Source organism: Chelonoidis abingdonii, chromosome 13 (assembly GCF_003597395.2).
Source record: "Chelonoidis abingdonii isolate Lonesome George chromosome 13, CheloAbing_2.0, whole genome shotgun sequence".
NCBI classification, from domain to species: domain Eukaryota; kingdom Metazoa; phylum Chordata; order Testudines; family Testudinidae; genus Chelonoidis; species Chelonoidis abingdonii.
The window spans coordinates 32,381,567-32,451,094 of record NC_133781.1 but is presented as its reverse complement, the minus strand read 5'-3'; the positions used below and the strand labels follow the sequence as shown (position 1 = coordinate 32,451,094).

At 49.9% G+C, this 69,528-nt stretch overlaps 3 protein-coding genes across 4 annotated transcripts; all 3 read left to right on the top strand.

Annotated features, from left to right (window-relative positions):
- The first annotated feature begins 11 nt into the window (after positions 1-11).
- On the top strand, positions 12-15,988 carry ARHGDIA (Rho GDP dissociation inhibitor alpha). 2 transcript variants are annotated; one of them, XM_032764507.2, is made up of 6 exons: positions 12-107; positions 10,254-10,464; positions 10,993-11,076; positions 12,755-12,831; positions 12,983-13,046; positions 14,165-15,988. In XM_032764507.2, the coding sequence occupies exons 2-6, from the start codon at positions 10,275-10,277 to the stop codon at positions 14,362-14,364; spliced, it is 615 nt and encodes a 204-aa protein (XP_032620398.1). In that variant the 5' UTR covers positions 12-107; positions 10,254-10,274; the 3' UTR covers positions 14,365-15,988. The 2 variants fall into 2 exon arrangements, with proteins under 2 accessions (XP_032620398.1, XP_032620399.1); XM_032764508.2 differs by lacking the exon at positions 12-107 and adding an exon at positions 226-358.
- Positions 15,989-39,579: 23,591 nt separating this feature from the next.
- P4HB (prolyl 4-hydroxylase subunit beta) lies at positions 39,580-52,093 on the top strand. The gene is made up of 11 exons (XM_032764505.2): positions 39,580-39,928; positions 40,022-40,228; positions 41,693-41,826; positions 42,707-42,844; positions 46,353-46,457; positions 46,733-46,858; positions 47,292-47,492; positions 48,237-48,357; positions 49,302-49,483; positions 49,955-50,041; positions 51,017-52,093. Exons 1-11 carry the CDS (start codon positions 39,745-39,747, stop codon positions 51,095-51,097), a joined length of 1,566 nt encoding a protein of 521 aa, XP_032620396.1. The 5' UTR covers positions 39,580-39,744; the 3' UTR covers positions 51,098-52,093.
- Positions 52,094-55,914: 3,821 nt separating this feature from the next.
- Positions 55,915-59,382, top strand: PPP1R27 (protein phosphatase 1 regulatory subunit 27). Its single transcript, XM_032764501.2, has 3 exons — positions 55,915-56,193; positions 57,717-57,867; positions 58,563-59,382. Exons 1-3 carry the CDS (start codon positions 56,007-56,009, stop codon positions 58,684-58,686), a joined length of 462 nt encoding a protein of 153 aa, XP_032620392.1. The 5' UTR covers positions 55,915-56,006; the 3' UTR covers positions 58,687-59,382.
- The last annotated feature ends 10,146 nt before the right edge of the window (positions 59,383-69,528 follow it).

Below are 69,528 nucleotides of genomic sequence, written 5' to 3'. Positions count from 1 at the left end.
TGTGTCCTCTTATAACGGGAAGTGACGGCAGTGTCCCGGAAGTGCGGAGGTGGCTGGGCGGATTCGGGGGGCGTTGTCACAGCAGCGCGAGAAGGCGAACGGGCCAGGTAGGGTGGAGCTGGGATGCGCGGGCGGGGCGGCCCCGAGTTGCGGTGCTGCTCGGCCCCCGGGTCGGAGGGGGCGCGGCGGCGGGCCCCCTTGTCGGTCACGGGCCGGGCGTCCCCTGGGGTGGCACGTGCTCGGCCTGCTGCCCGCGCGCCCCTGTCAGGCCCGCAGGGAGCAGCCGGAAGGAGGCCCTAGAGCGGCTCATTCGGGATCCCGGTGACGCTAGGAGCGCGCGGGGCGGTGAGCAGCCCCGGTAATGGTCTTTGTGGGCTGGTGCTTGGGAACAGCGGGTGCTTCCTTGTTTCTGGTAGCCGCCCTTGTTGGCGTCATAGCTAGAGTTCAAAGGAGGGCGAGGGAGGGGCGCCTGGACTTTGACTGTCTCAAAAAAGTCCTTTTTGGCTGCCTTGAAACATCAGGAATATAAAGTCATCTTGGCTGTTTTGCTGGAAATGTCTTTTGACAGCCCCGATACATGAAGGGAGTGTATCCAAAAGCCTTGCTTGAAGGAATTGAGTTGCTCATTAATCTCATCTTCCAGCTATTTCTTGGCTGTGGATTAAATACCCTTTAACCATTCCCCTTCTCAGTTAATCAGGTTTGTTTTTAGGGCATGTGTAGTTCTGCAGTCATCCAGAGTGTTCAGAGACAGAATATCAAACAAAATTCTTAATATAAGATCTGCAGAACCTTTTTACACGATTTTTATGTACCATAAAGGACACTAACTTAGTGCGTCTAACAAAGTGGGTATTCACCCACAAAAGCTCATGCTCCAATACGTCTGTTAGTCTATAAGGTGCCACAGGACTCTCTGCTGCTTTTACAGATCCAGACTAACACGGCTACCCCTCTGGTACTAATTTGGTGTTTTCCCTTTGTAGCTTATCTTTAGTACCTAGAGCGGAGAGAGGCCATATACATGAGTATGAATTCCCCCCACTTTACAGCACAGTCTTTAGAGTACTGATGGTGGAGTCTTTTAAAAACTGGTGCAATGGTGTGGGAGGAGGAAATTAAAACTTGTTACTAGACTTCAATGGGAGGAGGTCTCTGGACTGCTAGGGTGTTAGACTCAGAGCTTTTGCGTATGGGAAACTGCTTTATGATGGCTCATTACTGCTGTGTGCTGCTGTTCTTAGATTCAGAATTGATTTTAGTGGCAACCTGCTTTTCTGAGCATCATTCAATAAGTCCAGTACAGCCCATGACAGAGCAAGGTGGTAGCAGAGTTGTCATGATGATGTTAACCATTTTGACACAAGGTGTGTTAACACTTTGTGAAAAATTTGAACAGTGCACAGCAAAGATACAAGAGTCTGCAATGGTCATGGACAATCTTGTCTGTTCCACATGTAACCAGGTTTCTGATTTTTGCATTGGTCTGACCTTGCGTATATCATTCACCTATAGGGTTTGTGTAATCCCCTTATGTCGACATGAGACTCCATCATCAGTTGTACCACACTGTGGGGTGGCATTGTAATGTTTCCTATAGGAAAATAAGCAAAGACCCTCCACACTTTTTTTTCTTTTATTCTTGTCAATATGTGCAGCTGGGTCTCATGATGAAAAGTCTGTGCATTAACTGGTGTCACTAACCAGACTGCAGCATGCACAGAATTCAGACAGTTACCACTACTCAGTACAGGACTACAAGAACTCTTGATGGGGAGCACAGCTAATAATCATCTTCCATTGAGTGCTAAGGGTCTTGACATGACTGTCTGACTGCTCTCCACTTGCTGAGTGTTATCGAGTGTACTTACTCCAGCCCCAAGCTGGGTCATCTGCAAAGAGATCATAAGAATGGCCATATTGGGTTAGACCAATGGTCCATTTACCTTAATATCCTGTCTTCCAACAGTGACTAGTCTCAGATGCTTCAGAGGGAGTAAAGCTTCAGAGGGAGCAATCTAGTGAGTGATCCAAACCCTGTAGTTCAGTCCAACTTCTGGTGGTCAGAAGCTTCTTTGACTCTTGGATCCGAACTGCAGCATGCCTGAGGGATGCAGGACCTTTGTGGATTCCTTTCATTATTACTGATGACTGGCCAGTGGGTGGACCTAAAGCCTCCAGATAAGCTGGGAATCCTGACAGTTGGAATTCTGCAGTAACTTTGTGCCAGGGCATCAGAGGGGCTTTCCCTGTGGGATGATCAGCCTCTAACTTTCCCTTTCTTCTGAATTCTTGTGGGTATGGGCTTGGGAGCAATTTATGTGAAATGTCCTGTCAACCTGCTTGCTGGTGTGATTAGTCAGTCCTCATCTGCTCTCTTTGCCAGGTGACACACCCATCCATGCTGCTGCCACCATGGGATAGCATGGTGATGAGCCTAAACTCACCTTTGACCCCCAGTCTCCCTCACTGAGCATAACACATTTACCCCCCAGGCCAACCAGAATTGTAGCTTGCTTGAAGGGACCTTCTGTCAAACTCAGTTATTACTTATTTGTATTCTAGCAGTGTCTAAGGGCTTTGACTGGGGATGCGGCCACACTACATGCTTCTAATGTAGAGCATGTAGTGTTAGTTGCTCTGTAGAGGTCTCTGTTCTGGGGATTGTTCGTGTAAAAGGCAGAAACTGGGGCATGTCTTCTTACCAGCAAATTTCTTGGGTAGCAGAGGCTGATGTCCTTCCTTGCAATACTGCTAGCTTCTCTGTTGCTACATCATTAATCAGGCTGTAACTAGCCAGGTTGCAGTTTCTTAGGAGCCTGGGTCTCTTTCTAGTGCTCATGTCCTGCCTGCTTAACCTTGGAGGAACTAACAGTTTGTAAGTTTTGAAACAGCAGGGCTCTTGGATAGACAGACAAAGACCGTAAGAGTTCCCTCTGCTGGGAAGTGATTCAGCCTGTTCCAATTTCTCACAAGCATTAGTTCCTCTTTTGCGATCTCCAAGGTTCTGGATAGCATGAGGTGCATCTGGAGCCTTATGCAGCTGCATCATTGCTTGGAGCAAGACAGGCTAGAACCTGACTGTTCCAGAAGCAGTAGAGTCTGGGAGTTCTCTTCCCACTCAGAAGTGGCTTTAGCCAGCAACAGGCACGTATTATCCTGTTCTAGATAGTCGGACTCTCTCAGGAGCCTGGAGGCTCTTTAGCTGTGTTACAGATCAAGTTTGGTGACAATACTCTGGAAGATCCTGCCAAAAGTGGCTTGAGGTTCTTCCTTACTGCAGATCTTGGGTATCATAAGGTGCCACAAGTACTCCTCGTTCTTTTTGCTGATACAGACTAACAGGCTACCACTCAGAAACCTATTGTCATGGTAAATGGTGGTCTATCTGTAGTTAAATATCTTTCTGGTTTAAACTTGCAGTTGAAAACTGCAATTTGGGGAAGTCCAAAGGAAGGTGATCAGAGATGAGATGCTAGGCTAGTGGGAGGGAATCCAGTGTTCAGGACAATGACAACGATCAGAAGGATTCTAAGACCAGGAAGAAAATGACAGTCCATGTTAGGCAGTGGTTATGTTTTAGGTCCATTACAGCATCTGTAGGACAGAACCTTCTAACAGTGAGCATTTCTTAGGCAGCTAGGATCTGGAGGTGCCTGAGAAGGGAGTTTCCCTGCAATGCCTGTGGTTTGACCTGTGATCTGTCACACACTATCAATTATCACATCAGGACATTAGCGCCACTTAGCCAGTAAAATGACTAATGTCCTTAGAAGAAGGAATTAAGATGTGGCGGGGGGGCTGCCTCTTCTGCAGGCGGTCTTGTGCCTGCTAAACATTTTAGGCCTGTGCTCCTGATGGTATGGGACTCGTGAGCACAAGCCATAGGGTGGCTCTGGGAAGTTCAGTTGCAACTGATTCCTTGATTTTGGTTTGTCTAGCAATGTCACCCAGCAGGGGGCACCTGGAAATGAACAGCAAAGTGCCTGTTACCCTAAGGCCCCCACTATCCTCCTAACCCTGAACTGTGGTAAATGGCTTCTCTCTGAAGCCCAAAGGAAGAGGTCAGGGGCCTTGGGAAAAGCTTTGTGTGCCTGGAAGCCTCCTTCTTTCTGGCTTGGTGCCTTTCCTGAAGAAACAGAGGAGGGACTGTGACCTCAGGCATGTGCTTTTCAGTGTACTTCTGCGTCCCTCTATCCACACACAGGTCTCACAGGCCTCCCCTCCCAAGAGCTCTGATGCATTGTGTGGCTTCTGATTTATGATGTTACTGTTCTTAGCTCTGCCTGGGGGCCTTGCTGAAGAAACTGCAACAGCATTACTCTTGTCCATTTCTTCTGAGGAGAGATGAGCCCTGTCCTGAGCTGCTGGGTGTAACAGCCCTGACCTCCCAGGTGACTGGCGGGCTGGGATTAGCTTTTCCCAGCTATTATGTGCAGCAGCTTTTCCTGGCCTTAGAAATTCTCTAGTTTGTCAGTGTGAGAGGCAGGGAAAGGGCTGGTTCCTGTGTGGCTAATGGGGGACTTCAATGGTCCTTAAAGTATTCATCCAGGCTCTCTGCGTCCATCCATGCCAATGGGTCTAATTCTGTAATGAGTTCAGTTACAGGTGATGATTAGCAGAGCATCACCTCTGTCCCCCTTAAGGCAGGATGCTTATTCAAAATGTCTGTTTTGGGGGCTGGATGCTTGGGAAGATGAGACTGATGGATAGGGCCAGCTCCAGGCACCAGCAAAGGAAGCAGGTGCCTGGGGCAGCCATTAGAAAGGGGCAGCATGTCCGGGTCTTCGGTGGCAGCTCAAGCGCTCCGCTTTAGTCTTCGGCGGTGAGTCCTTCACTCTCTCTTCCTTTTTGGCAGCTCTTCAGGGGCTGTTAAATCAGGGTGGGGGTTTTTTTCGGCTGCTTGGGGAGGCAAAAAAGCTGGAGCTGGCCCTGCTGATGGAGATTAGGTGCTGCTAGGGGAGGGGAAAACACAGATACCCCAGCTGCTTTGTTGAGGGGTGAGCAAATGGGACACAGCGCCATGCTTGGGGTGCAGACAGAGGCCTGTCAAACTGGTTTCCTGCTCTGACCAATGCAAGACTGCTGCTGCTGGTGGCGGCAGCAGCTCTTCGGTAATGTCCAAAGCATGCAGACACACCCATGCAGAGCCAAGCCAGCTTCCGGAGCAGAGTGCAGGACTGGGAGGAGCTGCATTAGCACTGTGCTGGTCTGCTGTGTTTTGCATTGAAATTCTGACAACTTTCCAGTGTCCAGCACTGGCCAGAGTGCAGGTAGTGGCCTTAGAGAGGCACTCTAACTGGGCCTCTTTAACAAGTGTCTGCAGGGGAGGTCACTTGTGGATTCGAGTTCTGCCTTTGGATAGCTTGGCCTCCTCCAGGGTCCCTTTGCTCTGACTTGAGGTTTAATTAGTGATTAATTATGACAACTCAAAGTGGAGGCTTCCCTTCCTCTGGCGTGAGGGGAATAGTTGGAGTTTGGGAGCAAATGACTGCATCATCCACCCAGGAGAAACAGGAGACTCTCCCCCTGCAGTTCCGCAGTGCGTCTCAATGGCAGGTATTGGCAGACTTTGCCTCTCCCTAGTCTCTTGTTAATAGCTCTTGTCAAACCTGATTTAGTTGTTGATGAAACTAAGTTAGTTGATAAAGGTAACTTTGTAGGTGTAATAGACTTTTGTAAAGTGTGAGAACTAGACAGCATGAGTGAAGCACATGTTAAATGGCTAACAGAGATCATGAGAAGTAGCTGTCAGTGGGGCATCATTAAGTGAGAGTATTTCTAGTGTTCAGCGGGGATCAGTTCTAGGTGTGATGCTCTTCAATATTTTTATAAAGGATCCCGAAGTAAGTATAAAATCATTGTTGATAAAAACTTGTGGTGGAATGGTAATTGGGGAAAGGGCAGTCCTATGGCTTGATCTAGATCAGTGGTTCTCAACCGGGGGGTACGCACAGGTCTTCCAGGGGGTACTAAACTCATCTAGATAGTTGCCTAGTTTTACAGCAGGCTACATAAAAAGCTCTAGCGAAGTCAGCACAAACCAGAATTTCATACAATGACTAGTTTATGGTGTTCTATATACTACACACTGAAGTGCAGGTACAATATTTATGTTCCAATTAATTTATAATTCTATGGTAAACATCAAAAAGAAAGCAATTTTTCAGTAGTAGTGGGCTATGACACTTCTGTATTTTTGACTGATTTTGTAAGCAAGTAGTTTTTAAGTGGTGTGAAACTTGGGGGTTATGTAAGACAAATCAGACTCCTGAAAGGGGTATAGTAGTCTGAAAGGTTGAGAGCCACTGATGTGGATCAGTTGATAAGCTGGGCCCATTCAAAGAAAATTCATCAATACACCAAATAAAAGGTCAGACATCTAGAAATAAAAAATGTAGGTCATACTTATAAAATTGGTTACTATATCTTGGAAAGCACTGACTCTGAAAAGGATTTAGGGGTCAGAGCGGACAAGCTCTCAGTGTGATGCTGCAGCAAAGAGCTAATGTAACCCTTGTTTGTCTAAACCAAGAGTAGTGAGTCGGAATGAGGAGGTGGTTTTTACCTCTGAGACTGATTCTAGTGTGTGTGGTTCTGGGGTCAATATTTTTTAAAAGGATTTTGAAAAACTGCGGAGGGTGCAGAAAGGAGCCACAAACAATGTGAGGGGTGGAGAAAATGCCTTAGAGTGAGACCAATCTTCTTAACTAATCCAGAAAAATGTGGTGTGTAAATATCTCGATGGAGAGAAAATACCCGCTACTAAAGGTCTCTTTAATCTAGCAGAGAAAGGCAGAACAAGAACCAATTGCTGGAAACTGAAGCCAGACAAACTTAGAATTAGAAATAAGGCAGCTTCTTAAGAATGAGGTTGATTAACTATTGGAAGGTTAACCAATGGAAGTGGTGGATTTCATCTCTGGTCTTCAGATGAAGACTTGGATGGATGCCTTTTTAAAAGATGCATTAGCCAAACATATTATTGGGCTCAGTACAGGGGAACAGGTGAAAGGTGATATTCCAGAGATCAGACATCTTCCCACCGAATTTGTAGATTAAGGCCAGAAGGGACCAGTAGATCATCTAGCCTGAAGAGGCTCTCTACAATGGTGCTGTGGCAGCAGAAACATCTGCTCAGAGGCTGGGTCAATGCTGCCGATTGTGGAATATTAAGTGCAGACTGGCTATGGAAAGTTTCCTTGTTCATGCCCAAGAGCCACCCGCTTTCCATCCATCTCTGAGTTAGAAAATCTGTAAGAATAATCCTGAATGCTTTGGGTGTTCTCTCCTTGCCTTGTGATGTGATCCTGAGGCTTTTTTGTTGGGCTTTCTCAATACCAAAGGCATCACGGACACCCTGTCAAGATGCTAGCTAAGCAACTCCATCCTCACTAGAGGAAGCTGCTCCATTCTTGATTGTTTGCTTTCCTGTGGCTAGCTGGAGCAGGCAGAAAATCTCCACCTCAAGTCTGGAAGTGTTGAGTGAGCACCCTAGTGTGCTATCTGAGAGCACACTGAAACTGCCACCCCAAAAAGCTAGTTCCTGGGAGCTTTGGCCAGCTCTTCAGAAATGCACAGCTCTGTTCCCAGGTGGAGATTCTGTGTTTGTGCCATGCTTGGGTTTCTAGGCTCTTCGGTTAATTTTCAGGCCATGTAAGCAGCTATACTTGGACCTGAGAGCCCTGGCAGCTGGAACTTTCTCTTGTTTATTTTGATGGTCCTGCTGGGGCTGCTTCTCATGTAGCAGAGAGATTCAGGAGGTGGCTGAGAACATCACAAATGGAGCCGAACTGGTTCCTCGGTCTTATTCCCAAACAAGACTTAAATAAAATAAGTGCAGTTAACATTCTGGTTGAATGTTTCACTGGAGTCCATCTAGCACCCCCACACGCTTCCCTTACCAAAACTTCCTCCCAAAGGAGTCTGGAAATGAATGGGTCTAGCTGAGCCCCTACTCTCCACCTGACTCTCACCTGACATTGACATGTCTTTCTAGAATGCAATATATGCTTTTGTCACTCTCGTGTATCAGATGTGTAGTAGAAGAAACTAACTGATGTATAATCGCAGTTCTGGGAGCTTTTTCCTTGAGGTGATCTATTGGGGGAGTAGAAATGGAATAATTGATCTTCGGTTATGAAATATGTTGATTAGAAGGTTCATAAATTTTTAAGATCTGAAGGGACCATTATGATGATCGTGCCTGACACAGACCAGAGAATCTCACGCAGTAATTTCTGTATCAAACTCAGAACTTGTTTGAACTATAGCATATCTCTTTCAAAAAATTAAAATCAAATATTGATTTTAAGACTTTGAATGAGTAAGAATCTTCATCTCTAGCTGAGTTTTCCCAGTGGCTAATTCCTTCAGTGTTACATTGTGTTCTGTGTCTCACCTGCATTTGTCTAGCTTCAACCTCCAGCCACTGGGTATCTTTGTCGAGGTGTTGTAGGTTTATGTAAGTCTATGTAGTCCTTACAAGGTTGTATATAACTTGATTGATCCTGGAGTATTTGATGCAATATATTGGAAATGGCTCCCTTGAATCGTGAACAGGATTTTATAATTCTTACCCATTTTGACATCTGCATCTATATATGCAAAATTTTAGGAGGCAAAATGAAGAATGATGGCAAGTCATGTAGGATGATAGGGAGTAATGAAGAATTTAGGGCAGGGGTTCTCAAACTGGGGGTCGGGACCCCTCAGGGGGTCACAAGGTGTCAGCTTCTGCCCCAAGCCCCGCTTTGCATCCAACGTTTATAATGGTGTGAAATATATTAAGTGTTTAATTTATAAGGGGGGGGTGGGATCTCACTTAGAAGTTTGCTGTGTGAAAGGGGTCATCAGTACAAAAGTTTGAGAACCACTGATTTAGGGTATGTCTGCACCACAGCAGTACAGCTATGGTGGTGCAGTAGTCCTGTAATATAAATGCTTCCTACGTTGACAGAAGGGGTTTTTCCATTGATGTATTTAACCAACCTCGTCAAGAGGTGGTGGCTAGGTTGACCTAGCTGAGTCTACACTGAGGGTTAGGTTGATCTTAACCACATTGCACAGGGAACAGCATTTTTTGCGGCCTGAATAATGTAGCTAGGCTGATCTAATTTTTAAGTGTAGACTAGGCTAAAAGGTGGGGAAATGTCTGGATCCTTTCACTGCTTGTTTGTAAAGTGTGATACTTCTGGAGTGTTTGCAGTTGGGGTGCCCACTACAAGGAAGCTTCAAACAGTCATGGGTTTTCAAAGTCTTCACCATTAACTTTAAACTCTTCTGATATTTTTGAGGAAAACTCGCCTTGGATTATGTGGCCCGTGAAGCTTGAGTGGGGGATTGTGGGGTGGGAGTTGTGAATGGTTTTTATAATGGGAATGGTGCTTCACCCTTAACGATGGCTACTCCACACACTGCTTCTTACTGCCTGTTCAGAAAGTGGCTGGAGACTTGCACCATTGAGCCAAGTTAGTACAAATGCTGTTAATCCGATAGCTGCTGCTTTTCACTGGCCTTGCCTTGGCTCAGGCCTTTGGAAAGGACTGAGTGTGAGACTGGCCAAGGCAGGTGCCTTTCCTCGCAATTTGGGGGCAGCCAGTGCCCCTTTTTAGAACAGACTGATCCAGTTGCATTTTGAGCTACAGGCCTGTTGATCATCGCTGAGGCCTCTGGGACTTGGGCCAACAACGGAGCAGACATCTCTTCTTAGATAGACTTGAGTGCTGTAGGGAAGCAGAATGTAACAAAGGCCTAGATCTACGCTTTGGGTTTCTCCACTCAGCTGTTCCTGTGGGTAGAAGGTTTATCTAATCACACTTCTTGAAAGGCTATCTGTTGTGCTAGCAATTTAACAAACAATATGCAGAGATTGAAGTCTCCCCACCCCCTGGTGCAGTTGGGACTCCATGGGTTAACCAAAGATTCTGCACTTGCTTGCCAAACTCTAACTCAGGCCCTCGTAAGAGGGCACATGCTGCAGGGAGCTAGGTGTTCTGGGAATGTCCTGCCCAATTCATTCCCCTGAGACAGCTAGCAAAACCTCCCACAGGCATTTGGGAACAAGAGTGCATTGAACTGAGCCCTCCGAAAGCTGGAGTTACTGGCCAGCTATCTGTGGGGAGCCCTGCTTTGGCTGAGGAAGGAATGAGGTGTCTATTGAAGAACCCTGAGGACTTCTCAGCAGAATGGCCTCTTGTGCAGGAAGCAGCTGCATCAGGCCACTGATCCCATTTCCCACTCTCCCCTCCTAGGTGTAACTCACGTGTGTAAAGATGGCAGAGCAGGAGCCGACCGCAGAGCAGCTAGCCCAGATTGCAGCAGAGAATGAGGAAGATGAACACTCAGTCAACTATAAACCACCTGCCCAGAAAAGCATCCAAGAGATCCAGGAGCTGGACAAAGATGATGAGAGTCTACGGAAATACAAGGAGGCTCTGCTGGGATCTGTCAGCGTAGCTACTGGTGAGTTCTGGTGTTATCTCAGAGCATGTGGTTCTATCTGTGCAGACATTAAAGTTGTAGCAAACAGCTATAACAGCCAAGACCACTTTACCTCTAACTGCTTCAGGCAGATACTAAGAACCTCCCACCCTCCTCCTAGATCTCTTCATACATGCTGCAGAAAGCCCAGCTTTAACTCGAGGTTGTGAGTAACCCTCCAACGAGGGCACTGTGAGCTGTCTGGTCTGCCAGTCTTTACCTGGCTAGCTTAAGTCAGTCATTGGTTCTTTGACTAAAGCTTGTGAGTTAATATCTTCTGGGATGTCTCAGAACCTTTCATTCAGAAGTAACATCTTTCCTCCCTGGGTATAAAACAAGGGGAACCCTGGATCTCTGCTCCAGGCAGGCCCATTCTTTCTAGTTCTTATCTGCTCCTTTGTGTTTCCAGGAACTGAGTGAAAGGAAAGAGGATGTATATGGGTTGGGACCTGGGGCGGGGATGTCATTAGCACTTTTAAGACTTGTCTAACAGCCTCTTCTTTGTCTTAGATCCCAGTACTCCTAATGTGGTGGTGACCAAACTGACACTGGTCTGTGCCACTGCCCCTGGGCCTCTGGAGCTGGACCTGACAGGTAAGCAGGAGATGGGCACTGCGGTGTATCTTCCACGGGAGACAGACCTAGGCTAGTTCAGTGCAGACAATCAGGAGCTCTGGTGGGGGGCCAGGCCAGGTCCACTGTCCATTCTGACCTGGAGCCCAGAGGTAGAAGTGACCTGATGAAATGTTTATTTCCAAATATAACTTGCAGGGGGCCAGGCTCCTCCTGTGAGTTTGGGGCTTCCAGCCTGATGGACAGTACTGCAGCCTCTCTGCTTCCTGTACCTGAACTGCAGTGTGAAGGGCCCCTAGCACAGTACCTTTAGGACTCCTGTTGGTTGTGCACATTAGATGTTACCAGCTGAAGGAGCCCAGGAGCCACTTGGCAAGCACGGGCTAAAAGTGGCAATTCTTCAACAAAAAAACTTCATAAACAGACTCCAATGTCAAGCTGCAGAACTGGAATTAATTTGCAAACTGGACACCATCAGATTAGGCCTGAATAAAGACTGGGAGTGGCTGGGTCATTACAAAATTTAAACCTAATTTTCCCAATACTAATTTCTCCCTACAGTTACTCACACCTTCTTGTCAACTTTCTGTAATGGGCCACTCTCACCACTTCAAAAGTTATTTTTCCTCCCTTGGTATCCTGCTGTAAATTGATTTATCTCATTAGACTGACCTCATACTTGGTAAAGCAACTCCTGTGCTTTCATGTATTTATACCTGCTCCTGTATTTTTCATTTCATGCATCTGATGAAGTGGGTTCTAGCTCACGAAAGCTTATGCCCAAATAAATGTTAGTCTCTAAGTTGCCACAAGGACTCCTTGTTTTTGCTGATGCAGACTAACACAGCTACCCCTCTGAAACCTGCTTTCCTGAAGTTAGGAAACCCATGGCCCTAATCCTGCCATAACGCCTCACTCCTCCTACCAAACTCTGCTCCAGGCCAGGGGGGTGCAGGACTGAGCCCTAGGCTAAATGAAGTATTCCAAATTGCTCCACAAACAAGTTACTGTTGCCAGAACTCTTAAAAATACTGCCCCAAAATAAGCTGTTGAATGAAATGCTTCCCTGGATTCTAATCCATGGGGAATGTTGCACCAGCCTCCTCTAGTGGCGTGAGGCTGGAATTACAGCATAACCAGTAGCTTTCTGATAATGGGACTGGCGGTCCCACTGGTATACCAGTTTTTTAATGTCAGAGCCAGGTCTCCAGGTTCTCTGTTTGAGGATCACATTTCTTCCTGCTGATTCTGGGAAGAGGAGCTTGGTGTTGAGTCTCATTAAAAGAACAAGTCATTCTGAAACTGAGCCATATCCTCTGGTGTGGATAGGTGGATTCCTTAGGGCTTGCATGGCCTAACTTAGAAATGGTGGTAGCTTCCAGTGTGGGTGGGTGCGAGGTGGTGAGATCTCTAAACGGGGACACCCATGAGTAAATCACATTCTCGTCCTTCCTGGGAGAAGAGCGCCTGGGATGCTCTCCCCTGTTGGGCTTTGCAGTCTTCTGTGGAAACCAAAGGCTTTAATGCAGAGGCTGGGGCAAAGGAGGACCCTGACATGAAGGAAGGGATGCGTCCTCTGCCTGTAACGTCACCCTCATTTATATTCCAATAGCTACAGTTTCCGGTACAAGGCCCACCCCAAATGCATCCCACAGCACAGTCCCTAGGGAGTCTGAGCAAACTTCTCCCTTCTCTGTAGGTAACCTGGAAAGCTACAAGAAGCAGTCATTTGTGCTGAAGGAGGGTGTGGAGTATCGGATAAAAATCTCCTTCCAGGTAAGAACTTTTGAGCGTCACTGACCCAAGCCTGTCTGAAAGAGGGAGGTCACCAATCCCAAGGGATGTATTGAGAGACAAGCCCCTGCTCTTCCCCAGATATGGGGAGGGCGATGGCCGCTCTGCTGTGAAGTCTTGTTTATCTCTACAGGTGAACAAGGAGATCGTGTCGGGGCTGAAGTACATTCAGCACACGTTCAGGAAAGGAGTGAAAAGTAAGTGCTCCCATTGTCCCAGACATTGCTTTGCAAGGGTGGGGTCTCCCAGCCAGGCCCAGTGCAGTGAGATGTATGTGCCACCCCCACTCTCCAGCTGGCTCTGGCATGGTGGGAGGAGACTCTTTACTTTTAGAACAGAGGAGTTGCAACCTTTTTCTTGCTGAGGCCCCCCTCAACATGCTATAAAAACGCCAGGGCCTTGAGGGCGAGTGTGGGGGTCTGGGCCAGTGGTGGACCCTTGGGCATAGGCATAGTTTTACTTCTATTTGGGGGGGTAGGGGGCAAGGGCTGGCGGGGTTCAAGCCAGCTCTGCACAGCAGGGTCCAGGGAGGCAGCACCACCTCCACCCCTTGACTCACTCAGGAGGCCACCCAGCCTGTCTGGGCTGTGGGGAGATGCAATCAAAAATATAACTCAGAGGGGGTACTCAGTTCAAAAAGTTTGAAAACTGCCCAGGGTGCAGGTAGGGGGTAGCTAGGGGCTGTGCAAAGTGAGAGGAGTAGCTCAGGGTGCCAGGATGGGGCAGCTAGGGACTGTGTGCAGACAGGGTAGTTAGGGGTTGTGCGAAGTGAGGGAAGTAGCTTGGTGCGAGTTGGGAGGGTCCCAGTGTGGCTCCCAGCTTCAGCCCCATGCCACTCCTGGCTTCAGTGCTGGGGATCAGGGCACTGGGTTTCACCGGAGGGCTCCGCACCCCCCTGAAAGGGTTTGGGGACGCCCAGTTGAGAACCGCTGCTCATGTGCGCCTTTGGCTCAGCACTGGCTGTGGGAAACCTCTTTCAGGCTCTGCTGCAGTGCAAGGGCCTGGATGATGTCAATGGCTCTGGCTGCATTTGAGCCGATCGGCCTCAAATGAAGCAAAACTTAGCACTGAACAAATAGCGGGTTCTTCTCTTCCTGTTGCTTGGCCTGCCGCACTGGGTGGGCAGGTGTCCATCCCCATGTGGAAGGAGCTCAGCTAGCATGGAGTGTCTGAATTCTCTAGCTCTGAGCCCAACTGTGTGCCTTCTGTGGGGAGATGGCACGGTAGTCAGGAGGGGCTAGAATCTGTTCATGCAGTTCAGCATCAGCTCTGGGGAGGCTCATTCTTTTCCACTCCCACTCCTGTCTCTTTTCAGTTGACAAGACTGACTACATGGTTGGGAGCTATGGGCCTCGAGCAGAGGAATACGAGTTCCTGACCCCTATGGAGGAAGCCCCCAAGGGTATGCTGGCCCGGGGCAGCTACAACATCAAATCCAAATTCACAGATGATGATAAGACTGACCATCTGTCCTGGGAGTGGAACCTGACCATCAAGAAGGAGTGGAAGGAGTAGCCCCTCCACAGGCCAGTCCCCAGAGAGAGAGTTAGCCAGGCAATGGCTACAGTAGAAATCCCACCCTGTATCAAAGTGCTGACATTGGAACCTCACCTTCTCCTCCCATTTCTTAAGAAGAGCTCTCAGCTCAGTAACCCTCCCCCTCTCTCCCCCCAGAGAATCACTGAACGGAGCTGACCAAACCATGCTGTCTGCATCTGACCTCCAGCCGCCTGCCTCAGGGGCATCTGTCCCCTAGGCCTCTCCACCACACACAGAAGTGGGAGTGCTTCTTGCCCTCCCAGGGCCCTGGTCAGGGTCTTCTCCCGTTGCTGCATCTGACGTTTCTTCATTGGAATAAACCACAGGCAGGTGCTGAAGAAGAGGGACTCTCCAAGCTGCTCCCCACACAGGGGGCTTTTCCTAGTGCTTCTGCTCATAGGGTGGTGCCTCATTTTGGGTGGCTAAGGAATTGTGATGCCAGGCAGTCGCTGAACCTTTCTGTAGGCTAAAATCATGTCTGTGGCCTGCCCCGCCCCGCCCCTCCAGCCAGTGTCTTGAACGCTGGCTGGCAGCTTCATTTGTGGCTGTTTCCTGTAACCATGATGCCTTAATGTGTGTAACATGCATCCTCTAGGAAGGGGCCCTGACCTTGTTAGCTCCCACCCCATAGGTTTGTTAGCATGCTGCTCTCTCATCTCAGTCACTCTCATTGAATTGGTTTATTAGAAGTGAGTCACAACTAACTTTGCTGCTGGCCCATTCTCCTGAGCCTGCTGCCCTGAGAGGAGGAGGCTTGTGGCATCCTGTGCTGCTCCCAGCCCACACAGAGCCATCCTTGGGGATGTCCAGAGAAAGCCGTACTGGCAGAACTCTCCCACTTTCTGCTACGGAGGTGTTGGCCCTGTTAGTGTAGATCTCTCAACAGCCCAGTGCCTTCCTGTGTCTGCCCCAGCATCTTTCCTGCGGTGGGTACAGGAGTCATGAGTGCTGCTGTCACCTCCGAATTATTTCATTTATTACAGCCATTTTTTGGCTGTAAAGCACTGAAATGCCAGGGCAGCTCCTGCCCCATCTCTTGGTTTGGTTTTCGGCTGGGGGATAATCAGTCCAGTTCTGCAGCTGCTTTCACAACCTGGTCAGAACAAAGAGCTTGCAATGGACAAATATTCAAGAGCAGTTAATGCCTTATGTATCAATTCTGCCTTTGAAATCTTGTGCCTGGCCTGTCAGTATTTATTGCCTTGACAAGTAGACTCCATGTCTCCAGAGCAGTTCCTCTTCCCCTTGCATCCTCACAGCACTGCAGCCTGGCATCCCTGACACCCACACTGGCATGGTAGGCGGAGGGCAGGAACTCTCCAGGACCCTCTGGCTACTGGACAAGCATGTTCCAGCTCTGCAGCCATCTTCTCTGGTTGCTTTGATAACACTGATGTTGTACCAAACTGGGACCAAGTGTGTGTGGTTTTCCTGTAGCTACATCTTCTGCCCCAACTCTTCCTCTCCCCCTGCCCTTTAGAGAGAGATTTTTGTTAATTTGATTTGGTGCATTTTGTCTGTAAATCTTAGACCCAGATTAACAGATTTGGAATCATCTGCTTTCCCCTTTTATGAAAGTTAAATAAAATCTTCAAACTGACCCTGCGCTGTCCCTTTGAATCCTCTTACTCTTCTTCCAGGTCTCCAGAAGGTAAGTGGCCTGTGAGAGGGACAGCCTAGGGTCCCAAGTTCACTAATTCCTTGTACACCAGCAAGTGCTGGGAAGGGCTTTCCCTGCAATGATCTTTGGAGGTGGTGGGAACAAAGATGGGGAAGTTGCTTCCCTAGGACTGTGCAGTTTCTCCCTTAATAACACTGTCCCCTTCACTGCTATTGCAAAGGTTTGTATGTAAAGAAAACCTGTCCCTTGCAATCAGCTCCTGCCTTTCCTGTGGCCTCCACTAAGGCAGCAGTGTTGGGGAGCAATGGTGTGTTTATATGGGACTATGCTCATACACGGTGCTTTCCAGGCAACCAAGAGGAGGAAGCCTGTGCATCAAGGAATTAGATAGCTAAGAACTGGATGCAAGTGTCATAGCAAAGTGCATTGGGGCAAGGAACAGTGAAGAAGCGAGCTCGTGGGAGGTGTGAAGAAATCTGGTGGGACTCGAGTGCCTGGGATGCAGGAGGACACATACTGACTAGCCAGAGCTAAGTGCACAGCACCTTGAAGGTGAGGGCCAGGAGCTTGGAGCAATGCAATGGGAGTTTGTTGAGATTTGTGGAGCAGCATAGCTACCTTAATCAAAGATTGTGATGGGGAGAAGATGCAGGGGGAATTAACTTACCTGTGACAGAGCCACCCCCTTTTCTACCCTTCATCTTCTCAAGTGCTCTGTGGTGTTCATGTGGCAACCTTGAGCACCAAGGACGTGTCTCCATGAGCTTTTACTGTGTGGCAAGCTGGGGTGCAGGTCCAGCTCTATTGCTCTGGCTGTCTTAGTTTCCCCTGCTCACTCAGGCTGCTTCCTGGTCCTGCTGGATGAGGTGCCATCCCTGCTGGGTGGTGAGCCCTGACTAATTTGCCAGTAGTGCAGAGGGTTACTGCAGTACTGAAATCGGCCTGATGTCAGTTATGGTAGCCAGCACCAGTGCAATAAACCCACCCATAGCTGGTTCTTACAGAACAAACTGTCTGTAGGCAGTTGGTGCAGGGTGAAATCCTGTCTGATGCAATTTTAGTGTCTCCTGTGACAGTCTGTCCAAACTCTGGGCACAGAGTTCTGCTAGATTTTTTTTTGAGGGGAGGGCATGTTGGCTGTGACACTAAGGTGAAGGTACCCATCAGTTTAGACATGAGAATTCTATTTCTATTCCATGTAAGTCCTTGTATCACCACCCCTGCGATAGCTGAGTGCCTGCGAGTTGTGCATTTTTATGTGACGTGTCTGTATGTGCACACCATGGAGAGGTTTGGTGAGGTTCTGTTTTTGTGAGTATTGCACCCTGCAGTCCTCTTCCTGTGATCACTCTGGGGCATTGTGCAAATGGTTCTGCTGAACTTTCCACAGTGATGCCCAAATGCTCTTCCTGAGAGCACAGAGCAGGTGAGGTCCCTAGTCAGAATCGAGATGCTGTTACCCCCCCAGAGGCATCAGCTATTGAGCGGGGACCAACCAACTTCCCTTCCTCACCCAGGAAGCCTCCATCTTGGCAAGTAGAGACTATTCATGGTTGGTTAATGCATCTGCTTAACTATTCCCTGTCCCTTTCCTGAGGCAGAACTGGCCTGCTGCTCACTAGAGAGCCACCAGGGGGTGCTATTCCCATGCCTGGCTCAGGACTGCTGCTGGCCCAAGGAGCGAGTGGCTGAGTCTTCCCTGACCATTTTGAACCTGAGTAAATGGGTCCCTTGGTCAGATGCTGGGTGCTAGTCTGAACTCAGTCCCCTGGGCATGTGATTTCTATGCAGCGGAGATTCCAGTCTCCCAGGAGCCTGGCTTTTCAAACTCTGCTGCTGCTGAGTGTGCAAACCAGTGTAATATGGATGTCTGCTGGCTTGGCTGTTTGCATCACAATGAGCCATGATGCAGCTGAATGACTGCTCGGTCTCTCAGAAGGAACAGTTGCAGGCCTAAAGTTGTTTAAGCTCAAATGATTGTCTCTGTCCAACAGAAGTTGGTCCACTAAAAGATACAACCTCACACCCCATCTGCTCAGCCTCAGGAAAGCAAAACTGCACCCCCTGCCACAAGCTAGGGGTGAGTGTGTATCTGCTGGAGTGGCAGCCTCAGAGGGTCAGTAGGCTGCAGGTGGGGGATGGGGGGTTAAAACACTCAAGGGGGAGAGAACCAACTTCTGGGAGCAGGGTGGGTCTCTTGAGGTGCTGGGTTGTAGAAACCAGTTGGCATAGTGCAGTGCCTATGACACTGAGCTGGCAGTCAGAGTCCCTGCATTCTCATCCTAGCTGTGCCACTGACTTCCTCCATTGATGGAAGTGAGCTGGTAGGTGCCCTTTTCTCTGAACCTTCTCTGAATGGCCATACTGGGTCAGACCAAAGGTCCATCTAGCCCAGTATCCTGTCTTCCAACAGTGGCCAATGCTAGGTGCCCCAGAGGGAATGAACAGAACAGAGAATCATCAAGTGATCCATTCCCTGTCACCCATTCCCAGCTTCTGGCAAACCAAGGCTAGACACTATCCCTGCCCATTGTAGCCAATAGCCATTGATGGACCTTCCCTCATGAATTTATCTAGTTCTTTTTTTGAACCCTGTTATAGTCTTGGCCTTCACAACATCCTCTGGCAAAGTTTTCCACAGGTTGACTATATGTCATGTGAAGAAGTACTTCTGTTTGTTTTCAGTTTGCTGCCTATTTCATTCGGTGACCACTAGTTCTTGTGTTATGAGAAGGAGTAAATAATGCTTCCTTATTTACTTTCTCCACACCAGTCATGATTGTATAGATCAAGGATAGGCAAGCTGTGGCACGTGTGCTGAAGGCGGCATGTGAGCTGATTTTCAGTGGCACTCACACTGCCTAGGTCCTGGCCACCGGTCCAGGGTGCTCTGTATTTTTATTTAATTTTAAAGGAAGTTTCTTAAATGCTTTTTAAAACCTTGTTTACTTTAAATAGTTTAGTTATATATTATAGACTTATGGAAAGATCGTCTAAAAATGTTAATGTATTACTGGCTGTGAAACCTTAAATTAGAGTGAATAAAGAGAGACTCTGCACAGCACTTGTGAAAGGTTGCTGACCCCTGGTATAGACCACTTTCATATCCCCCTTAGTCATCTGTTTTCCAAGCTGAAAAGTCCCAGTCTTATTAATCTCTCCTCATATGGAAGCTGTTCCATACCCCTAATCCTTTCTGTTGTCCATTTCTGAACCTTTTCCAATTCCATTATTTCTTTTTTGAGATGGGGCAACCAGATCTGCATGCAGTATTCAAGATGTGGCTGTACCATGGATTTATATAGAAGCAATATATTTTCTGTCTTATCTATCCCTTTCTTAGTGATTCCCAACATTGTTAGCTTTTTTGACCTCTGCTGCTCATTGAGTGGATATTTTCAGAGAACTATGCACAATAACTCCAAGATCTTTCTTGAGTGTTAACAGCTAATTTAGACCCCATCCTTTTATATGTATAGTTGGGATTATGGAGAGATACCTATCTCATAGAGCTGGAAGGGACCCTGAAAGGTCATCAAGTTCAGCCCCCTGCCTTCACTAGCAGGACCGAATACTGATTTTTTTCCCCAGATTCCTAAGTGGCCCCCTCAAGGATTGAACTCACAACCCTGGGTTTAGCAGGCCAATGCTCAAACCACTGAGCCATCCCTCCCTCCAACCTGCAGTATCTTGCATTTATCAACATTGAATTTCATCTGCCATTTTGTTGCCCAGTCACTTGGTTTTGTGAGATCCTTTTGTACCTCTTCACAGTCTGCTTTGGACTTAACTATCTTGAGTAGTTTTGTATTATCTGCAAATTTTGCTACCTTACTGTTTAACCCTTTTTCCAGATCATTTATGAATATATGGACTACTGTACAGATACCTGGGGACACCACTATTTACCCCCCTCTGTTCTGAAAACTGACCATTTATTCCTACCCTTTGTTCACTATTTTTTTATCCAGTTACTGATTCATGAGAGGACCTTCCCTCTTATCCCATGGCAGCTTACTATGCTTAAGAGCCTTCGGTAAGGGACCTTGTCAAAGACTTTCTGAAAATCTAAGTACACTATAAACACTGTATCCCCCTTGTCCACATGCTTGTTGACCCCCTCAAAGAATTCTAGTAGATTGATGAGACACGATTTCCCTTTACAAAAACCATGTTGACTCTTCCCAACAAATCATGTTCATCTATATTTCTGATAATTCTGTTTCAACCGGTTTCCCTGGTACTGAAGTTAAGCTTACAGGCCTGTAATTACCGGGATCACCTCTGGAACTTTTTTAAAAAATTGGCATCGCATTAGCTATCCTGCAGTCATGGGTACAGAAGCTGATTTAAGTGAGAGGTGTTATACCACAGTTAGCAGTTCTGCAATTTCACATTTGAGTTCCTTCAGAACTCTTGAGTGATGCCATCTGGTCCTGGTGACTTATTACTGTTTATCAATTTGTTCCAACACCTCTTAATGACACCTCAATCTGGGACAGTTCCGTCACCTAAAAAGAATGGCTCAGGTTTGGGAGTCCTCCCTCACATCCTTAGCCCATGAAGATCAATGCAAAGAATTCATTTAGTTTCTCTGCACTGGTTTTATTGTCCTTGAGTGCTCCTTCAGCATCTTGTTCATGCAGTGACTCCATTGGTTCTTTACCTTTAGTAGGCTTCCTGCTTCTGATGTACTTAAAATTTGTTTTGCTATTTTTGAGTCTTTGGTTATCTGTTCTTCAAATTTTTTTTGGTCTTCCTAATTATATTTTAACACTTCAGTTGCCAGAGTTTATGCTCCTATTTTCTTCACTAGGATTTAACTTCCACTTTTGAAGGGTGCTTTTTTTGCCTCTCCTGGCTTCTTTTACTTTGTTGTTTAGCCATGGTGGCACTTTTTTGGTTCTTACTATGTTTTGTAATTTGAGCTATTGTGGTGTCTTTAAAAAGTTTCCATGCAGCTTGCAGGGATTTCACTTTTGGCACTGTACCTTTTAATTTCTGTTTAACTAACTTCCTCATTTTTGTGTAGTTCCCCTTTCTGAAATTAAATGCTACTGTGGTGGTTTCCCCACCACGGGGATGTTAAACTTAATTATATTGTGCTCACTATTGCTAAGTGGTTCAGCTATATTTACCTCTTGGACCAGATCTTGTGTGCCACTTAGGACTAAATCAAGACTTGCCTTTCCTCTTGTGGCTTGTTCTGGTCAGTTACTTTGGTTTCACAGATGGTTGAAAATGGATGGAGAGCAGATGCTGGAGGTCTTGAGTTGAACTACCACAGTTCCCCATAGCACATGCAACATCTTGAGCAGCAGCAGATCTGTTCCTTCTAGCACAGTGGTTCTCAGCCGGGGTACACAGAGGTCTTCTGGGGGTACATCAACTCATCTAGATATTTGCCTAGTTTTACAATAGGCTACATAAACACTAGCAAAGACAGCACAAACTAAAATTTCATACAGACAATAACTTGTGCTGCTATATATACTATGCACTGAAATGCAAGTACAATATTTATGTTCCAGTTGATTTATAACTATTATAAACAGGCGAAAGTAAGCAATTTTTCAATAGTGTGCTGAGACACTTTGTATTTGTATGTCTGATTTTTGTAAGCAAGTAGTTCTGAAGTGAGGTGGAACTTGGCGGTACACAAGACAAAACTGAAAGGGGTACAGTAGCCTGGGAAGATTGAGAGCCACCACTGTAGCGGACAGTCTGCTTAGGGTGGGATGGTTCCCTTCCAGACTGGAAAGTTCTTGGGGCTTGTTTGGTTTGTTTCTCTTCCCCTCCCCAAGTGAAAAATACTCAGATTCAAACTGACCAGTCTGTGTTCAGTGTGGCAGAGCATGGACAGAAGCTAAGTCTCCTGCTTGTATTTAGGCTGGTGGTGGAAGAACCCTGGTTTGCAACCAGGGCTTGAGATCACTGTCCTTCCTGCTTAGTGGGAGAAGCACCAGGTCCTTTGGAGAGTGTCCATGACTCTTACAGTGAGGACAGAGGGCAGGGTGGTGTGGCCGTTGCTTAGCTATTGACACTGACCTGTCCTCAGTCTTCTAGTCTGGTTAAGGCTGGGCTGAGAGAAATCTTGAGTCTCCCTAAAAGGCTGTGATGAACCCTAGAGGGACACATCTAAGCTAGGTGTATGGGCAACACAGAGGGAGATGAAATTCTGTGTTGACAAATGTAAGGTGATGCACTCTGGAGGAATAGTGTGAATTACTCCAACCCATTGCTGGATTCTAAATTAACTCTAGAAACCTCAGCTCACTGTGCAGCATGGTCAAAGATGGCAAACGAAGCATGAGGATGGATAAGGCATGGGATGGAAAAATACTGCAAATGCTGTCCAATAAATTGACACACCCTCCCTGAGGATATTGCATTAGACCAGGGGTCAGCAACCTTTCAGAAGTCTTCATTTATTCACTCTGATTTAAGGTTTTGCATGCGAGTAATACATTTTAACATTTTAGAAGGTCTTTCTATAAACCTATAATATATAACTAAACTATTGTAAGTAAAGTAAGGTTTTTAATGTTTAAGAAGCTTCATTTAAAATTAAATTAAAATGCAGAGCCCCCGGACTGGTGGCTAGGACCCGGGCAGTGTGAGTGCCACTGAAAATCAGCTTGCATGCTGCCTTCAGCACGCCTGCCATAGGTTGCCTACCCCTGGATTAGATAGTGATTGCAGCTTTAGTGGGGGAGGCCAGAGATGGCTGACCCTACTGATTAGCAGCCTGGAGCCACTGGAAAGATTGGGACTGACTAGAGTGTGTGTGATCCTAAATGGCACAGAGGTGGGAAACTTGCCCTTTTTTGGAAGCCTGAGAAGGTGAGTGAGAAGAGGATCCCAACAGGACCAGGGAAAGGTACAACATATGGATGATTCAGCAAAGCGCCACACAAATCAGCCAGGAAGCGTTACACTCCCTCCGTAATTGCTCTTTCTGTGGCTGGCCTAGTTGTGAAAGGCTGGTGCCTTGCTCCTCTGTCTCTAGCTTGGGGACTGGCCTCTGTTGAACTGGTCCCAGTAAATGCACTTGACTCCTGGTGTATGTGACAAACTGGGAATGTTCTTGATGTTTTCTCTGAGTATGGTCTTGGTGCCTCAAGTTCCCCTATGCGGTTCTTAAGTATCTAGGTGGTGTGATAAGGGTGTATGGGGCTGCAGAGCAAAGGGCTAGTGCACCTAAATGCCTGACACTGTGTCTCCTAGCAACTGATGGCCTGGGCCCCTCCTCTGCAAAGGTGCCAACTGAAGGTGTTGGAGACAAAGATCGGTGACCTTCTGGCCCTGGGAAAGAGACAAAGCCCAGAGAAGGAGGGGCTGGAGGGGGTTTTGAGTTTTGGAAGCTGGCTAGAAAGAGAGACGGATGCCCCAGATGGACATAACTAAAGGGGGTCCTGCTGTCTGTGCCTGCAAGACCTGTCTGGGACTGTGTTCCTGTTGTCCAAATAATTCTTCTGCTTTCCTGGCTGGCTGAGAGTCATGGTGAATCGCACAAAGCAGGGGGTGCAGGGCCTTGTCTCCCTCACACTCTGTGACAGTGTACAAAGCAAGAGGAGTTTCTCTGTTCCTAGTGCTGCTGTTGTGATGTCCCATGGACTGCATTCTGTTTCCAGCCTGCAGAACCAGTAATTCTTGCTTGTAGATTTCCTCTTAAGCTGCTCAAAAGGAGCAAATTGGCTGACTAAGCTAAAGCAGTAGCAGCTGCACTCAGTTTTCAAGAGTGAGGCTGACACATTGCCCCACAACTCAGCAGTCCTTTGGCAGCAGGAAAATACACATACCTTTTGCTTCTGCCTGAGACCTCCTGACTCTCACAAGAGGCTTCAGCCAGGTCTTGTGCCTGGTGAGGATTTTTCCATTGGGCATAATCCTGGTTCAGTCAGTGTCTGTCCCTATCCATGGTAAATACAGCTTCCTGAGGTCTAGCAGGACCAAAGGCAGAGCCCCTACCCTCTCTGGGAAAGGAGAGTGGTTCTCAGGGCCTGGCCCATAGCTCCCAACCACTGTCCTGTATCTTGGAGCCCAGACAGGTTTCGATTTACAAAGGTATTAATTCATCATCTCCTCACACCTGCTCTAATCATTACCCTGTGCCTGTTTTGGCTGTGCCTGAGCAGACACGCACACTGGTGCACGCTGTGTTAGCCATGAAGTGGTGGCAGTGTGCTGGGTGCTTTGCTGATAAGGAGAGACAAGGGTGGAAATCTGGCAAAACTCCCCTTAAAGTCAGTGGAGGCTGGATTCCACCAAAGCTCCCGACCCCAAGAAGCTTATCACACTACTCCATTTGCCTGGCTCTCCCTGCATTTAAAGAATCTCTGGAGCCCTTTCTCTGATTCCAGGCAGGTCAGAATGAGGAATGCCGGGCTCACACCTGATTCCAAACTTCCTAATGCACAGCAGCTCCCTCAGCTACCTGTGGAAGTAGTTTGTTTAATAATTTGTGAGTCTTTAGAATCAGGGTTGGTAGGACAGGATCTCAGCAAGGAAGAAGTGGGATGAAAGTTGTATAGTAAGAAAGTGGTTTTGTTGCTTATCAGCCACTCAGCAGGGCATGGCCCTGAAGCTGTTGCAATGGGTGCTCCAGTGATGCTGTGTGGACTGGTGATATCCTCTGGATCCAGCCAGTGCAAAGGACGGGAGAGCTCATGCTCACTCAAGCAGAGGCGCCTCTCATCGGCCTGGGGTGTTAATATAATCTCAAGCCCTCAAACTCTCCATCAGCGGGGCCCCTGAACGCATGACCTGAGCCTGACCCTGCAGAGAGGACACCTGTGGAAACAGAACCAGGAAGGGATGGGGGTGCAGACTAGGACCTGCCCCTCCATTACCTCTCCTGGGGTCCATGTGTGCAGAGATGGCTGCTCTGCCTTGTAGCTAGTTGTCAGAGGGGGGTTTCCAGGTGGGATGTAGGTTCTTGCTCAGATTGGCGCAGTGTGTAACCATACTGCTCTGAGCTATAAGCCATGTGTGCAGACTTCCTGCTGAATATCAGACATAGCAATGGGTGGACACGAAGTGCAGTGGGGCTTGTGTGCATGTCATTTTGCTCTGTGGTTTTGCATGATTGATTCTGGTCTATAATTAAAAAAACCTTCTTTGACTCCTGTGAGATTTGCTGCAAGGGAGTGCCAGGGAGCTTCATTGCTGCATTAACTTCATTTGGGTTCTGTAATGTCTTCTGGGATTAAGGAATTTTGTACAATTTAATTCCTGGCTCTGTCTATATTCCACTGATGATTTCCAAAGTGCTGTAATGTACTGGGGGCTTTAAACAAATAAGGCAATGGCCATGCCAGATGTATCATGAGTTGAGACGTGAGAAGTGTCTGTGGCTGGAGGGAAGGCCTGGGTAAAGCCCACAGGAGTGCCGCACTCCTGGGAACCAGAACAAGCAGTTGCTGAAGAGGTTGATGCTTGGCACCATAAGTGTTAATTTGTTTTTGTGACTTGACTTGACTTCCCTCCCCTTTTAAGCCTGCTGGGCCTATGGGTGGCAGGCAGTCGTCTTGCCCTCAGGAGCAAGACTGCCAATTGACCCAGGTTGCGCCTGTCTCTAGCTGAAGAACAGGGATAGTAGCAAGTCTGCAACTACGTGCACTAAAGCAATTGGAAGCTTGAAACAATCAAGGCTAGCTGCTGGGGCTCACTGTGGTAGCAAACCAAGGGGCTGTTTGTAAATCAGCTGTCTTAATTAAATAAAAGAGAACACAAAGCAAACCAGGGAAGACCAACTCCTCCCGCTGAACAATAGTGCGGGTGTTTGTTGGCAGCATCTTCTGCATTGGTTGTACAGATAAGTGGCCCTTATCTGTGCTTGTGTTCTCCTGAGAATTGGCTTTGCTGCACCCAGGAGCGAGGTGGCAATAAAACCCCTCTCATTCTGTTCCATTGTGTCTACAGCAATGGCAAAGCAGAGGCCTGGGCAGTTCCACCAATTGCAGCCAGCCAGCTCATGAGCGCTGGCTGATGTCTCAGGCTCTGAGCTTTGGGGCTGCCTAACAGCTAGGGCTAGGGCCACGTCCACCCAGAGCAAAGGAAGAAGTCCTGTGTTGAAATGGTGCAGGTTTGCACAATGAGGAAACAAACTGCTGATGCTTCCACCCTTCCAGAAACTGTGTTTTCCCAAAGTGAATGTGGTAATTGCAAGGCCTGGGTGCCAGGTGTGGGGCTTGCTAAGCTCTGAAGAGACATCTGCCCACCCTAGTCACTGTTGCTAGGGGATGGTAGCTGTGCCATGGGGGTTCCTTGATGGGGTGTGAAGGAGGTGTTGGGCTCTGCCTGGTCTCTTTGGGTTACATAGCATCGTATCAGGAAAGATGATGCTGCAGCAGGGCTGCTCCTCAGTGACTGCCTGTCCTGGCCCACTTATCAGTGCTGCCAGCATTGACCCCTCCAGGCAGCAGCTACTAGTCCTGCCACATGCAAGGGGCTTGGCTTCTGAATGGAGTGAAACTATACAGCGGTTGCAGTCCTGCTGTGGTGATTAGTTCAGTTCTCTGCCTCCAGGGTTTTTTCCGCCACAAGCGGTGTCGGGGGGAGCTGCAATTCTGATTAGCAGAAGGTCCCTCAGTCCCTCTCAAGGGGAAGGACCTGCCACCAAAGAGCCTGACATGCTACCCCTTGTCCGCCCCAAGCACCTGCTTGCTGAGCTGGTGCCTGCAGCCATCCCTGCCTGCCTCTCTCACTTCCTCTTTGTTGTATTTTGTTGGCTGAGGAACAAGAGGTCCTATCTTCAACTTGTTGGCATTTGTCTGTAACATGATAGCTTTTGGATACTGCAGCCCATCCCCTCAAAAACTCCACAAAATGTTCTAGGCATCAGTATGTAAAACTCTACCCTGTGGTAACAGCTGGAAGGGGAAATGGGAGAGAACCAGACTCTCTGGCATCTGGTTAGCAAACTCAGTACCTTCAACCACCTCTCTGAGGGCAGTAGATTAAAGAACAAGTTGATAACAGGCTGTGACACCTTCCAGCATCACAACCCCCAAGACCCAGTTTAAAATGCTGAAGCTTTGAATGACTTACCTTGCCTCCCTTGTCTGGGAGATAATAGATCTATTGAACCAACTTCTCCCAGACAGAAAAAAAAAAATGATCATAGAACTGGAAGGGACCTTGAGGGGTCATTTAGTCCAGTCCCCCTGCACTCAAGGCAGGACTAAGTATTATCTAGACCATCCCTGACAGGTGTTTGTCCAACCTGTTCTTAAAAATCCCCAAAGAGGGCGATTCCACAGCCTCCCTAGGCAATTTATTCCAGCACTTAACTACCCTGACAGTTAGGAAGTGTTTCCTAATGTCCAACCTAAACCTCCCTTGCTGCAATTTAAGCCCATTGCTGCTTGTCCGATCCTCAGAAGTTAAGGTGGAGGGGGCATGAAGGGAGAACGGAAAACCCTGACCTGGCGCCCATGCACAATCCCTGGCAAGGATGAAGAATGGAGTACTCGGTGTCAGAGGAACTGGGAGCACATGGTGCCCCTGGCAGCAGGGTGAAGTTGCAGGAAGTCCCTGAAATAGAGGGGGCTGTGAAGACACACAGGAGCTTGTGGGGAAAATGGAGAGCTGCAAAGCCCTCAGCCAACAGACGCTACACTGTGTGTTCTTCTGACAGGATGCTTTCATCACTATCAAAATGTTTTGTTCCCATCCACATCGTGGTGCTTTCCTCTCTCTGCTGATTTACTTCCTGCCAATTGGGGGAGGGGCCCCTTTCAATGGGCTGAGGAGTATCTGTTTCTGTGGAAATGGGGGCTAGGATAGCCTGACCATTCTGTTCCACGGGGGCCTTAACGCCTTTCACAACTCTTCTCCCTCAGCTTCCAAACAAGTCCACCCTCTACACCTCTCCTCACATGTCCTTAAACCTGACAAGCCCTGTGCACTTAAGGTTGGCTAAGATGCACCCATTGGCCTATGTGAGAATCCTGGGTGCCACTGCTAGTTTAAAAGAAAACAACAATGAAAAACCTACATTTCAAAATGCCAAAGCTAGTAGGTGGGCCTGGATCCCCTTGCTCCCATAGGAAGGCCCTGTCTCCTCTTGGAAGGGTAGCACCAGGTCTGGCTGTCTGCAAGTGTTGGCTCACTGCCCCCTCAACAGTTGGGCAGGACTTTGACCTAAACTTTTCAGCTGGTTTAGAATGAAGTGGCATTTGGTGAGCATCTGTGACGTGTCCCAGTGATACTAAGTCTAACCCACGCCTCCTCTCCCACGGACACACCCTGCATATTACAAGAAACCTGTTTGCACAGCTAGATGGGCCAGGTTTGTGAATGCCACAGGCATAACACCCTAAATAAGTATTCAGAAGGAAAGTGTAGCTGAGACCTGGAGAAATACTGAGCTTTGTGCCCAAACCAGGCTATGTTGCCCCCCTCTCCTCCTCCAGTCTTCTTTTGCCCCATTCTCCCTTCCTCCTGGGGATAGAACAGACCTGTTTGTTCCTGTCCTTCCTCCTTGAATGTTCATTCTATTAAGTGCACCACTTAGACCAGTGTCTAGTCTACATGGTAACCTCATTGTATGAAAGTGCTGAGCCTAGGCTGAAGAATTGAATCTGAAGAAGTGGGATTTTTACCCACAAAATCTTATGCCCAAATAAATGTTAGACTTTAAGGTGCCACCAGACTCCTTGTTTTTGTGGATACAGACTAATACAGCTACCCCAATACTTGAGCCTAGGCTGGTTACTAGCAACTCCTTGGGGCACTTGACCTGAGAGATGCTGGGCAAAAAGGAATCCCTTTGCTCTGTTTGTTTCCTTTGTGCGTCTCACAGCACCTCAGGGAGAGTCAGCTCAGCCATGACCACTGGACTCAATCCTAGAGACTTCAACCCTACCAGCAGGAGCAAAGACAAATGATTCCCAGCTACATAAGTAAGGGAGGAGGGGCTCTGTGGCTCTCAGAAACTGGAATTTTTGAAAAGTAGTCAATTTAAAATTGACAGGGTGCCTTTAAGAGGCCTGGGGCTGTCATAGAAGAACTTCTTGTGGCCTGCAGAGGTCCACTGCAGTTCTGAGATAAAGCTCCTGCTCATGCCATTCCCTCAGCATTGCCAAGCCACTGGGAGTTGGAATTCAATCCATCAGCCCAGGGTGCAGTCCAACCCCACTTTGCAGCATTGCAGGGGATAACTCACCATTTCACTGCACAACATCTAGGCATCTCAGTTAGCAGTAAGCATGACACAGTGCAAGGCAGTGTGGAGGTGAGGAGCAGCATTGCTGTGCATGCAAACTCCTTCCCTCCTCACCGTTATGGGACTTGCCAAGGTTCCTTCCCCACTCTGAACTTTAGGATACAAATGTGGGGACCTGCATGGACACTTCTAAGCTTAATTACTAGCTTAGATCTGGTACCTCTGCCACCATCCAGAAATTTTAGTGTCTGGATCACTTCTTGTCCCCCCCTCCAAAACCTTCCCCTCCCTGGGCAGCCTTGAGAGGCTTCACCAATTCCCTGGTGAACACAGATCCAAACCCCTTGGATCTTAAAACAAGGAGAAATTAACCATCCCCTCTTTCCCCCACCAAGCCCATGGTGATCCAGATCCATCCCTTGGATCTTAAAACAAGGAAAAATCCATCAGTTCTTAAAAAGAAAGCTTTTAATTAAGAAAAAAGGTAAAATCATCTCTGTAAAATCAGGATGGAAAATACTTTACCGGGTACATCAATTCGTATAGCCAGAGGAACCCTCCTAGCCTTAGTCCAAAGTTACAGCAATAGAGTAAAATCTCTCAGCAAAAAGACATTTATAAGTTGAGAAAACAAAATAAAACTAATTGCTTTGCCTGATGTTACTTACAATTTGAACATGAGAGACTGGTTTAGAAAGATTTGGAGAGCCTGGATGGATGTCTGGTCCCTCTTAGTCCCAAGAGCGAACAACCCCAAACAAAGACTCCTCCACAAGATTTGAAATATTGTCCCCTTATTGCCCTCTGGCAGGTGTCAGCCAGGTTTAGTGAGCTTCTTAACCCTTTAACAGTAAAAGAGGCATTAACCTTTAACTATCTGTTTATGACACCCCCCCCCTCCAAATCTAGACAGTGTGGAACCACACTGGCGTGATTCTTCTAACTTTAGAATAAACAATTAATAAAACACAGGCACCTTTACATATACTACTAATTATGTAAAACTACAAGATTTTTCTACATTTCAAGGACCAATTTTAACTAGTTGATTCTGGGAAACTTTCATGGGAGAGGTGCATCAGCTACTTTGTTAGAAGCTCCTGCAGTGTGTTTGAATTTCAAAATCAAAATTTGGAGCGACTAACTCCATCGAAAGTTTTATTGTTTCCCTTGGCAGTATGAAGCCACTTTAGTGCAGCATGGTCGGTTTGTAGCTGGAAACACTGTCCCCAAACGTAGGCATAGCTTTTCCAGGGCATACACATGGCGTAGCATTGTTTTTCACTGATTGACCAGTGGCTTTCCCTCTCAGACAGTTCTTGCGAGACACGACAGGATGAAATTCTTGATCGGTCCTTCCTGCTTAAAACTGCTCCTACACCACGCTCAGACGCATCTGTGGTTACTAGGAATGGTTTGTCAAAGTCTGGGGCCCTTAGCACAGGGTCAGACATGAGTGTTGCCTTAAGCTAGTTAAAGGCCTCCTGGCACTCATCAGTCCACTTAACTGCATTTGGCTGCGTTTTTCTGGTCAGGTCTGTTAGTGGGGCAGCGATTTGGCTGTAGAGCGGTACAAATCGCCTGTAATATCCAGCCAAGCCTAAGAAGGATTGGACCTGTTTCTTTGACTTTGGGACAGGTCACTTTTGGATAGCATCCACCTTGGCCTGTAGGGGAGTTATCATTCCTTGACCCACCTGGTGTCCAAGGTAAGTCACTCTGTTTTGGCCTGTTTGACACTTTTTAGCCTTAACAGCTAGTCCTACCTGCCTGATGCGCTCAAAGACTTTTTCCGAGTGTTCCAGGTGTTCTGCCCATGACTCAGAAAAAATGGCCACATCATCAAGGTAGGCAACTGCAGATTCTCCCAATCCTGCTAGGAGACCATCTACATGTCTTTGGAAGGTGGCGGGTGCATTTTGCAGCCCGAAAGGAAGCACATTAAATTCATACACCCCTGCATGGGTGATGAAGGCTGACCATTCTTTGGCGGGTTCATCTAGTGGTACTTGCCAGTACCCCTTGGTTAAGTCTAATGTAGAGATGAACTAGGCACGTCCCAATTTCTCCAATAGCTCATCGGTGTGTGGCATTGGATAGTTGTTGGGATTAGTTACAGCATTTAGCTTATGGTAGTCCACGCAAAAGCGTATTTCCCCATCTGGTTTGGGAACTAGAACCACTGGAGATGCCCATGCACTGTTAGAGGGGCGGATTATACCCATCTGTAGCATGCTTTGGATCTCCCATTCTATAGCAGCTTGGGCATGAGGAGACACCCGGTAGGGTGGGGTTCTAATTGGGTAAGCATAACCTGTGTCAATGGAGTGGTATGCCCGTTCAGTCCGTCCTGGGGTGGCTGAGAACACTGGGGTGAAGCTAGTGCACAGCTCCTTGATCTGTTGCCGTTGCAGACATTCCAGGGCTGTGGTTCACCTCTTTGACGCCACCGTCATTTTTTCCTTCGTAGTAGACACCTTCAGGCCACTCAGCGTCATCTCCTCCCTGGGCTGTAAACTGACAAACCTTTAAGTCTCTGGAATAAAAGGGCTTTAGAGAATTAACATGGTACACTTTAGGCTTTAGGGTTGAGGTGGGGAATGCTATGAGATAGTTAACAGCTTCTAGGCGCTCTTGGACCATGAATGGCCCTTTCCATGATGCTTCCATCTTATGGGCCTGTTGTGCCTTCAAGACCATAACCTGGTCCCCTACTTTGAAGGAACGCTCTCTGGTATGTTTATCATACCAGGCCTTTTGCTCTTCCTGAGCATCCTTTAGGTTTTCTTTAGCAAGGGCTAAAGAGTGTCGGAGGTGCTTGTAGGTGGTTACAAGTCTAGAATGTTAGTTCCCAGGAAAGTGCGTAAACCCCTCCATTGCTTGCTCACCAACTGAATGGCCTTAACCTCTGTGGCCATCACAAGTTTAGAATGGTGAAAACCCTAAAACTGGGAATGTGGTACAGCTGGTAGGCAAAAAGCCTGCCACATAGGTCCTAATCAACTGTGAGTGTTCCATGTTGACGAATTTACCGTATATGGCCCCCCAAAGTTCAATTAACTCCTCACAATCAGGCCATTGGTTGATTGGTGGTAGGGGTGGCAACACCAAGTGATTCCACCTCCATGAGCTTCCACAGATTTCAATGGTCATGCCAGGAAATTAGTTCCGAATCTGTAAGGATGTCGAGAGGCCAGCCTGCAAAATCCTGCTAAGCCTGCCACAGTTTTAGCGCTGGTGTTGCTTAGAGCACTTTCGTCGCCATCGGCGTAGCAAAGTCCCATGAAAGTCAGTATGTACTAGCTTCCTCTTGGGGTCTGTTTTGGGAAAGGACCCAGAAATATCCACACTACTCGCTGAATGAGACCTCAAATGTATGGAAGTGGCTGGAGAGGCGTTGACTGGTCTATGGGGCCTTCCCATGATTGGCACACCTCAGAAGACCATACTAATTAGCATGTCCTGGCCCATTCTCTCCAGTGGCAGGATGTCCCAAACGGTCTTTGATTCTAATTCACCAGAAGTGCCTTGGGATGATAACGAGTAAGCTAAGAGCTTGTAACCGGTACTAGTTGGACTCAACTGTCTTTGAGACACAGTCTTCTGGTGTTCACCAGAAAGAGTCTCCCTGTATAAAAATGCTTGTTTAACACAAACCGGGATGGTTAGAAGATCTGAAGGCAGTGGGGTGCTCCGTGCCACCATCCCAACTTTTCTGAAAGGCCTGTCATCAGCTTCTGCCAGACTGGAAAGGTCCTTGAGGCTGGAGATGTCATTTCTCCTTAGTACTGTGGACTAGGGCTTTGGTCCCTCGGAAGTGATGTAGGTGATGGGGCTTGTTTTTGTTGATGGTGAACTGCTTTCCGCTGGTGCACTATGTGATTTTAGGCTCTGGCTGAGCCTGCTGGTAGGTGTCTCTGCTCTGCCAGTCCCTCTTGGGAGGGTTTGTCTGGTGCCCTCTGGCGCTGGAGTTGTAGATGGGTTTGCAAGCGCTGGCGTCATGCTGCACGGGTTGATGCGGTTGCTTTTCCAGTTCGGTTCTGGGACTGGATGCACTATGGCTGCTGATTTGTTGGCAGGGATCCGGTTCCCCACCTCTGTCTGGGGTCTCTGGTAAAGACACTGGGGGCCGTGAACGGCTCAGGAAAGGGATGGGTGGGGAAGATTGCTGCCTGGCTGCGTGTGGACCATTCCACCCTCTTGGCCAGCTTCAACATGGTTGCCAAGTCTTCCCAGTAGCATGGGGAGGTATTGCATAGAACTGCCAAGCCACATTCGACCACCCCTTGTACTGGCCGCAACTCAGCTGTAGGCAAGTTTAGAGATTTGACATGAATGGTGAATTGTCCCCTTGAGCTCTGGGTTGAGAATTTGGATCCCTAAGGATTGTGGATAGCTGAACTTTGTGCCCCTGTCTCTCCACGCAATACTTCTTCCACCACTCTCAAGGTTTCCCTTCACTCCGAGGGTAATTTGAGAGGTCATCTGGGCCGGGGGATCTTTGGGTGGATTTGTGGTGTTATGAACTGTACTTGGTTGGGGTCTGGGACAGTGGGGCCTTATATTCCAGTTATTACATTTAAACATCACCCAGCTGACTGGTCACTGGCCGAGGTGGGTTGTTGAGACTGTAGGTTGGGCATAGGTGTCTGGGGCTTTCATTGGGTTGAAATGGGGTTTCTTGGTTGCCCCCGTGATAGGGTTTATTTTCGTTTCCCCTTCTGATATTCGCTCCCCTTGCTAGTAGTTTTTTTTCTTTTCTGCCACTTCCACCATCTGGCTATTCCCCCACTCGGTTACAGTTTTGGGCTTCCCATCTAGGATGTACCTTTCTCTTTCCTCAGGAACACCCTCTTAGAACTGTTCCATTTCCATTAGGAAGGACAGCTCTTCCAGAGAGTTAGCACTTGCTCCTGATATCCAGGCATCCCAATTCTTTCCAATGTGGTAGGTGTGTCAGGTAAATGACACTCTGGTTTCCACCTTAGGGCTCTGAACCGCCGACGGGCATGCTCAGGTGTTAGCCCCATTCTGATTCTGACCTTGGTTTGAAAAAGATCATAATTGTTCATGTGTTCCTTAGGCATTTCAGCCGCCACCTCTGCTAAGGGTCCACTGAGCTGTGGCCTCAGCTCTATCATGTACTGGTCTACAGAGATGCTGTACCCAAGGCAGGCCCTTTCAAAATTTTCTAAGAAGGCCTCAGTATCATCACCTGCCTTGTAGGTGGGGAATTTTCTGGGATGGGAAACAGTACCTGGAGAAGGGTTGTTAGGGTTGGCTGGTACATCCTGCTTAGCCCTTGCTAATTCCAGGACCTGCTGGTGGGCCTCCCTCTGGATCTCCATCTCTTTTTGTTTTATCTCCATAGCTCTCCGGTGGTCAGCCTCTTTGGCTTTCTCTTTCTTTTTCTTTCTCCTCCATAGCTCTTTTGTGGGCAGCCTCTTCTCTGGCTATTTCTACTTGTTTTAGTTCCATCCATCTCTTATGTTCGTTGTCTTTCTCTGTTGCTTCCAGCCTAGCCAGCTCTAGTTTGTTAGTTGCTCCAGTGATACTCATTTTCCTGCTTTCTTGTGCTGGCCACACCCCTCTGCAGCTCACTGAAACTGGGATGCACTCAGCTCAGGACTGCTTGGTTAACAGAGACTTCTAACTAGCTATACCCGAGAGGCAGAAAGAAAGAAAACAATTGAGCTTGTACATTCCTTTTGCTGGCTGCTCACTTACAGCTTGAAGCCTCCTCTTAACAAAGACCCTTGTTAAAAAACTTAACACCTCTGCCTTCAGGGTGCTTTCCAAGCAGCTAGGAAGGAGAGAAAAAAAAAATCCTACTGACTTTTGGTTCCTAAAAAAAAAAAAAATCCCCCACCACTGCTCACCATGTCAAGGTTCCTTCCCCACTCTGAACTTTAGGGTACAAATGTGGGGACCTGCATTGACACTTCTAAGCTTAATTACTAGCTTAGATCTGGTAACTCTGCCACCATCCAGAAATTTTAGTGTCTGGATCACTTCTTGTCTCCCCTCACCCCAAACCTTCCTCTCCCTGGGCAGCCTTGAGAGGCTTCACCAATTTCCTAGTGAACACAGATCCAAACCCCTTGGATCTTGAAACAAGGAGAAATTAACCATTCCCCCTCCTTTCCCCCACAAAGCCCTGGTGAATCCAGATCCAATCCCCTTGGATCTTAAAACAAGGAAAAATCCATCAGGTTCTTAAAAAGAAAGCTTTTAATTAAAGAAAAAAGGTAAAAATCATGAAAAATCATCTCTGTAATCTGTAAAATCGGATGGAAAATACTTTTACCGAGGTAATCAAATTCGTTAGCCAGAGGAACCCCCTCTAGCTTAGGTCCAAGTTTCAGCAATAGAGTGGTAAATTCCTCTCAGCAAAGAGCGACATTACAAGTGAATTTTGGAAAACAAAAATAAAACTAATCCGCCTTGCCTAGCTGTTACTTACAAGTTTTGAACATTGAGAGACTGGTTTAGAAAGATTTGGAGCCTGGATGGATTGTCTGGTCCCTCTTAGTCCCACAAGATGCGAACAACCCCCAACAAAAGGCACCAAACAAAGACTTCCCTCACCAAGATGAAAGTTATCTTGTCACCTTATTGGTCCGCTGGGTTAGGTGTCAGCTAGGTTTAGTGAGCTTCTTCCCCTTTCAGGTTAAAGAGACATAACCCTTAACTATCTGTTTATGACAGCTCGTATTCATACCTCACCAATGTTGGCATGAACACCGTCCCATCAAGGCCAGCCAGTATTGCTAAAGAAAACCCTTTTCCTGTTCTGCCATAGTTCAAACTGAATTATCTGTTATTGCACTCAACGGTGTCATATGGAGAAATTCAACTTCTTAGAAGTGTCTAGATGCACTAAGAAACAATCTCAGAGAGCAGCATGATGCTGGAACAAAGAGAAGCAGGAGGTAGAGCCAGCAGCCTGGTGAAGGGCCAACGTTCACAAAGGTTACTTTAAGCCAAACAGAATCTGTACACATTTGGAAATCTGACCCAGGGAAGCCAAAAAACAGGAGGAGAAAACTACAGCAGGGATGTATGAGAGGAAAATTGGAGGGTGACAATGGAATTCCAAGAGCAAACAGCTGATGAAAGTAAAAGATTTGGAGAGCCTGGATGGATGTCTGGTCCCTCTTAGTCCCAAGAGCGAACAACCCCCAAAACAAAGAGCACAAACAAAGACTTCCCTCCACCAAGATTTGAAAGTTATCTTGTCACCTTATTGGTCCGCTGGTCAGGTGTCAGCTAGGTTTAGTGAGCTTCTTAACCCTTTTCAGGTAAAAGAGACATTAACCCTTAACTATCTGTTTATGACAGACTCGTATTCATACCTCACCAATGTTGCATGAACACCGTCCCATCAAGGCAGCCAGTATTGCTACAGAAAACCCTTCCTGTTCTGCCCCATAGTTCAACTGAATTTCTGTTATTGCACTCAACGGTGTCATATGGAGAAATTCACTTCTTAGAAGTGGTCTAGATGCTACTTAAGAAAACAATCTCAGAGAGCAGCATGATGCTGAACAAAAAGAGAAGCAGGAGGTAAGGAGCCAGGCAGCCTGGTGAAGGGCAAGGTTCAAAAGGTTACTTAAGCCAAACAGAGATCTGTACACATTTGGAAATCTGACCCCAGGGAAGCCAAAAACAGGAGGAAAACTACAGCAGGGGATGTATGAGAGGAAAATTTGGAGGGTGACAATGGAATTCCAAGAGCAAACAGCTGAAAGTATCAAAACTAACCACAAAAAATTCTTGACGTATCTCTGAAGTAGGAAGGCTGTAAAAGAATTGGCAGGTCTTTTAGATCCACAGGGATTAAAGGAGTAAGAACTTTGGCTGAGAAGCTACATTATTACTTTGCAGCAGTCTTCCTTCAAGCAGCTGGTAGGGAAATACCATGCAGTTTTCTGTTCCTGAAAATGAGGGCATTTCAGCCTGACGTGCTAAAAGAGGTGCTGGAACAAAGTGATAATTTAAAAAAATAAATCCCCAGGCCCAGAGGGAGGTACATCTGAGAGTTTTCAGAGAGCTGCAGTATGCGAAGATGAATTGCCAGCAAAAATATGCAATATCTCATTAAAAACATCTACCGTACCAGAGGATTGGAGAGTAGCAAATGTTGTACCTCTATTTAAATGAAGTCTCTAGAGATCATCTAGGGAATGACAGACTAGGAAAGCCTTACATTCGTATCTAGTAAATGGGTTGAAATTATTAAAAATAGAACAAAACACCTGGAATGTGGTTGTAATTATACAGAAAGCCAGGGTAGATGACCTAATGGTCCCTTCCAGTCTTAATATCTATGAATCATATGATGGGGTCTAGCCAGCAGGGTTTCTGCAGCAGAAAAGCAGGTCTGGCTAATTAGAATTCTTTGAGTGTGTCAAGAGTAGCAAATAAAGGTTGACAACATTTATTTAGACTTTCAAAAGTCTTTGACAAGGTCCATCACAAGTGGCTACTAAAGAAACTAAGTCATTGTGGTGAAAGAGGCAAAATAGCATCATAGATCAAAAACTAAGAGGAAACAAAGAGCATTAAATGATCAATTTTAATCTTAGCAAAAAGTTAACAGGATCTCAAGAATTTTTGCTAGGCCCAGTGTTGTTGACTGTATGTAAATTATCTGGAACGGCGGGTGAGTGTGAGGTAGGAAAAATGTCACACTGGGTAAATGGGCAGCATTCTGTTCAATGATGGTAAATGCAAAGTACTGCACACTGGAGGGAAAATCGTGCACTACTCCAACACATTGCAGGGGTCTAAACTCAGAGCATCAGTTTATAAAAAGGACTTGGGCAGCACTGTAGGCTGCTAAGTTAAGATCTCTGCTGTTCAATGTGCAGTTGCAGTCAAAACAGAAAAGGTATTAGGTTGCAAAAGGAATAGCATAGAGATTAATACAGAAAATATTATAGAGCCATTATGTAAATCAGTGCTATGTTCTCATCTGGAATGTGTGCAGCACTAAGTTAAATTATAAGGCCAAGCAGCTCTGGCCCTGACCTGGCTGAGCACCCCAGCCAAGCAGCTTCAGCCCAGCCCCAGCTGAGCGCCCCGGGCCCGGGCCTGCCCGGGCCCAGTGGCCCCGGCCCGGCCTCCAGCACAGTAAAGGGGCAGGAAGAGGGCAGGGGAGTTTTAGGGGGAGTTGATAGACGTTGGGGCAGTCAGCGGACAGGGAACAGGGGGATTGAATGGGGGCAAGGGTGCGGGGGGGCAGTCAGGAAGGAACTGGGGTTGGACAGGGTGGTGGGGGACACTCAGGGGTCCCAGGGGCCCATAAGGAATGAGAGGAGGGGTTGGACGGGGCAGCAGGGGCCAGGGAAGAGAGCTGGATAGGGCAGGGGTCCGGGGTGGGGCGCATCAAGGAATGTGGCGGTTGAATGGGGCAGGAGTCTTGCGGGGGCACAACTCCCTCTTGGGGAGAGGAGGAGGGAACCGGTTGTTAATTTTTTGGCAGCTCATCACTAGGACTAGGGGAGCTGGCCCCATTGTACCTATCTGTGGGGCTGGGTGAACACTTAGGGACCTTTTCACCAAGGATCTGCGAGTTGCTTTTTTATTCCTGTCTGGATTCTGGCCATGACACTATGGGGCATTTTCAGCATCCACACGAGGCGGGGACTCGCTGGTATTTCTGCCCGGCGCCCGGGCTGGCGGCTCTGAAGAAGCGAGAAGTCTGCGGGCGAGGGAGGGGACTGCGCAGCGCGGAGCAGCCTTGCTGGGAACGAGGCGACCTGAGCGCAGGCAGGGCCGCGAGGCCCGGAGCGGGCTGCACACGCGGCCAGTTGTCCGGCTCGGAAACCTGCAACCGCCGCCGGCGAGGCGCTTCCCGCTGCAAATCAAGCGCGGCCTGTTCCCGGGGCCCTCGCGCAGCTCGTCCCCGGGAGCGGGGCCTGGACAAGGGACGCCCCGGCCCGCAGGCCTGGGAGTCGGGGACGGGCCCGGCCCAGCCTCCCGCCCTAACGCCAGACAGCGGGGAGGCCTCCACCGCCTCGCCCCCCGGCGAGCCCCTCGCCCTGCCCCGGAAGAGATTCCCCACCCTTCCGGGTCAGAAGGCGACACTTGCAGACGCGGCCCAGTCAGAATCCAACACGAACGAGTTCCCCTATCCCTCATAGCGCATGCGCCACAACAGCCCTAGGTGGGAGGGGCTACCCGAGTGCCACGTTCAAGAGGAGAACGGCGGGGGTGGGTCTGGTCTGGCCACCAATCAAATCCGGCCGCTGAGAGCATGAGGCGGTAACGTTGACCAGTCACAGGTGACAGAGCAGGCGAAGCGACCAATTACAGGATGTTAGAAAAAAGTGAGGCAGTAGCCATTCGGATATGACCGGAAAAGGGCGTGGCTACCGGATCAGCAAATAGAAAACAAAGAGGGACCCGGGCGCTCGGCCAAGCCAATGGGAGAGGCAGGCGAAGGCGACGGGCTCAGCCAATAAGGAGCGGCAGCGGCGGGCAAGGGCGGGTTTATAAGAGGGAGGCGGGGGTGGGCGGCTTTTCTCCGCCGCGACTCCGACTCGTAGCTGCTGTCGCCATGAAGCTGCTGAGCGCCCTAGTGCCGCCGCTGCTGGGCCTGGCGCTGCTGGGCCTGGCCCGGCCGGGCCGCGCGGAGGCGGACGCCGAGGAGGAGGAGGAGGAGGAGGACGGGGTGTTGGTGCTGCGCGCGGCCTCCTTCGAGCGCGCGCTGGCGGCCCACAAGCACCTGCTGGTGGAGTTCTGTGAGTGGGGGGCTCCGGGGGGCTGCGCGTCATGCCCGGCCCCGGCGGGCTGCCCCCCTCCCGCAGCAGCCTGACCCCTCCCTTGTCTTGCAGATGCCCCGTGGTGCGGCCACTGCAAAGCGCTGGCCCCCGAATACGCCAAGGCTGCCGCCACGCTGAAGGCTGATGGCTCCGAGATCAGGCTGGCCAAGGTGGATGCCACAGAAGAGTCCGAGCTGGCCCAGCAGTTCGGGGTTCGAGGCTACCCCACTATTAAATTCTTCAAAAATGGAGACAGCTCTGCCCCCCGAGAGTACACAGGTGAGCTGAGGCACTGCCGGGCGGTACTGCCGGGCCGGGCGTGTTTCGCGTCTGGAGGAGTCACTGAGCAGGCCTGAGATGTATTAGCTTGGGCTTCGTTCTGTTGTAAATTGTCTGAATCGAAACTAAAACCCCCAAGCTGATCCGTCTCTGACCCCCAGTGGGCAAGTCGGGCTGAGCACCCCATAGTCTCGTTGGACGTAACTTGATCTGTTCTTAGTCTGTTTTATGCACAGATTCGGCAGTAGAGAGATGTGGATTATGTCAGAATGGATTGAGCTGATGTTTCTTCGTCTTGGGTATTAGCTGTGGTGTGCCTCTCCATGGTCAGGAGCAGTGAGACTGTAACTAGACCGTATCCAGAATATGCTCTGGTAGATGAAGAGTAGCAGATCTCTTCCAAAAGAGAAGTTTACAGAGTTTGTGTATGGGACTGGGTGTATTATTGCTGTTGGAATAAATAGGCAGCATCAGCATCTGGTAACAGAGCAGGGCTGACATGAGGGGTTATCTGAAAACAATTGTAGGCTTCATTGTCTAGTCATCCATTATTTCTTTCATGGTGTCATTCTGGGGGGAAATATTAGAGGAATACATTTGGAGACACCATGTAGCAAGTTCTCTACTTTTTTAAATAAAAGATAAAGAAGCTGTAAATTCTCCAGTGCTAGAGAGTAGAAGTCCCAGTGTAGGTTTTGTCACTTGAGGATGTGCATTTCTCATCCCTGACGGTCAGATACAGCATTTTCTGTATTTGAGCAGTGCATCCAAGCCAGGGTATATGATCATATGTAATGTGGTTCCTTCATCTATGCACTTCTAGAGTTTAGTGATAGGAAAGCAGTATGATTTAAGCTCTGTTTGTAATTATTATGTACTGATGCACAAGGCTGGAATCAAACTACTTGAGGCAGTTGCTGTGAATGCTAAATGTAAAACCTCATCTTGGTGAGGGAATGTTTGATCAACCTGATTAAAATAAAGGCTGTAGTAAGTTCTAAAACATTTAGATTCTTTTGAGGGCAAAAATCTCTCAGGGTGCTAAAACAAAGGATGAGAAATACTGACTTTCCCATATGAAAATCCTAGAATCCTCCAGGAGGTCTGCAGTGCTGATAACACTGGTCAAAGTCTAAATGTGCTTGGGCCAGCCTGGTGACTGAAAGTGTGTGAAAGGAGTGGATTCCAGAGAATCCCTGTACCTTGGTTCAGGGTGCTACACAGAATGCCTTGGACTTCATAGTACCTCCAGGCAGGTGCAGGGCTTTGCTCACTCCAGGAATCTGCTCTGATAGAAGGTGAAAAGAAAAGTAGAGACAACTGGGGCTGGGTGGTGAATGGAGCACTTGTTCCTCACACCCCAGATTAGCTGCTCTGTAATGTCCCTAGAGTCAGGATGCATGTTCATGCCTTGGTCTGCAAAAGTAAGGATGAACACTGAACTTTCTCATCTGTCTGATATAGCTGGCAGAGAAGCTGATGATATTGTAAACTGGCTGAAGAAACGCACTGGTCCAGCTGCCACTACCCTGGCAGATGTTGCTGCAGCTGAAGCACTAGTGGATTCCAGTGAAGTCACTGTGATTGGGCTCTTCAAGGTAGTGTTTGGGTTTAGATCTCAGAAGTGTACTTTTAGTGGGCAGACTCACCCCTGCAGTGCCTTCTGCTGCTCTCTCTGGAATTAGCTCATCCAGTTTCCAGAGTGCCCTCTGCAAGCCAGTGATTTGCCTTACTACTGGCCCGTGTCCCTCCCAGGACCGCTTTCTCTGGGGTGCTGCCCCTCTGGCAGTAACCCCTCAGTCTCCAGGTCTCCCCACCCAAGAGAACCCCCTATCCGCAACTTGCCTCAGTGTAAGGCTACTGCTAGTCACCAGCTAACCCCTGTTCCCTGGGGCAGACTGCAGTGAATGCCACTCATCATGGGTAAGGGGAGTTTGGGCCTGCTGCCTCTGTCTAGCCTTGGGCTGTCCCCTACAACTGTAGTAACTGTTGGCCTTATGCTAGGCCACAGCCTGGGGGGTTTCCAGGCTGGAGCTCCCCAGCTCCCTTGGCCTTTCCTCAGCCCTGCTCCGCTCCTGCTACTATCTGTAGCTCCCCAGCAGCCAGGCTTGTCTCCCTCCACAGCTAAAGGAGACTATATGCCTTACTCCTGGCTCAAGCCTTTATAGAGCCAGCTGGGTGCTGATTGGGGCGTGGCCCCCAGCTGAGGCTGTTTCCCCAATCAGCCAAGGCTTGCTCCTTTCCTAGTAGCAGCCCTCTTCCAGGGCTGATTTCAAGCCCTTCCAGGCAGGAGTGGGGTGATAACCCCACTACAGGCACACTGCATGTCTGCTGCAGATTTTCTGCCTGCTGCAACTCTGAGAGCTTATGAAATCAAGCACAGATGTTGCCCAACATTCCCTGTCCTGCTTTGCTGTGTAGTCACTGGATGCCTCAAACTGATGTGTAGTGTAAAACACCTTTTCTCTTCTCTCCTAGGATGTAGAGTCAGAGGCTGCCAAGCAATTCTTGTTGGCAGCTGAGTCCATTGATGACATTCCTTTTGGGATCTCTTCCAGCAGTGATGTCTTCTCCAAATACCAGCTCAGCGAAGACAGTGTTGTCCTTTTTAAGAAGGTAAGGAGTGGTTCAAAGAACACATGCCATGCTTAATCTGAATTTCTCTATTCATTAATGTTTCAGGTGACCATTTAAGGAGTGTCTGAACTTGGAGCATTTAATAGTACTCTTTGTAGAGTAACTTTCACTCTTTCCCCTGTATAGATAATATTCCCTGTTCATAGATCTTCCACGGCAGTTGGGAGGAAAACCTTTTTTTTTTTTAAATTTAGAAAATGTTGTAAAACTGCAGACTCTCCAGAGGACTCAGTATGGGTGTAGAACCTGAAATAATTATAAACTGCCTAGATTTCAGATTTGAAATTGTAGCTCCTTTGTTCAGCAGGGGGAAGCATTGTCAATCATCTGGACAGGGTGTCTTTTAGCGATGACTTGCGCATATTCCTGGAACTCACTGGACATGAGCCCTGAGTTACCTTTAGTTTCTGCCTTTTCCTTGTTTCAGGTTTCTGGCTGCTGTGAACTGAAGTATTTATGGAGTTCATTACTGTTGCCTCCTTCTGCCTCTAAGAGCTGTTGTACAACAGGATCCTACTGCCATGCTATTCTCGGCTTGCTCTTGTTTTAGCTGAAACATCCTTTAATATGCTCATCCTTCTCCTCCTGGTGGGCTCAGCTGTCTCTGTTAGAGCAGGGTTGATTAGGAGGAGGGTTTGCAAGCTCTTGTGGCAGAGGCAGGGTGCACTAAGGAGTCATGTTTTTGGCAAGAGGTGCAAAATTGGAAGGTGTGATGTGGCTGATGCCTCCAGCCAATTAAAATAGCTTGTTACCCTTCAGCCTACATGGGGACCAGAGCTGAGGAGTAGGGTTGGGAAGCTGGGAGAAGAGCTGGTGATGCTAGTGCATCATGACATGCAGTGAGAGGCAGGGCAGAAAGCTGCTTTGGGTTAACTCCATTTAACCAAGCTGTACTCTCATCCACTATTCTTTCTGTAAATTAAGGCTCCAAAGTTGTTGGAATAGTTGAACTGCAGCTCCTAAAGCTGTTATACTTAAACCAGACTCGTGAGTCTAGGGGTTCATGTTAGAATTGTTGAAGATGCAGCACCTGTCTGCAGAAAGCAAATAGCTGTTCCAGTGGCTGTTTCTTTTAAAGCTTGTAGGATCCCCCTCTGGTTGTCTGAGGCCATTCCAGTTGTACTCTGCCCTTAGGGAATGCTGCTTTCGCTGCATGCCAGAGGGTGTCTGATGGCTGGCTGTTTACATAGAATCTTCACACTGTTTATTTCCACTGCAGCTAACTGGTTGAAATATCTCTGTAGAGGATTTTACAGCTTATCTGACAAGGGTGTCAGGAGTGAAGACCTGCACTCAAGTGAGCAGGTCCCTATGAGTGAAGGACTTGTTCTTTTCACCACTGTCGCTATTGACCCTGGTTTATAAACTCCAGAGTTGTCTGTGTAGGAAGTGCTCTTGTTTTAGAGGCTGGTGGAACAGAGGCATTTGTTCCTTGTGCTAACTCTTAATGAGCATGTCTTGAATGACCTGCTCCTCTCTGACTTTCCTATGCTCTCTTTGTGAGCACAGTAGTCCCTGCTGGAGTCAGGACAACTAAATGTAACATTACTTAAAGGAGCAGAACTTTCAGTGGCTGTCTTACATTGTTTCCCAAGAGCTTTGTCTCCTCACACTGCTGTTCCTCTGGGAGATCTCAAAGGCTTTGCAGGCTCATATGGGTGCTACAGAGACCAGATCATGAGACTTGCCTTTATCAGTTTAATTATTCAGTAAAGTCAGAGGGCCTAGGATCTTACTTTGACACCCAGACAAGCCACACCAAGGACAGTGAAGGGTGACCAGCTGGTAAGTCCCTTTCCCAAACTAGACCAGAACTGCCTTTGGAAGACATTTTCCCCACTGACACTAATGGCAGGAGCCACCAAAATTGGATCCCTTTCAGGAGCTCCAGTCAATGTTGCATTTTAAACAAGCCTTTTGAGGATATTAAGGAGCTGGACTAGTTACCCATAGAAAAGTCGTCCAGCTTGCTTCTAATCTTAAACACCAGCATTCTCTTGTTCAGCTTCTCAGCTGAAGTCTCTGTTCGGTACTGCCATTTGGGTTACTTTATTCCACCATTTTGCTGCTGCACCCCACATTTTTATATATAGGAATTGGAAAAGGTTCAGAAAAGGGCAACAAAAATGACTAAGGGTATGGAACAGCTTCCATATGAGGAGAGATTAATAAGATTGGGACTTTTCAGCTTGTGAAAGAAATAAGGGGGGGAACATGATTGAGGCCTATAAAATTGTGACTGGTGTGGAGAAAGTAAATAAGGAAATGGTTATTTCTTCTCATAACATAAAACTAGGGGTTACCAAATGAAATTAATAGGCAGCAGATTTAAAAAACAAAATAAAGCATTTCTTCACACAGTGCACAGTCAACCTGTGGAACTCTTTGCCAGAAGATCTTGTGAACCCCAAGAATATAATGGGGTTCAAAAAGAAACTAGATAAATTCATGGCAGATAAGTCCATCAATGACTATTAGCCAACCTGGGCAGGGATAGTGTCCCTAGCCTCTGTTTGCCAGAAGCTGGGAGTAGGCAAAGGGATGGGTCACTTGATTACCTGTTCATTCCCTCTGGGGCGCCACTGTCAGAAGACCAAATGCTGGGCTAGATGGACCTTTGGTCTGACCTAGTATGGCCATTCTTGTGTTCTTGCTCGCACATCCTGTTTTTTAACCTTGATGCCCCTCTGCTGTTCCCCTCTTCGGGCTGCCTGGGAAGGTTCTGAGAATCAAGGACAAGAATAGGTGGTGGTCTAGTAGAAAATGGGACTTGGCACCTGTGCTGCATCTTCTCCTCCGATCTGTGTTCCTGTGTTTCTAACAATAGAGGGTGACACATCTTCAGTGGGTTGAGTAAACTGCTATTTATTAGCAGCTGTGTAGTGGGCTTTGCTGCCTGACACCAGTTCATTTCTAATAGCTGTTTATTGGCTAATGTATGTGCTTCAACTCAGACCTGTGTGCTGATTTATGTTGTGCAGAGTGCTGCCCTTGCCCAGTCACTATGACTCTGGCGTTTGCTGTAGCTTCTCACTGGTTTGTTTAACATTGTCTAGAATGCTGCGAAGCAGCTGTTAAATTAGAAGTCCCCCTCCAAGGCATGTCTTCAGAATCCTTTTGTATTCTTGCGGAATTGCACCAAGAGCTAGGTTCAGTGTCCTCTCCATTGCTGTCCTGCTTACTGTCTGGGGAGCTTCAGGTCTCCCTTCTCAGCAGAATGAGTGCTTTGGTTTAGATTACATCATGGATTAAATCTGAGTATTTTTTGTTTCTTGCTTGCAGTGTTAGTTGGAAATCTGCTTCCTTACCAGTAGGTGGCAGAACTATGCAGTTGGGCTGGCCCCTCCCAGGCCTTACTTCTGTATGAAGTTTGTTACTTGGAATGCACTGTACTTGCTCATCTCTCTGCATGCCGAGGGAGTAAGTGTCTCTGCGCATGTAAGGGTTAAAGTTAATGCTTAAGAAAATAACCCCTTTGTCTCCCCAGTTTGATGAAGGTCGCAACAACTTTGAAGGTGATCTTACAAAAGAGAACTTGCTGAACTTCATCAAGTCTAACCAGCTGCCTCTGGTCATCGAGTTCACTGAACAGGTATGGCCTTCCAGTACGTAATCAGCTCTTTGGTCACACATGTTCTGAGCCCCTGGGACTATGGGATGGGAAGCTATGCTGTTCTTTCCTCCTGGCCTGGAACCTACTGTACCTAGATGAAGCAGGAGATGCAAGAGGAAGCCAGGGATAAGTTTGCTTCTCAGAGTGGCACTTGTATTCTTGATGACTCCCTTGGCACCATCAGTGCAGAAAAGTCCATGGACTCTGGCACTGGGTTTATTTGTCCTCCTAATGTGGAGTTGTATTTCTCCTAGACTGCTCCTAAGATCTTTGGAGGAGAGATCAAGACTCACATCCTGCTGTTCCTGCCAAAGAGTGTTGCTGACTATCAAGGGAAACTAGACAACTTCAAGACAGCAGCTGGAAACTTCAAAGGAAAGGTGAGGCGCTGGGGAAGGGCAGTCACTCCTAGCTCGTGCAGGGTGTCTATTTCTTACGGCTCCCTCAGTCTCCTTGTTCTGTGTATGGATCTCCCAATAGCCAGGTGCCTTAGTCACTTGCTGTTATGTATAGACCTCATTGAGGAGGGTGTAGGTTAGAGTGGCAGCTTGACTCCTGATTTTTCCTTCTGACTGGTGTAAACCAGCCCTGTAATGTAACTTATGGCACGCTAAGGTGTTTGTCTTCATGCACATTGCTTCAGCCACTGCAGCCCCAGTATTTGTAGTAGAATAAAGTGGCCCATGTTCTGCCATGGGCTTAAGGGGGGGTAGGGAAGCCAGCTGTCTAGCTGGCTTAGTGACTTTATAGCAGAGTTGCTACTGTATGATTTCATTCATGTCTTTAATATCTACATTTGATTTTCCTCCAAAGATCCTGTTCATCTTCATAGACAGTGACCATAGCGACAACCAGAGGATCCTGGAGTTCTTTGGTCTAAAGAAGGAAGAGTGCCCAGCTGTGCGCCTCATCACTTTGGAGGAGGAAATGACTAAATACAAACCTGACTCAGATGAACTGACAGCAGAGAAGATCAAGGAGTTCTGCGACCAGTTTCTGGAGGGCAAAGTCAAGGTAACAGGGACGAATGCAGTTCTTTGGACCCTGACATAAGCAGAGATGTGGGAGTGATCCCTGCTCTAAGAGCTTGAGTGAAACCTTATACCGGTCATGTGGGGTGAATCATTTCAATTAGCTTTGTAGCACGTTTAATGGTATAGTATCTAGTGCGCTGCATGCTGAGACATCCAAAGGGCAGAGCCAGTGGGCATGGTGCCAGCACAGAAATAACTACTTTGTCAGCATCTGAAGGCATGCACAGTAAAGCAAAGGGTTCCTGTCTCTGCACTTCACATGCCCTTGTGGTGCATATCCAGCTGCTACTCCTGTTTTCTCAGACAGCTGAGAACTTTGTAGCCTCTTGCTCATGGTGGGAATCTTCAACCTTAATCTGAAGATGGAGGTAGCGATGCATAGCCTAGCACAGTGGAACAGAGCTCCATTTGAAATTGCCAGTGTCACATTGGGAATGACTTCCTCAGTAATTGACACTTAAAGTAACAAACTTCCTCTCTGAAGTACTCAGCTGCAGCCTTTCCCATGCAGGGGCACTAGCAGTTCAGAAATGTCCAGGTTAGAGGATGGGGGATTCTCCATGAGAGGAGGAAGAAGTGACTGACTCAGCTGACTTCTTATAGCCCATGGCTGATCTGTTCCACAGTCTGCAAAAAGTGGGGTTTTCCTGGGAGCATGATTTTGCCTGCACATTCCACATTGCTATATGCATGCTGGTTCTCAGTCCCTGTTCTCCAATTCCAGCCCCACCTAATGAGCCAAGATTTGCCTGATGATTGGGACAAACAGCCTGTCAGAGTTCTGGTTGGAAAGAACTTCGAAGACATTGCTTTTGATGAGACCAAGAATGTGTTTGTGGAGTTTTGTGAGTACTTTGAGCATGCTGAATAACAAATGGCAGGAAAGCAGCCTGGTTGGGAATAGTATATGGGGAGGAACCATCTTAAGAACATAAGAATGGCCATACTGGGTCAGACCAAAGGTCCATTCAGCCCAGTATTCTGTTTGACAGTGACCAATGCCAGGTGCCCCAGAGGGAGTGAACGTAACAGGTAATGATTGAGTGATCTCTCACCTGCCATCCATCACCACCCTCTGACAGAGACTAGGGACACCCTTCCTTACCCATCCTGGCTAATAGCCATTAATGGACTTAACCTCCATGAATTTATCCAGTTCTCCTTTGAACTCTGTTATAGTCCTAGCCTTCACAGCCTGCTCAGGCAAGGAGTTCCACAGGTTGACTGTGCACTGTGTGAAGAACAACTTCCTTTTATTTGTGTTAAACCTGCCCATTGTTTTCATTTGGTGGCCCCTAGTTCTTATAGGAACAAGTAAATAACTTTTCCTTATTCACTTTCTCCACATCACTCATGATTTTATAGACCTCTGTCATATCCCTATTAGTCTCCTTTTTCAAGCTGAAAAGTCCCAGCCTCTTTAATCTCTCCTCATATGGGACCCCTTCCAAACCCTTAATCATTTTAGTTGCCCTTCTCTGAACCTAATGCCAGTATCTTTTTTGAGATAAGACCACCACATCTGTATGCAGTATTCAAGATATAGGCGTACCATGGATTTATATAAGGACAATAAGATATTCTCAGTCTTATACTCTTCCTTTTTGAGTGACTCCTTTTTGATGACACCTTCCCTCAGGAGCTGGATGACCTGGAAGAAGAATGTGTGAAGGAGAGATTCTCCTTTACTGCAGGGCTTGGACTAGGCTAGCAAGCATCAGAGTAGAGGGCCTAGCCCTTCCCCTTGTCTGTTAGGTCTCCAAGCTTCATGTTGCCTTTTAATTTACAGATGCTCCCTGGTGTGGTCACTGCAAACAATTGGCCCCTATCTGGGACAAACTGGGAGAGACTTACAAGGACCATGAGAACATTGTCATTGCCAAGATGGACTCAACAGCTAATGAAGTGGAGGCAGTGAAAGTCCACAGTTTTCCCACACTCAAGTTCTTCCCTGCAGGCCCTGGCAAAAACGTACGCAGACTGCTGAATTCCAGGGACTTGTGTGTGGATCATCTCTAGCAAGGGAGAGCTAGAAGCTTAGAGCCTTTCTGCTCTTGTGTGCCTGGGGCTCTAGCACCCATTTGGGAGATGGGCTTTTAGATTGAGAAGGTTGGTCTGGCACCTTCCAAATTGCCTTTAGGGGATGGGCTGAGTTGCAGGAGGGTGAGGGAGACAGCCTGGGAGGACATGGGGGCAGTGCTAGATGGGGCTGGGTGAAGTGCAGCAGAGGACAGTGTGCTCATCTGCGGGCTGTCTTCTTCTCGCAGCAATCTTGGCGGTCTAGTGGCTGAGCTGCTCCTTCGTCTCATGTGGGTGAAGGTGAATTTTACATTTCCTCTTGCTTGGCATTTTTGAAAACTGTTGTTCAGAAAGAGCATTGTTCCCACCGAGGGGTTGACTCTGTTTGGGTTAACCAGCATCTCTCTGGCTTTTGCCCTGCAGGTCATAGACTACAATGGAGAGAGGACACTAGAAGGCTTCCAGAAGTTTCTGGAAAGTGGAGGCCAGGATGGTGCTGGGGATGAAGAGGTGAGTAGCCCATTCATCGGGGAGCCTTGGTCTGCTGTGCTTGCAAAGAGTGTGGAGTCAGTAGCAGCATTAGGATTTAACCCCTACAATAGGTCCTGGCTTCTAGAGCCATTTTTGGTTCTTCCCAGCAGGCTAGATGCTTTGTGAGCATGGCAACACTAAACACATCCCTGAAAAGCTGGAAGTCTGGCTGGCCATTGCAGTCTGATGGGCTGCTGCTGGCTAGGACTATGAGGCATAAACACATGAATGTGAACTGAGGGATCACTAATCTGTTAAATCTGTGTAGGCTCTGCCTTTCCCACCTCTGGTCACCACTGTGAGGCTGCTTGAATGCTCAAGGCCTGTGCTTGGTTCAAAATCTTTTCCTCTGCCTCGGCCAGCTATGTCTGTGGTTCTAGACCCATGTGAGATTGCTGTCTTTGCTCTTAGGCCCACCATGATGGCAGGACAGCGCATCACCAGGTGGCAGTGCCCTTTCTGCTTCTGGAGCAAAGCTGCTCCCATTCCTGCCAGCCTGTGCACTATTTCTAAATTCAGTTTCTTTGTTCACTTTCACGGGCTCATGTTGTGAAGGGAGAGATGCTAGTCTCTTGTAATTAGCTGTGGTCAGTGCATTCATACTCTTCTATCCAGTCCCTATAACATGAACAGTCTTTACTGTATTTGCAGTGTCAGGATTCACTGCTTCCTTCTGCCTTTTGGGCCCCCCTGTCCATTGTTCTCTAACCACTGGCTTTTATGTGACTCAAATTTTTTAACACTGATCTCAAATGGGGTTGAGTTCCCTGAATGGCCAGAGTAATGTGTTGCCATTAACAGGCCAGGTGGAGCAGAGCATGGATTGGACTGGAGTGTATGGGGCAGAAGATGGTGCTTCAGCCATCTCATTGCTGTGCCTAAATCTGTCGGGGCTCCAGGGTCCTGTCTGCATTGTGCCAGATCAGAACCAGTAGCTGTTGTATTTAAATGCAGGATCTGGAAGACTTGGAGGCTGATGAGATTGATCTTGAGGAAGGTGAAGAGGACCAGAAGATCCACAAAGATGAACTGTAAAGAGGAGACTCGAATCTGCATATCCCAAAGAGCAGACACTACACTGACTGCCCTGTCACAGGGCCTAGCGAGTCCAGAAACCCATTCAGATTTAAACTAGGAGTGTTGGCTGGAAATGCAGGGATTGGTTTAAAGTAACATTTCATCCTAACTTGTCTGTACACTTGACTGTCTCCTCTTATTTTTCAGTTCTGAAAAGGGATCTGTTGCTAGGTAGCTGCCCAGGCACCTGGGCCTCTTATTTTTTTTATTGTGATGTACTTTTTTGTACATGGATTTGTTCCAAGTGTTCTGTTCTTTTGGGTAGAAGTGGGCTGTGAAGTGGCAGGAAGTCTCCTTGCCTGACATTTCAGAGCCTCACCAGTAATGCCTCCTAGGAAAGCTTAGTTTTCTCTTCTAAATCTAAAGGCCATAACTACTCTCCACCTGGCAGTGCCCTAACCATTGTCTCAGCTGTTCTTCCTTGGAATTGCCATCTTTCAGTGTGGGTGGGGAAAACCACTAACCTGACTTCAGAGGTCCTGGGGCTGGAGAGTGGGCAGATGTTTCCCCTTTAACACATCATTGCGTGGCTGAAGCGCTCATTTGCCTTTTGCTTTGAAAGATGAATGGAGATGACTGTTCCAAAGATCGGGAAGGGTGGAACATTCTACCAGCATTGGCTGTGGCGGGCTCTGGGGAGGGAAGCCCCAACTGCTGGCTCACCTGTGTAGACAGGACCTAGTGGCATTGCCACATCTCCCTGATCAAACAAGGCCCTGTTCCTCAATCATTTTCTGTGCATTTTTTTGTGAATGGGTTTCCTGGGAAGACAAGGTGCATGGGGGCCTGATAGAATGCAGCAAACAGGACACTTCTGATTACTGGGTTGTAGGGAGGGGGACTTGGGAATGGGAGTGCTGTGAAAGTCTGAGCAAAATCAGGCTTGTTCTATGCATTCCACCACAACGTTGGAGCTGAACTTGTTGGCCAAATAAAGTTGAGATTTTAATACTATCCTGTGTCTTTGACTCTAAATGTCAAACCTAGAGCTCATTTTAATTAGCCTGTTTCCTGACCCCCAGCTGGAATTCTGCAAGACTCTGGGAGGTCTGAATGTGGGGGAAGGAGCCAGGAACTCGGTGATTGGGATAAAATCCCTTAACCTCCTTTCCCTGTCTGTAAGAGTGATATTGACCCTCCACTTGAAACATGCAGTGCTGCAGAGGAGCCAAGGACTTGTGCCTTGCTGAATCATTGCTGTGATGAGCAATGCCAGAGGTTAGTGAGAGTAGCATTGAGTCAGATTTGTTATTAAAAGGTATCACTAAAATTTCTGCAATGGCCATGCCAGCTTGCTTCAACTGTCCAGCCAGACATTGTGATGGTCTTTGGGCCAAGCATATGTTTGGGTCTAAGGCTCATGGCCTTGTACCCTTGCAGACCAGTGCTGGGGCAATACCATATACTTGGAAGCCAGAGTCCACTTTGCTCACCCTGCCCCACAGCAGTTGATGGTACCTGTTGTCTACAAGTGTTGGAAGTAAAATGTCTGGACTGCCATAGATCTGAGCGGGAGCAACTAGGGAAAATCTCCCTTGTTCCTGACAGCAGCCTCCGGGTGCAGCTGGAATACAAATAATATTCCAGCCATCTTGTGCCAACCTCTAATGCCCTGCCTAAACCTGCTTGCACTTGTGTAATAGCTGCCTACTAAGACACTGTATTGTCAGCAGGTGGGCATGGATTTGGATGCTTGAGGTACGGATCAATCCCAGATGCCCTTGGCTGAAAGCACTGGTCTAGAGATGTCATTACCTGCAGTCAATCTCAGGAACCTGCATTCTGAGAACTCCATGTTTCGTTGCTATGTTAGTCAGGGTCACATGATCCCACTGAGCCTCCCTGCTATTACCAAGCTGGCTACTAACCACCAAACTATTCTCGTAAACACATTCTGGGTTCCTCTGTAAAGGGGCTCAGGTAGGAAGACCCACAAGGCCTGCTTGGGGCAATTTGCACCTTGCTTTGCTGGTTGTGGGGTTAGGTGGAGGACTTTGGCCTCCAAGGCTATTTTCTTTTAAGCATGTAATGTAAAAGTGTTAAACTTCCAAAGTAGATGTGTGCTGGAGTGTTCCCCAAGCTTTCCCCATCTGCTGGCACTGCTGCTTGGGCTCCATCCTGCAAAGGGAACCGTAGGAGTCCTATTACAGCTCTGCAGCCCCTCTTTATCAGGCAGCATCTGTGCCCAGAGGAAAGCTGGTCACCGATACCTCTTCTCTTTGGAAGCAGCTGATTTGAACATTCTGGCAGGAGGAGAGGGGGGAAGTCTTTTAAGATGGTTACTTTGCAAAGGCTTTTTGGCTGGTTACCACCTCCAGAAAATCCATTTTGCAGCTGGGTATGTGACCTGAGCCCTTTATACCTGGGTTTGTCCAACACAAACAAGATTGAGCTCTTAGTGGTTGCCCTCTGAGCACAGGCATGAGTCTGGACAACTGATCCAGCAGTGTGAGCTGTCTCTCCCCAGCCCCCTCCCCAAATCTGATCTGAGGGGATCACTCCTAAGCCTGAGTCTCTACCCTAAAGAGCCTAGAGTCTAACAAACAAATGGGGGTGGGTCTGGGGGAGAAAGGAAGTAAATAGTGTGTGTGATGCTCAGCTGAGCGCTAGCAGTGATGACAATTTGCTGCTGGCCCAGCTGTTGTCTTGGGTTCACAAGAATTGCTGCATGCCTGACTGTGCTGAACCTCTGCTGGCAGCTCCCAAAGGAACATAAGTTTTTGTTGGCTCTTGCCCTCTGGCAGGGCTCTCCAGGCAATCTGGGGCATGGATGACCCTGGGCATTAAGATTAACATGATGAAAGTTTCAGTGTAGTTCTATCTGAACCAATCACCCTTGTAAGGGGAGGAAACTGGGAGAACAGATGTTGCTGGAACCCCTGCTGCTCTAGTCACCATAATTAGGGCTCCATGTCTATTGTGGAGTCTGTGATTCTTCCATGACCTCAGTGCAGAGGTGGGCAAACTATGGCTCAGGGGCCACATCCAGCCTTTGAAATGTTTTAATCTGGCCCTTAAGCTCCGACCAGGAAGCAGGGTCTGGGGTTTGTCCCACTTTAGTGCTCCAGCCTGGGAGCAAGGTCAGGGTCTTGCCCCACTCCACACCACTCCCAGAAGCAGTGGCATATCCCCCCGCTCTGGCTCCTACACACAAGGGCAGCCAGGGGGTTCAGCATGCTGCTGCTGCCCCTGCCCCAAGCACTGCCCTTGCAGTTCCTAGTGGCTAGCTGGGAAGTGCAGCCACTGGGAGGTGTAGAGGTGGCACCTGCGGACAAGGCAGCATGCAGAGCCTCTGGGCTTCACCTCTGAAAGAGCCAGAGGGGAGACATGCTGCTGTTTCTGGGAACTGCTTGAGGTAAGCACTGCCCAGAGCCTGCCCCCCACAGACCCTCTCCTGTGCTCCAGCCCTCATTCTCTTCCCACCATCTGAACCCCTCAGTCCCAGCCCAGAGCACCCTCCTGCACTTCCAACCCCTCATCTGCAGCCCCATCCCCAGCTGGAGTCCTCCCACACCCAATCCCCCAATTTTGTGAGCATTCATAGCCCACCATACAATTTCCATACCCAGATGTGGCTCTCAGGCCAAAAAGTTTGCCGCCCTTGCCTCTTGAGTTCTGCAGCAGCCAGTGTAGCTGATCCCAGGACTACCCAAGCAGCTGGCCTCAGGGACAGCCACCCCAGCCACTGCTTGGGTGGCCCCTGGCAGCAATCTTAGGGTGGGGGAAGCAGCCACAGTCTGTGGCCCCAGGTGGCTGGCCAGAGCAGTTGGTGGTGCTGCTGGGCTCCCAAGCCCATGCCCCCACCCCTGATTTTAGTCACAGACAGTAAAGTTTTGTTTATTGCCCATGACTTTTACTAAAAATACCTCTGGCTAAACTGTAGCCTTAACCATAACTGATCTGGGAGGATCCTCACCCAGCAGATGCCCAGTTCAGACAGGGGTTGAGGGAGCAGAGGATGCAGCAGGTGTTCCCTGAGTCTCTGAACCTCTGCTCTGGGTGCTAGTCTCCTGCTAACGGCCACAGGAGCAGTCCTGTGCCAGCAGTTCCAGGGGGGCTGGGGTGAGCTGCACTCCAAGAGGTGCTGCTGGAGCTTGTTTCCAGGACCTGCCCTCTGCAGGAACCTGCATGGGAGCCTAGCTATGAACTGCAGCACCAGCCTCGCCTGTGTGGGGATCTGCCACGGCCACCGGAGCATGAATGACTTCGGCATTAACTTGATGTCTGTGGCTTTGACAAATCGCTGTTTCACGTCTCCACAGGCTGCTGCATGCACCAGTCCCTGGCTTCCCAGGCCTGTTCCTAAGGGACTCTTGGCGGGCCTGGTTTCCATGCCACAGGGAGCCTGCAGCGGGGGCCAGGTACCAGGGGCTGCACCCACATAGGCAGCAGGTGGCTTGACCCTTTAGATGGGCACATCAACAAGTCAGCTGTAAGATGAGACTAACTTGTGCCAAAAGTGGGAGGCTGGAAGGCAGGGCAGCTCTATGACAGCACCTCATGGCAAACAGCATGAGCTGAATGTCCCCAAAATAGCCAGCAGGAGCCTATATAACAGGAGCTGCCAGTGGAGCCCGTCAGCCCCAAGCAGGGAGTCTGGCACTGAGCTTGGTGGGGGCTGGGAACACTCATAGCTGCCTCACTGCTCTAGAGGGTGGCTGCCAGGAGAGGCCCCTGCAGAACTAATGGCTCCGGTGCTCTTTGGCCTAAGGAAGAAGTGACCAGAACAGGGGAGAAGAGTGCACAGTGCTCTGACGCTGCGTTGGGGGGTCAGTGCTGCCTCCTGCACCTGCTCACCCAGGCTGTTGCAGCCTCACTGTGTCTCTGCCCTTGTGCCTTCTACCAGCTTCACAAGGTGCCCACCAGTATGAAATACTATGACTCAGCCTTGGTGCCCCAGTACCACGGCTGCTCCCAGCGCCTCAAGCCAGCACGGACAGTGCGCTTCCCCAACAACATCGTATTCCAGGACAACATCAGGCAGGGGAACTTGGAGCAGGTGGGCAGGTTTATCAGAGCCAGGAAGGTCACCTTGAGCACCCTGTACCCCTCTGGTGAGTAACACCTCCTGTGGCGCTGGCAGAGCTAATGGGCGGGGGGTTCCCAGGTGGGTGGGCTTGCCCTCTGCAGGGGATGTACAGGCACAGCCTTACCCCATGCAGAGCAGGGCATTAGAGTTTCACCCCCTTGTAATTAAGTCACTTCATGCCCTGCTGGTGGTGGCAGAGGGGGGTCTTGCTCCCATCCCCCAACTAGCATCGATGGGACCCAAGTGTTTCAATCCCTCTGGGAGGAGCTAGCCCAGCACTGGATGCTAATGGGCACCCTGTAGTGTGGGAATGCATCCCCCTAGCAGACATGGACAGAGCCAGCCCTTCAGTGCAGAGGGGTTAAAGCCCAGGACCTTGACCCTTGATGTACCCAGCACCACGTACAGTGACTACAACGCGCGAATGGCCAGTCAGGGAGGGGAACGGCAAGGGAGAGGCCTGAAGTAGCATGAACTAGTGGCTAGAGCACTGGACTAGGAGCCTGGACTCTTGGGTTCTCAGCTTTGGGAAGGGAATGGGGCCTAGTGGTTAGGTGGGGGGGGGGGAGCCAGGACTCCTGGGTTCGGTTACCAGCCCTCGTGCTGACTCACTGAGTGACTTTCCCCATACGTGTGACTCTGCTGCCTGTGTGTAGGCCTGGGGTGGTCCGATGAATGCGCTGGTGCGGGCAGGGGCGGCGTGACGGCCTGTGTTGTTATTACATGGTTGCCCCTTGTGGCGCTGCCTCAGCCTCTGTCAGAAACAGGGGCGGCTCCAGGCCCCAGCACACAAAGCGCGTGCTTGGGGCAGCAAGCCACGGGGGGCAATCTGCCGGCTCCATGGGGGCGGCAGGCAGGTTGCCTTCGGCGGCTTGCCTGTGGGAGGTCCGCTGGTCCCGCGGCTTTGGCAGACCTCCCGCAGGCGTGCCTGCGGAGGGTCCGCTGGTCCCACGGCTTGTGAAACTCCCGCAGGCACAGCTGCGGGAGGTCCGCCGAAGCCACGGGACCAGCGGACCTCCTGCAGGCAAGCAGCTGAACGCTGCCTGCCTGCTGTGCTTGGGGCGGCGAAACGCCTACAGCCACCCTGGTCAGAAAAGGCCCTGGAGACCCCCCTCTAAAATAGCCCTGGCTTGGGTGCCAGGCTCCCACTCAGCCAACCTAGAGGTGGGGGACTCATGACTCAGGGCTGAGGCCTGGAGGAGACATGCAGGCTATTGGTGGGAGAGCTTGGGGGTGGGTTGGAACATCACTGACCAGCCCTGGCTCAGTGAGGGAGGGAGGGGCCGACAGAGCCTGAGCCACTCAAAGAGCTATTTACCCCAGTAAGGGGGAAAAATGACCTGGCGCCAGCTCCTTTCTGGGGTGCAGGGGAGGGGAGCTAGGTGTTTCCAAGCTGGGGCCCTTTCCCCTCCCTGCCCCCCCAAAGCCCCTGCCTCGTGTCATGTCCCAGAACCCCTGGAGCAGCTCCCTGGCCCAGTGAGGGCAGGTCCCTCTGCCTCCCCATGGCCAGGCAGGTCAGGCCCTGCAGCTGACAGGTCCCCTTTCTAGGCTTGGTAGCCCTCCATGAAGCTGTGTTGGCTGGGAACCTCGACTGTGTCAAACTGCTGGTGCGATACAGCGCGGACATTCACCAGAAAGACGAGAATGGCTGGACCCCCCTGCACATGGCCTGCAGCAATGGCTACACCCACATAGCCAGGTCAGCAGCCACCATGTGCTTGGCTTAACCCTGCTGACAGTTACCTGCCCTGCCTGGGCTCTGTGGGGGCAGGGTGTGCTGGCCTGGGGCTCTGGGGAGGAGGGGAGGGGGGCAGGGTGTGCTGGCCTGGGGCTCTGGGGAGGAGGGGAGGGGAGGCAGGGGGTGCTGGCCTGGGGCTGTGGAGCAGCCTGCCCCACACACTGTATATCTAGGGTTACCAACTGTGACTAAAGCTATTCTGGGAGATATTTTTCCCCAACATGATATAATGTCATTTTCTTAAAATATCCTATCAAAATCTCCTGGATTACTTTCAACAGTCACTGGGAGATAGATGCCAATTCCAGAAGACTCCAGGCAATCCTGAAGGGTTGGCAACTCTATGTGTCCCTGGTAGTTGCCAAGGCCCAGTATTTCCTGCTGAGGCCCAGAACCCCCTTAATCCTGCAGGGACTGGGACTGTCTCCAGGAAGTGGTGTTGGAAGCACATATCTGCTCTCCCCTTCTAGGCTGCCTTGCCCACCGCCAGCGTGGGTGCTGGAACTAGAGGTGCTGGGGGTGCTGCCGTGTCCCCTGGCTGGAAGTGGATTCCATTACACACAGGGTCACAGGGTTTGCAGTTTGGGTCAGCTGCCCCTTCACATTGTTCCAGCACACCTGCCTGCCACTGCAGCCCCTCCCTCTATCTCCTGCAGGTACCTCATCTCTTTAGAGGCCAGGCTTGATGCCACCAATGACGAAGGGGAGAAACCATCTGACCTCATTGACGCTGACTCCAAGGACCTTGTGGAGCTCTTCAAAGCTGCCAGGATGGACTGAGGCGTCTCTCCCTGGCGTAGAGCTCCTGTCGCTCGGACTCCCCAGCAGCGGAGGTGGGGCAGTGCAGTTGTCAGTCCTGGGGTTGCTGATCAGGGCAGTTTAGGGGAAGCAGAGAGTTCACCCAGTAACTGCACTGTAGGGCTGCAAACTACCTCAAGCTTCCCAGATCGCCAAGGGCACCACAGGGAGAAACTGACCCTTCTCCACTGCTCTCACCCCCACCACAGAGCCAGTGTCCATCTTCAGCTACAGCTGGATTGGCCAAAAGAGCAGTGGCTGGAGCGCGCTGGTTCTGGCTGGCACTGGTGTGTGGACACTGAAGCTGCGGGGGTCTGAGCTGGCACTGGCTCTGCTGTGTGGAAGCACGTGCTGATAGGACCAAGCCGGTGCTGACAGTGGCACTGTCTCACTGGAAGCATTAAAGCTGTTTCTTTGAGCTGCAGCTCCTCAGAATAACCCTTGTCCCTCCAGGGGCAGAGAGAGAGAGAATGATAGCCCAGCTCTCATGGTAGCATGCAGTGCTGTACAGATTAGATATCTTGTTGTAATGTCACAGTGTCAAAAGTCCTATTTTGGATTGAGCCAACTATAGATTTGCTTTTCTACTATAGTGTCCAATAGGTTGACCTGGTGGCCAGGTTCTTTTTGTTGCTTTGAAAATACTTTTTACTTTTTCAATAAACTGATTTCTGGAGAGCCTGGTGCTGCCACCATTGATTTGTTTCTCAGGTGTTGAGGGTAACTCTTCCTGCCCAGCAGCACAGTTGTCCCAAAATCACCTCTCCCAACCTGCTTTGGGATCCTATTAGACAGAAGCAACCATGACACAGGAGCCACATGCTCAATGAAAAGAAAGATCCAAGAATCAACAAACTCACTGCAGCTGTCAAGGAAAAATAGAATGTCCGACATGTGATGGCAGAGCTTGGAAACAAGCCTCAGTCATGTCTAGGCTGTTCCCCATCATGGGCACTCGCTGTTCACCTAGCCAGGCTTGCTGAAGAGGGTTTACTCTAACGGATGCTCTGGTGAGAGGGAGTGGGTATAACACAGCAGCACTTGAGCATATCCCCAGGCCCTGACCCCTTGCATTGGGCCCTGTGCACCAGTACAAATCAAGCAGAGCTGCCCAAAGTGGGCAAAGCACTTGCAGACCAAACAGCAAGTCCTGAGAACTCCCACTCCTCAGCAAAGGGCTCGCAGGGCAGCCCAGCTCACTCACCTCTAGCATGGGCACTGCTGGATGGCTCCAGTATTATCCTCCCCTGTGGGCTTCAGGGAGGGACAGAGCTGGGGGCTGAATGAGGAGAGAGTGGCTTGGCATGGACCTCGGCAGCTGGCGAACAGAGCCTGGTTAGCAGGTGGGGGCATGTGAGGGAGGGGCCTTTGACAAGGGGGCAGGGCTAAATCAGGTTGAACAGGGGGTTAAAAAAGCCAGCTCCCAGGTGAGCAGCAAAGGGGAGGAGTTTAAGCATCATTCCTGCCAGGTCCTGCACTAAGCAGAGCCTTGACAGTGAGAAAGCACCAGACAGAGTGAGCTGCCCAGGTAAAGAGAGTTTGGCTGAAGGAAGAGTTCAGCAACAGGGCAGGAGACGGAAGGTCTATAACCTGCCATAAAAAGCCACCCATAAAAGAAACATGGGGGGAGGATGCCTCTTACAAACATCCTCTAAACCTAGCCCAGTAACCCTCAATAAATAACACCCCAAACCTGCTAGTCTGAAACTAAATCCATGCTTGAAGAGTGCGAGTATAGCAGTAGCAATATACTACTGACCACCTGGCCAGGATGGGGACGGTAATTGTGAAATACTCAGGTTGATTAGGGAAACTACAAAGGAAGAAAACAATAATAATGGGGGATTACAAGCAGCCTCATATTGACTTGGTATGTGCCACCTCAGGAAAGGCTCCAGAGAGAACATTTCTAGACACCATAAATGGCAGATTTTGGAGCAGCATGTGCTAGAACCCACAAGGGGCGAGATCATTCTTGATTTAGTCCTAAGTGGAGGGCAGGCTCTGCTCCAAGAGGTGAATATAGCTGAACTGCTTGGTAATAGTGACCAGCCACAAGGGTGAAACACCTGCATATTGAAGAGAGACCTTTTCAAAACACCATAATAGAGGTTCAAACAAAATGTATACCCCAAATAAAAGAAAAAAAGTAAGAGGCCCAACAAAACGCCATCATAGCTAAACTACAGAGTAAAAGAGACAGTTAGAGGCAAAAAGAAGCATCCTTTAAACACTGGACATCAAATCCTAGTGAGGAAAATAGGAAGGAGCATGAACTGTGGCAAATTAAGTGTAAAAGTATAAATGGGCAGGCCCAGAAAGAAGCTGAAGAGCAACTAGCAAAAGACACAAAAACTAACAGCACCAACTGTTTAAGCACATCAGAAGCAGGAAGCCGCCAATCAGTGGAGCACCTGGTGAAGAAGGCACTAAAGCAGCACTCCAGGCAGACAAGGCCATTGCAGAGAAGCTAAATTAATTTTTGGCATCAGTCTTCACTGCAGATGATGTGAGGGAGATTCCCATACCGTAGCCATTCTTTATAGTGACAAATCTGAGGAACTGTCCCAGATCGAGGAGTCAGTAGCGGAGGTTTTGGAACAAACCGATAGATAAAAGTCACCAGAACCAGATGGCATTCACCTAAGCATTCGAAAGAAACACAGATACGAAATTGCAGAACTAACTGTGGTATGTAACCTACTATTTAAATCAGCCTCTATACTAGATGACTAAAGGGTAGCTAATGTAATGCCGATTTAAAAAAAATATGAATAAAAGGCTCCAGAGGCAATCCTGGCAATTACAGGCTGGTAAACCTAACTTCATTATTAGGCTAACTGGTTGGAAGTAACAGAATTATTAGATTCATAGATGAACACGATATGCTGGGGAAAAGCAACATGGTTTATGTACAGGGAAATCATGCCTCACCAATGTATTAGAATTCTCTGAGGGGTCAATAAACATCTGGACAAGGGTGATCCAGGGAGTATCCTGTATTTGGGCTTTCAGAAAACCTTTGGCAAGGTTCCCTCACAAAAGGCTCTTCAGCAAAGGAAGCAGCCATGGGGTAAGAGGTAAGGTCCTCACATGAATCAGAATTGCTTAAAAAATAGGAAACAAAGGGTAAGAATAAATGACCAGATTTCACAAGGCAGAGCTGGGACCAGTGCTGTTCAACATATTCATAAATGATCTGGAGAAAGGAATAAAGAATGAGGCAGCAAAGTTTGCAGGTGATACAAAATCACTTAAGATAGTCAAGTCCAAAGCTGACTGCAAAGAGTTACAAAGGGATCTCACTACATTGGGTAGGCAGATGAAATTCAATGCTGATGAATGCAAAGTAATACACACTGGAAAACATCATCCCAAATATACATACAAAATGATGGTCCTCTGAAAACAGCCACTCACTGGGCAGCAGCAATCAAAAAAGCTAACATTAGGAAAGGGTTAGATAATAAACCAGAAAATATCACGATGCCACTAGGTAAAAATACTCTTCCTTAAGGCCTGTGTAATGGGGCCTGTGTGAACCAAAGTACCTCCATGTTAGTATGATAGAAGTCTGTGTGTTAGCCTCCTATATTTCTGTAACCTTTTGTACTAAAATGCTGACTGTAACTTTCTGTATTAATGTGCTGACTGTAACCACCTGTGTTATGAGCTAATTGCTAAACAATAGGGCTGTAGTTAGCAAAGCCAGTTGCTACTAGAAACTGCTAGTACTGGATAAGATAAATAAGAAGTAGATGTTATAGCCAAGGCCATGTGCCTGAGAAAGTAACCGCACACAATGGAATAGCAAGAAAAGAAAGATACAAGAAGGAGGGGTTATAAATAAGTACTCTGCCTGTGTGCAGTGTGCAGGATTTGAGATTGCATTCTCCTCGCACCTTATTTGAGCTCAAATAAACTTGTGTTTTGCTTCTCCACCCCAGGTGTGTTTATTTGAGCCAAGCACACCGGGGCCCGAACCTCTGTTGCTCACCTCTGGGCACTTTGTGCTGGCAACACCACTATATAAATCCATGGTGTGCCTCTATTTTTAATACTGTGTGAAAGTTCTGGTCTCCCGATCTCAAATAGATATATTAGAATTGGAAAGGTACAGAAAAGGGCAACAAAAATTATCAGGGTATGGAAGAGCTTCCATATGGGACTGTTCATTTTAGAAAAGCAAAACTAGGAGGGTATAATGGTAGAGCGCTATACAATCATGAATGGCAGGAGAAAGTGAATAGGGAAGTCTTATTTAACCCTTTCCATAACAAGAACCAGAGGTCACCCAGTTAATTAACAGGCAGCTTTAAAACGAATAAACGGAGCACTCCTTCCACCACAGTGCACAGTCACCATGGAACTCATTGCCAGGGCAGTTCTGAAGGCCAAAGTGTTGTGTATTTGGTTGTCATGGTTTTGTTCTATTGCAACTGAGTTAGATTATTAGGGGATAGCCCAGCCAGCTTCGGCCGATTAGGCGAGCTCTGTGTCTGTAAATAAATGGTAGGCTTTTTGTTTGTTTGTTCTTTACCTTGACTTCTACTTCCTTCTGTTACTGGCAGACACCGAATCCCATCCTCCGCCACTTTGTTATTCCTTGGGGCAGCCGGTTTTAGGAAGAAATCACTTGAGGCCAGACAGCAAACAAAACTACCATTTATTTACAGACACAGAGCTCGCCTAACCCAGCCGAACTGGCTGGGCTATCCCCTAAGTAATCTAACTCAGTTGCCATTGGAACAAAAACCATGACAACCAAATACACAACATATTCCAGTAGTGGACTGCATTATAGAGACTTCTGGCCGTTTAGAATGGGCATCTACTGCCACCAAGACATGATACCCTTCAAGGGGCCAGCGAAGTCAATGTGAATACGTTGCCACGGGTTTCAGCCAGTCCCCATGGGTGTAGGGGTGCCCATGTCACGCCCTGACATGGACATACAAGCTTGATGCCCTGCGTGACAGGTTATGTGTGGCCTCTACAGCTATATGGAAGCGCCTACTGACAAAATATGAATTCTTAAGCCCTCTGTTGATATTTGGGACACATCATTGATTCTGCAGGTTCTTTATAAGGCCCCTGCAAAAGTTAAGCTATTTGTGGAGGCTCCCCCCCTCGAAATGTAAGCCAGCTGCGCTCGTTTCTGGGATACTGAAACTATTATGGAAAGTTCATCTCACAGTTTAGCCACACTGCTAAATACCACTTCATGAGCTCCTGGGGCAGAACAGGCCTGACGTGGACTTAAGCCTGTGACGTTGGCATTTAACAACCTAGGATGCATTGCTAAATTCTGAAGTTCTAACCGCACTTGATCCATCCTTACCCCTACAATTGGCCTGCGATGCCTCCCCTTATGGAGTGGGAGCAATTGTATCGCACATTATGCCTTCGGGGGAAGAGAGACCTATTGCTTTTGCTTCACGCACTCTAAGCAAAGCAGAAACTAACTACGCCCAAATCGAACATGAGGCATTAGGAATTGTTTTTGGAATTCGGAAGTTTCATCAGTAGCTGTTTGGGTGAAAGTTTACTCTTCTCACGGACCATCCATCTCTGACGTCAATTTTTGGACCCTACGCAGGCATTCCCCCATTAGCTGCTAGTCGTATGCAACGCTGGGCATTGTTACTTTCAGCACACACATATGAAATCAAATATCGGAAATCCATTCTGCACAGCAATGCAGATGGCCTCTCAAGGTTGCCTTTGTCGGTCAAACATCAAGATAGTGCCCAAAAGGAAATCTTCTACTTTGAACAGGTAGAGAATACACCCATCACTGCTACTCAAATAAAGAAGACAACTCGTGTTGACCCAGTATTGTCCCAACTTATGGACCTGGTGATGCATGGAAAACCCTGGCAAATTGTGCAACATCAGCAGCAATATCAAGTTATCAGACAGGCACCCAGGGCAAAAGACCGAACCTTTAGCCTGGGACAGCCAGTTTTGGCTCAGAATTATACTTCCAGAGCTAAATGGGTCCCTCCCATGATCATCACTCAAACAGAACCTGTTTCCTACACAGTCTGGACTGCGGAGAATCTTACCTGGCAGCAATGTGTAGATCAGCTGTTGCCAGGTCATGCCAGTTCTCAGGACACATCTGCAGTTGAGTGGTCTGACTTCACCTCTTCTGCTGAGACACCGACTCACGAATCACCTGTTCCTGACTGTTCTCCATTACTGCCGGCGGCTGAGATACCCCTTTGCCCAGCACGAATTGATACCACCTCCTCACCTGTTCGTGCTGCGGACCCTGAGCCCATGGTACTTTCGGGTGCAACAACACCAGAAGTTCGCCGTAATCCACCTAGAGACAGAAGGCCTCCTCATTAGCTGGCTCTTTAGCTAAGGCGAACCCATGGTTATGGGGGAAAATAATCCCCAGGGTTTAGCCGGGAATGGAGGCAGTCTACCCTCCTTCTCTAGTCTAGCGTGTGTTATATTTAGGGGATGTTCTTATTAGGGGGGAGGAATATGTTGTGTATTTGGTTGTCATGGTTTTTGTTCCTATGGCAACTGAGTTAGATTATTACGGGATAGCCCAGCCAGCTTCGTCCGGTTAGGCGAACTCTGTGTTTGTAAATAAATGGTAGTTTTGTTAGCTGTCTGCTTTCTGGCCTCAAGTGATTCTTCCTAAACCAGCTAACACAAAATATAACCGAGTTAAAAAAGTAACTAGATAAGTTCATGGAGGACAGGTCCATCAACAGCTATTAGCCAAGATGGTCAGGGATGCAACCCATGCTCTGGGTGTCCCTAAACCTCCAAGTACCAAATGCTGGGAAATGGGTGACAGGAGGGATCATCTAGAACAGATGTCCTGTTCTGTACATCCCCTGAGGAGCACCTGGCATTGGGCACCTGTCGGAGGCAGGAACACGGCTAGACGAAACGTTGGGGGGGTCTGGGCCCCGGGGGGGATCGGTGCTGGCGCTGTCAGGGGGGGGCTCTGGCCTCAGGGGGTTGTGCGTGGGGCTGTCGGGGGGAAGTTGGCGTTCGGAGCTGTTGGGGGTGCGGCTCTGGCCCGTGGGGTCATCGCTGGGGCTGCGGGGACTCTGGGCCCAGCGTTGGGGACTGTTGGGGGGGCATCTGGCGGCCCGGGAGGTTGTTTGCTCGGGGCTGTCAGGGGAGCTCTGGGCCTGGTGGCAGGGGGGCTCGGGCCGGTGCAGGGGTCAGTGATGGGTAGGCTCTCGGGGGGGGGCCCTCTGGCCCCAGGGGGAGGGTCATTGCTGGGGGGGTCTATCAAAGGGGCTCTTCGGCCCAGGGAAGGAGTCAGCGCTGGGGAACTTTTGGCGGGCCTGGCCCAGGGGGGCTTGTGGGGTCTCTGGGCCAGAAGAAGGGGGCTCTCAGGGGAACGGGCCTGGGGAGCGGGTCGGCACTGGTGAGTTGTTGGGGGGGTAGGCGCTGGGGAACTGTCAGGGGGTGCTCTGGCTGGTGCAGGGGGGATCTGGGCCCTTGGAGGGTAGGCTAGGGGGCTCTGAGAGGGGCCTCTGGGCCCGGGGGGCAGGTCATCGCACGGGAGGGTCCGGGGGGGTTGGTGCAGGGGGGCTTTGGGGCGGGCTCTGGCGCGGGGCCCAGCACTGGGGGATGTGGGGGGCTCTGGGCCCTGGCACGGGGGGCTTCTTGGCCTGGTAAGATCAGCGCTGGAGGGCTCTCAATGGGGCTCTGGGCCCGGGGCCAGTGCTGGGGGCTGTTGGGGGGTCCTGGGCTGCAGCGCTGGGGGGCTCTCAAGGAGTCTCGGCCCCAGGGGGGCTGTTGAGGGTTCTTGGGGGGGAGCTCTGGGCATGGAGCTGGGAGCGTTGGGCCTCGGGGGAATCGGCGCTGGGGGGCTGTCGGGGGGGCTCGGGGGGGTCAGTGCTTGGGGGTCTGTCGGGGGTTCGGGGGGCATGCTGGGGGTCTCGCAGGGGGGAGCAATGGACCTCAGCGCTGGGGGGCTGTCGGGGCTCTGGCCCAGCACGGCGCTGGTATGACGTGGGGCTCTCAGGGGGGCCTGCCAACCTGCGCCCGAATCCATCACGCCCGCGACGGCGCCTAGCGCGGCATCTCTCTAGGCCCTATGCGCTCACTTCACCGAGTCCCGGCCTGCAGCGGCAAGCAGGAGTCTCGCGGGAGCGAGTGCTGCGGGCCCAGGTGAACGGAGACGCGCACAGGGCGCCGCGACACCAGGACCAGGAGCCTGGGGCGCCCAAAGCGCCGCGTCTCCATGGGAACGGCCCGCCGAGGCCTTGGCGCCATGAAGTGACCCGCGCCCCCAAACCCCGGCCCCCGGGCCCCCCGGGGCCACGCCACCGACACCCCCCGACGGCCCGACCCCCCGGGCCACGACCGACACCCCCGCACTGCCCCCCCGGACCCCCACCCGGGCCACGCACTCGACACCCCGCACTGCCCCCGGACCACGCACCGACACCCCCCGCACTAGCCCCCCGGACCCCCGGCCACGCACCGACATCCCCGCACTGCCCCCCGGACCCCCCCCGGGCCACGCACCGGACACCCCCCGCACTGGCCCCCCGGACCCCCGGCCCGCACCGACACCACCCCGCACTGGCCGCCACCCGGACCCCCGGCCTACGCACCGACACCACGCGCCCCGCACTGCCGCCCGGACCCCGCACGCAACCGACACCGCCCCGCACCGCCCCCCCCGGACCCCCTCCGGGCCAACGCACCGACACCCCGCACTGCCCCCCCGGACCCCTCCCCGGGCCACGCACCAACACCTCCCCGACTACCCCCCGGGCCACGCACCGACACCCCGCACTGCCCCCCCGGACCCGGGCCACGCACGCGACACCCCCCGGCACTGCCCGCGCCCGGAACCCCCGGGCCCACGCACCGACACCCTGATCCACCGCCCCGCACTGCCCCCCGGACCCCCCGGGCCACGCAACCACACCCCGCACTGCCCCCCCCGGACCACGCACCGACCTCCCGCAACTGCCCCGCCCGGAACCCCCCCGGCCACCGCGACCACGACAACCCCCCGCACTGAACCCAGCCCGGACCCCCGCGGCCACGCACCGACACCGGCAATCATATTCCCACTACCGCGGAGCTCGCCCCAGCCCACGGGCGACGCAACTGACACCTTTGCAGTAGTCTCCCGCACTCCCCCTCCGGGCCACCGCACCGACACCCCCACCCCTGCCACGCCCGCCCGCCGGCCACGGCACTCAACGAGCCTCCCCCGCACTGCCCCCCCCGCGAGAGCCACGCACCACTACCCCCCGCATCTGCACTCCCGTCCCGACTCCCTCACAGGGCCACGATTCCGACACCTGGAACACGGACTGCCCCCCGCGACGACGCTATCACGAACACCACCCCCGCACTGCCCCCCGCGACCCCCCGGGCCCACGCACCAGCACCCTTCCCCGCACTGCCCCGGACCCCCCGGCCACAGCAACGACACCGCCCCGCAACCTGGCCCCCCCGGACCACGCACCGGACACCCCCGCACTGCCCCCCCACGGACCCCCCCGGGCCACACGCACCGACACCCCCCGCACTGACCCTCCCGGACCCCCCGGGCCACGCCACCGACACCCCGCACTGCCCCCCCGGACCCCCCCGGCCACGCACCGACATCCCTGCACTGCCCCCGCCATTAATGGTTTCAAGATTTGCTTTCATGTTCCACGGCTTCCCCCGGACCCCCCGGGCCATGCACGACACCTCCCACCGCTGCACTGCCACACCCGGGCCACGCACGCGAATCCCGCACTCCCAGCCCGGACCCCGGGCACCACCGACACCCCCCCACCCCTGTCCCCCCGCACTGCCCCCCGGTACATTAAGCCTTGCAACCGACACCCCCACTCGCCCCCCCCCGGGCCATGCACCGACACCGCCCCACCCGTCCCCTCCGCACGCCCCCGCCGGGCCATGCACCGACACCCCACCGCACTGCCACCCCGGACCCCCGGCCATGCACCGACACCGCCACCTCGACGTGCCCCCCCCCGGGCCATGCACTCGACGACCCACCGCCCCCTTGTCCCCCACTGCCAGAGGCTCACCAGCCATGCACCGGTACCAGAATCTCGAAGTACCCCCCACGTGCCCCACCGGCCCCCCCGGGCCACGAGCACCGCGAACAAATCCTCATACGTGCTCCAAATACTTCAGTGAAGCAACCTAGCGCCACCCTCTGGCTCACACAGGCCTTATAGAGTGCTCTATTCCGTGACCTAGCTGCAACCACCGAGCATATACTCCTGTGCTTATGAACAAACAATACACCACAACGCCTCCAGGCACTGCCCCCCCCGGCCATGCACCGAGGACCCACCCCCGATTTATACCGCACTCCCCCCCCGGTAGCCATGCACGCACACCACCCGCCCCTGTGCCCCACTGCACTCCCCCCCCCGCATCAGCCGACTTATTCCGCTTGCCCCGCCCTGCAGCTGCCACCCCGCGCAATAGCAAACCGAACGCTTACCTTGCTATATTGCCCACATCCCCGCCAGAATGGCCTACTGGGTAGTTGTTGTGTAGTAAAGATGTACTCTGCACTAGCCCCCCAACCCCCGGGGCCATGCAGCTGACATACCAACCTTTCATGTCCAACCCCGCAACTGCCGGCTCCCCACCACTCCGGGCCATGCACTGACATCCGCCCACCCCTGTCCTGCAACTGCCCCCCCCACCGGGCAGCATGCAGACTGACCACCTCATCCAAAGTCAAACAAACCCTAAGCGCCCGCACTGCCCCCGCCCTGGGAAACATCCCCGCCGGCTCCATCGGCACACTCTGTAGGAGCGACACCTCCCGAACAACCTCCTGAGCACCAT

Coding starts and splice junctions, on each gene's coding strand:
- ARHGDIA (XM_032764507.2), top strand. CDS start 10,275: ATGGCAGAGCAGGAGCCGACCGCAGAGCAGCTAGCCCAGATTGCAGCA. Junction 11,077..12,754: donor TCTGGAGCTGGACCTGACAG/GTAAGCAGGAGA, acceptor CCTTCTCTGTAG/GTAACCTGGAAAGCTACAAG. Junction 13,047..14,164: donor GTTCAGGAAAGGAGTGAAAA/GTAAGTGCTCCC, acceptor GTCTCTTTTCAG/TTGACAAGACTGACTACATG.
- PPP1R27 (XM_032764501.2), top strand. CDS start 56,007: ATGAAATACTATGACTCAGCCTTGGTGCCCCAGTACCACGGCTGCTCC. Junction 56,194..57,716: donor GAGCACCCTGTACCCCTCTG/GTGAGTAACACC, acceptor TCCCCTTTCTAG/GCTTGGTAGCCCTCCATGAA. Junction 57,868..58,562: donor GGCTACACCCACATAGCCAG/GTCAGCAGCCAC, acceptor TATCTCCTGCAG/GTACCTCATCTCTTTAGAGG.
- P4HB (XM_032764505.2), top strand. CDS start 39,745: ATGAAGCTGCTGAGCGCCCTAGTGCCGCCGCTGCTGGGCCTGGCGCTG. Junction 46,458..46,732: donor TCATCGAGTTCACTGAACAG/GTATGGCCTTCC, acceptor TATTTCTCCTAG/ACTGCTCCTAAGATCTTTGG. Junction 50,042..51,016: donor ATGGTGCTGGGGATGAAGAG/GTGAGTAGCCCA, acceptor ATTTAAATGCAG/GATCTGGAAGACTTGGAGGC.